Raw genomic sequence first — 72,089 nt, 5'->3', positions numbered from 1 at the left:
ATCACTTTGAAGCACAAGACATGGGCAGTCACTTCCGTATCAGGTTGCTCATCAATTCTGGGTAACATCAAACCTGGTTCATTAGCTTGGGTACCACATGCCCATAATACATTTTTCTTTTCAAAACCACTCTTAGCAGCATTTCCAAACTCACGTTTGAGTGTGGTGACGTCTCGCGATATCATCAGCCGGTAGAATCATCACTGCATCGTAGGTTAAAGCTGTCTTAATTCTGGGTAGCTTATTTGGTAAATTTCATTGTGACTTATAGGACATTTGATCAATAATTCCCAAAGTGTAGGAGAAAATTTTAAAACTTTAAGTAAATAATATTGTGGTCTATCACATATTAAATCGGAAGTTTTTATCTTTCTGAAAATGATAAAACCTTATGGTAACTTGATTAGTCATGTCAAGAAGACATATGGGACGTTTACGGACCAAGTCTTTTGACAGAGTGTACTGAAGTTGTAATCACTATCTCAGCTTGAAAGAAATAGGTTTGTATACAACCCTTTTACTAGCTACATACTGCAATATCTCTTTCACTTTCAATACTGCTTAATTTTCTGGTGTAACTGATGGGACAAAAACATGTGACTGACGAGATGCTATCCCTACAAAACCATAAAACGTTTTTGTGATGCATAATAGTTTGTCAATATTCTAGTAAGCCATTTTAAAAATAAACAAAACACTATGTTTGTTTTAGAAAGTGGAATCATTATACATTTCATTTATGTGCATGATTTGTCAGTGAACTAAATTTGAAAACTTTGTGAGAATGCAACTTTACCATGGAATTACCATTTGCAAGCACACTTTTCTTACTGGCAATCTAATATTGAAGATTGTTCAGCGACGAAGAGCAATATGTATTTTCATACAGGGACCCAACATTTGGTGGCCGCCAACTTTTCTTCCTAAAACAATACCCCTTGTGTTCCCAAGTTTGCAATCAACTGCAACTGGTCAACTTTCTTCATCATTAAATAGAACATGTTCCGTGTCACAGACAAATAATGATACTGTATTGCTTATTCCATAGCTGGTTATAAATAACATGCGTTGATGTAAAGCAGTTAAGACTGGCATATATTGTTTCCATATAATAATAATATACGGCAAAGCCCACACATGTCTATACAAAGTACATGGTCAAATGTCTAGGTATCAGTCTGAACGGCACGAAGATTCTGTGTCTCAGTGTTGAACAGGACAAGACAAATGACTATTACAAAATATGGCAGTTGTTTTAGTCGTTCAAAACCTGGGAATACAAGAAATATTGTTTTTTTTGCAAAGAAATGGCCACCAGCTGAAGACACATGCACATGCAGACTGCACTGATACCAGTTTACATAGCAATAAACCCATGATTCTACCAAATTTGATTTCGAGAAAACATTTAATGGGTAGGGTTTACCAAAACTGATGAAACAAGACTATATGCATCAAGTGATCCAAAGTTGCTGAACATCCTGAGGTGCACTAGGCGACCCTTTTTATATACACATGTACTTCAAAGTGCTAATGTTTTGACATTGAACAACCTTGCACAGCAGCATGCAGATGTATCCAAGATATGCACCAGATTATTTTGTTGCATGTGTAGATCCACCAACACAAGTTATGTCAGCTGAAGTGTGTTTTGTTGCATGTGTAGATCCACCCACACAAGTTATGTCAGCTGAAGTGTGTTTTGTTGCATGTGTAGATCCACCCACACAAGTTATGTCAGCTGAAGTGTGTTTTGTTGCATGTGTAGATCCACCCACACAAGTGTCAGCTGAAGTTTTGTTGCATGTGTAGATCCACCCACACAAGTTATGTCAGCTGAAGTGTGTTTTGTTGCATGTGTAGATCCACCCACACAAGTTATGTCAGCTGAAGTGTGTTTTGTTGCATGTGTAGATCCACCCACACAAGTTATGTCAGCTGAAGTGTGTTTTGTTGCATGTGTAGATCCACCCACACAAGTTATGTCAGCTGAAGTGTGTTTTGTTGCATGTGTAGATCCACCCACACAAGTTATGTCAGCTGAAGTGTGTTTTGTTGCATGTGTAGATCCACCCACACAAGTTATGTCAGCTGAAGTGTGTTTTGTTGCATGTGTAGATCCACCCACACAAGTTATGTCAGCTGAAGTGTGTTTTGTTGCATGTGTAGATCCACCCACACAAGTTATGTCAGCTGAAGTGTGTTTTGTTGCATGTGTAGATCCACCCACACAAGTTATGTCAGCTGAAGTGTGTTTTGTTGCATGTGTAGATCCACCCACACAAGTTATGTCAGTTGAAGTGTGTTTTGTTGCATGTGTAGATCCACCCACACAAGTTATGTCAGTTGAAGTGTGTTTTGTTGCATGTGTAGATCCACCCACACAAGTTATGTCAGTTGAAGTGTGTTTTGTTGCATGTGTAGATCCACCCACACAAGTTATGTCAGTTGAAGTGTGTTTTGTTGCATGTGTAGATCCACCCACACAAGTTATGTCAGTTGAAGTGTGTTTTGTTGCATGTGTAGATCCACCCACACAAGTTATGTCAGCTGAAGTGTGTTTTGTTGCATGTGTAGATCCACCCACACAAGTTATGTCAGCTGAAGTGTGTTTTGTTGCATGTGTAGATCCACCCACACAAGTTATGTCAGCTGAAGTGTGTTTTGTTGCATGTGTAGATCCACCCACACAAGTTATGTCAGCTGAAGTGTGTTTTGTTGCATGTGTAGATCCACCCACACAAGTTATGTCAGCTGAAGTGTGTTTTGTTGCATGTGTAGATCCACCCACACAAGTTATGTCAGCTGAAGTGTGTTTTGTTGCATGTGTAGATCCACCCACACAAGTTATGTCAGCTGAAGTGTGTTTTGTTGCATGTGTAGATCCACCCACACAAGTTATGTCAGCTGAAGTGTGTTTTGTTGCATGTGTAGATCCACCCACACAAGTTATGTCAGCTGAAGTGTGTTTTGTTGCATGTGTAGATCCACCCACACAAGTTATGTCAGCTGAAGTGTGTTTTGTTGCATGTGTAGATCCACCCACACAAGTTATGTCAGCTGAAGTGTGTTTTGTTGCATGTGTAGATCCACCCACACAAGTTATGTCAGCTGAAGTGTGTTTTGTTGCATGTGTAGATCCACCCACACAAGTTATGTCAGCTGAAGTGTGTTTTGTTGCATGTGTAGATCCACCCACACAAGTTATGTCAGCTGAAGTGTGTTTTGTTGCATGTGTAGATCCACCCACACAAGTTATGTCAGCTGAAGTGTGTTTTGTTGCATGTGTAGATCCACCCACACAAGTTATGTCAGCTGAAGTGTGTTTTGTTGCATGTGTAGATCCACCCACACAAGTTATGTCAGCTGAAGTGTGTTTTGTTGCATGTGTAGATCCACCCACACAAGTTATGTCAGCTGAAGTGTGTTTTGTTGCATGTGTAGATCCACCCACACAAGTTACTGAAGTGTGTTTTGTTGCATGTGTAGATCCACCCACACAAGTTATGTCAGCTGAAGTGTGTTTTGTTGCATGTGTAGATCCACCCACACAAGTTATGTCAGCTGAAGTGTGTTTTGTTGCATGTGTAGATCCACCCACACAAGTTATGTCAGCTGAAGTGTGTTTTGTTGCATGTGTAGATCCACCCACACAAGTTATGTCAGCTGAAGTGTGTTTTGTTGCATGTGTAGATCCACCCACACAAGTTATGTCAGCTGAAGTGTGTTTTGTTGCATGTGTAGATCCACCCACACAAGTTATGTCAGCTGAAGTGTGTTTTGTTGCATGTGTAGATCCACCCACACAAGTTATGTCAGCTGAAGTGTGTTTTGTTGCATGTGTAGATCCACCCACACAAGTTATGTCAGCTGAAGTGTGTTTTGTTGCATGTGTAGATCCACCCACACAAGTTATGTCAGCTGAAGTGTGTTTTGTTGCATGTGTAGATCCACCCACACAAGTTATGTCAGCTGAAGTGTGTTTTGTTGCATGTGAAGTGTGTGTTTTGTTGCATGTGTAGATCCACCCACACAAGTTATGTCAGCTGAAGTGTGTTTTGTTGCATGTGTAGATCCACCCACACAAGTTATGTCAGCTGAAGTGTGTTTTGTTGCATGTGTAGATCCACCCACACAAGTTATGTCAGCTGAAGTGTGTTTTGTTGCATGTGTAGATCCACCCACACAAGTTATGTCAGCTGAAGTGTGTTTTGTTGCATGTGTAGATCCACCCACACAAGTTATGTCAGCTGAAGTGTGTTTTGTTGCATGTGTAGATCCACCCACACAAGTTATGTCAGCTGAAGTGTGTTTTGTTGCATGTGTAGATCCACCCACACAAGATGTCAGTGAAGTGTGTTTTGTTATGTCAGTTGAAGTGTGTTTTGTTGCATGTGTAGATCCACCCACACAAGTTATGTCAGCTGAAGTGTGTTTTGTTGCATGTGTAGATCCACCCACACAAGTTATGTCAGCTGAAGTGTGTTTTGTTGCATGTGTAGATCCACCCACACAAGTTATGTCAGCTGAAGTGTGTTTTGTTGCATGTGTAGATCCACCCACACAAGTTATGTCAGCTGAAGTGTGTTTTGTTGCATGTGTAGATCCACCCACACAAGTTATGTCAGCTGAAGTGTGTTTTGTTGCATGTGTAGATCCACCCACACAAGTTATGTCAGCTGAAGTGTGTTTTGTTGCATGTGTAGATCCACCCACACAAGTTATGTCAGCTGAAGTGTGTTTTGTTGCATGTGTAGATCCACCCACACAAGTTATGTCAGCTGAAGTGTGTTTTGTTGCATGTGTAGATCCACCCACACAAGTTATGTCAGCTGAAGTGTGTTTTGTTGCATGTGTAGATCCACCCACACAAGTTATGTCAGCTGAAGTGTGTTTTGTTGCATGTGTAGATCCACCCACACAAGTTATGTCAGCTGAAGTGTGTTTTGTTGCATGTGTAGATCCACCCACACAAGTTATGTCAGCTGAAGTGTGTTTTGTTGCATGTGTAGATCCACCCACACAAGTTATGTCAGCTGAAGTGTGTTTTGTTGCATGTGTAGATCCACCCACACAAGTTATGTCAGCTGAAGTGTGTTTTGTTGCATGTGTAGATCCACCCACACAAGTTATGTCAGCTGAAGTGTGTTTTGTTGCATGTGTAGATCCACCCACACAAGTTATGTCAGCTGAAGTGTGTTTTGTTGCATGTGTAGATCCACCCACACAAGTTATGTCAGCTGAAGTGTGTTTTGTTGCATGTGTAGATCCACCCACACAAGTTATGTCAGCTGAAGTGTGTTTTGTTGCATGTGTAGATCCACCCACACAAGTTATGTCAGCTGAAGTGTGTTTTGTTGCATGTGTAGATCCACCCACACAAGTTATGTCAGTTGAAGTGTGTTTTGTTGCATGTGTAGATCCACCCACACAAGTTATGTCAGCTGAAGTGTGTTTTGTTGCATGTGTAGATCCACCCACACAAGTTATGTCAGCTGAAGTGTGTTTTGTTGCATGTGTAGATCCACCCACACAAGTTATGTCAGCTGAAGTGTGTTTTGTTGCATGTGTAGATCCACCCACACAAGTTATGTCAGCTGAAGTGTGTTTTGTTGCATGTGTAGATCCACCCACACAAGTTATGTCAGCTGAAGTGTGTTTTGTTGCATGTGTAGATCCACCCACACAAGTTATGTCAGCTGAAGTGTGTTTTGTTGCATGTGTAGATCCACCCACACAAGTTATGTCAGCTGAAGTGTGTTTTGTTGCATGTGTAGATCCACCCACACAAGTTATGTCAGCTGAAGTGTGTTTTGTTGCATGTGTAGATCCACCCACACAAGTTATGTCAGCTGAAGTGTGTTTTGTTGCATGTGTAGATCCACCCACACAAGTTATGTCAGCTGAAGTGTGTTTTGTTGCATGTGTAGATCCACCCACACAAGTTATGTCAGCTGAAGTGTGTTTTGTTGCATGTGTAGATCCACCCACACAAGTTATGTCAGCTGAAGTGTGTTTTGTTGCATGTGTAGATCCACCCACACAAGTTATGTCAGCTGAAGTGTGTTTTGTTGCATGTGTAGATCCACCCACACAAGTTATGTCAGCTGAAGTGTGTTTTGTTGCATGTGTAGATCCAGTGTGTTTTGTTGCATGTGTAGATCCCACACAAGTTATGTCAGTTGAAGTGTGTTTTGTTGCATGTGTAGATCCACCCACACAAGTTATGTCAGCTGAAGTGTGTTTTGTTGCATGTGTAGATCCACCCACACAAGTTATGTCAGCTGAAGTGTGTTTTGTTGCATGTGTAGATCCACCCACACAAGTTATGTCAGCTGAAGTGTGTTTTGTTGCATGTGTAGATCCACCCACACAAGTTATGTCAGTTGAAGTGTGTTTTGTTGCATGTGTAGATCCACCCACACAAGTTATGTCTGAAGTGTGTTTTGTTGCATGTGTAGATCCACCCACACAAGTTATGTCAGTTGAAGTGTGTTTTGTTGCATGTGTAGATCCACCCACACAAGTTATGTCAGCTGAAGTGTGTTTTGTTGCATGTGTAGATCCACCCACACAAGTTATGTCAGCTGAAGTGTGTTTTGTTGCATGTGTAGATCCACCCACACAAGTTATGTCAGCTGAAGTGTGTTTTGTTGCATGTGTAGATCCACCCACACAAGTTATGTCAGCTGAAGTGTGTTTTGTTGCATGTGTAGATCCACCCACACAAGTTATGTCAGCTGAAGTGTGTTTTGTTGCATGTGTAGATCCACCCACACAAGTTATGTCAGCTGAAGTGTGTTTTGTTGCATGTGTAGATCCACCCACACAAGTTATGTCAGTTGAAGTGTGTTTTGTTGCATGTGTAGATCCACCCACACAAGTTATGTCAGTTGAAGTGTGTTTTGTTGCATGTGTAGATCCACCCACACAAGTTATGTCAGTTGAAGTGTGTTTTGTTTTTGTTGCATGTGTAAAAGTTGGCTATTGGATGTCAAACATTTGGTAATTTGTAACATATAGTCTTTAGAGAGGAAACCCTCTGCATTTTTCCATTAATCGCAAGGGATATTTTACATGCATCATCCCACAACCTTTGATATACCAGTCTTGGCGCACTGGCTGGAACGAGAATTAGTCCATGGACCCACCGACGGGGATCGATCCCAAACCATCCGCGCATCAGGCGAGCGCTTTACCACTGGGCTACGTCCGACCCCGTCAGCTGAGAAGGAATCTGATGACAGTAGTATGTACTATGTACAACACACTGAGGTCAGCTGAGAAGGAATCTGATGACAGTAGTATGTACTATGTACAACACACTGAGGTCAGCTGAGAAGGAATCTGATGACAGTAGTATGTACTATGTACAACACACTGAGGTCAGCTGAGAAGGAATCTGATGACAGTAGTATGTACTATGTACAACACACTGAGGTCGTTTTATGAATAACCCTCAAGGTTTTTTGTACTGGAGTTTTGCTAAACATTCTTTCATTATTCTTTCATTCATTCATTCATTCAAACATACACTCACTCATTCATCCATTCGTGTATTTATTCAGGCTTTAGTGGTTAGGTGTTTGTGGATGCTGATAAGTGTATAATTACAACAATGCTTTTTAACTGGGGAACCACTGATCAATAATATGACATATATCGGTATCTTGATCTATTATTTTATACAATTATTTACAATTTGCAGTTATATTTTTATTTTAATAATTTTTAAAACATGCTAACTAAACTTAGCAACAATCTAAAACTAACATTTGACATGAAAGTATGTTTTTCTGAGTCATGTTACAAATATTTTGTAGATATTCATACAATAATTACCGTCATCTTCTTCGCACCATCTTTATAAAATGTCATCTGATATTTTCATGAACTCCAGTCCCTAGAGATTAATTTCAGCCATAGTGATAAATGTTATACTTCCGGTCCCGGTTACTCAAAAACTAAGGTTCTTTTTCAGCCTCTGCTTCAGGACTAATCGGGGTGGGGGATGGAGTGGGGGTGGGGGTGGGGGTGGGGGGGGGGCAGTGCCTTCTTTGCCATCCTGGGTAAAGCGTATTTTCGTCATCTTCATTTATCATTTTAGACATTTATTTACAATTTTATTTTAGTTTGGTAGCTTTCAGAACATCAGAAATATAATTCTAAACTAAATTACCATTTTGAATATTTGTCAAGCCATTATCTAACAGTATTACAGTTTTACTGAACTTAGAAACCCGCAGACATTTTGAAAAATAGACGCTATATCTTGTTTGCAACAACTTTACAAAATGGTAATGGCATCTTCTATTTTCATGAGCTCAACACCCAGAATAACAAATTCAACCATAGTGACAAGTATAACACTTTTTCTTTTAAAGCCTATATATATATATATATATATCAAAGCCATAACTAACTAACTGCAATCACGGACTTACTAATATTTGTGCTAAGGTGTAATAAATTTTAATTAAACATAAAACAATATTTTTCTTTATTACAAAACTATCCGCTGGTGGTTTAAGCTTTAATCGTAATAGCTGAAGATAGTTTTTAGTTGTTACATTGAAAGTATGAAACAAAAGTTAATTTGTGAATCTAAAACTTATCAAACATCCAAAAGTATACATAATCATCAAAGCTTTTTCTTTTGTAACCATAGTGAAAAGAATTTTAAAACATCTCTAAAATAGCATGCAAATATTTGCAATGTACCTCTTTTTTCACTCAAAAATTGGAATAAAGATTTTGATATTCTGTAGATATGACTGTATACACCTCATATTTACCACAAAATAAAAATCAAAATTAAGTATACTAGTAGAAAGTAAACATGTGATATTGTAAAACAAAAGCTCACCTTTACTTCCAACTAACACAAACCAACAGTATAACGAACAACGGCAATGTATTCAACAACACCAAAGTCTGGCTTATAGTTTTCAAATGATAGGCTCATAAGATATTAACCATTGTAAAAAGGAACTCCCCGTAACACGTGGATCACTATCTAAATTGTATGTACACGAAAGCACCACTGTCAACAATTCAATATTTGTAAACTGGCTAAAGTTTCCTATGGTTTATTCCAAATTCTGAATTCAGATATTTCATGACCACCGTGTTAGAATTATTACAAATAACAGATTTATAAAATGTGGGCATGTACACGCAGATCTGAGCAGCCACTGCACTTATCCAACAGCATTATTATAAATAGTGTATATCCTAACTTTTATTACTATTATTATTTTGCCAGATCACAAACAACAATGTCAGGGATGGGAGCCTGAATCACGGCTGTACATGTAATAAATGTATAGCACATATATCCACGCACACACATAGACGTACAAACACATATACATATACATATACATATACATATACATATACATATACATACATACACATACACATACATATACACACATACATACATACATACATCGTGGTTAGTCTCGCAATTTGCATGTATGTAGCACTCCCGGCTCACAAACTATGCTACAATTTAAATCATTTGACATCAGACCCACGGTTATGCAAAAGGAAATAGAACTGCTTCAGTAATTCTCTAAATGTGTGAAATTGGTTAAAATGAAATAATCTATAGTGTCAACTGTAGAGAAAGTTACGGGACGTTTCGTACCCGTTTTGTTTCACCCCTGGATGTTTCGTACACACTGCCGTTTCATATCCTAGACGTTTCGTACTCGGTTCATTTAGAACACGTTTTATGTTGAATTGCACAATGGTAATGTTTGGTCGGGATCAGTTTTTCGCTCGGGTATTTTATCCCCCCCCCCCCCCCCCCCCAAGGTTCAAACATGTTTTCTTTGGGCAATATGGGTAATATGTTATTTCACACTTTGCATGGTTGTTGCGGGACGATATTTGTGCACTACACATATTATTTAAATGATGAGCATGACTTAATGTCACGTGACTAAACAGTAATATACAACTCAAAACAATTATGTTTATACTTTTTATTGATATTAACAAATACTGTATTAAAGATTAAACAATTACAGACTGTTAAAGAATACATTAAATAAAAAATAAAAACATTTGCATTGCATATTCAACATAAAACGTGTTCTAAATGAACCGGGTCAAGGGTATAAAACGGTAGTGTACGAAATTTCCAGGGACGAAACAAAATGGATACGAAATGTCCCGTAGGCCTATATATAGAGAGCCGACTGTTTTTTTAACAAACGGAGATAACAACCCGAACTGTTTGGTTTACATACTGTACAATGGACAAGTACCGAGGTGATTCCCAGGGCCGTCGGAAGGGGGGGGGGGGGGGGGGGCTGAGGGTTTCTGGCCCCCCACTTTTTCAAAGATTTTTTTTTTTTTTTTAAATATATATACACTATGAAATTCAAGCATACTTAACCAATAATGTCCATGAAGACACTAGGAACTGGGGGGGGGGGGGGGGGGGGCAGTGCCTTCTTTGCCATCCAGGGTAAAGCGTATTTTCGCCATCTTCATTTATCATTTTAGACATTTATTTACAATTTTATTTTAGTTTGGTAGCTTTCAGAACATCAGAAATATAATTCTAAACTAAATTACCATTTTGAATATTTGTCAAGCCATTATCTAACAGTATTACAGTTTTACTGAACTTAGAAACCCGCAGACATTTTGAAAAATAGACGCTATATCTTGTTTGCAACAACTTTACAAAATGGTAATGGCAACTTCTATTTTCATGAGCTCAACACCCAGAATAACAAATTCAACCATAGTGACAAGTATAACACTTCCAGGCCAGATTACTCATAAATTAACTTTTTTCTTTTTCTTTTAAAGCCTATATATATATATCAAAGCCATAACTAACTAACTGCAATCACGGACTTACTAATATTTGTGCTAAGGTGTAATTAATTTTAATTAAGCATAAAACAATATTTTTCTTTAATACAAAACTATCCGCTGGTGGTTTAAGCTTTAATCGTAATAGCTGAAGATAGTTTTTAGTTGTTACATTGAAAGTATGAAACAAAAGTTAATTTGTGAATCTAAAACTTATCAAACATCCAAAGGTATACATAATCATCAAAGCTTTTTCTTTTGTAACCATAGTGAAAAGAATTTTAAAACATCTCTAAAATAGCATGCAAATATTTGCAATGTACCTCTTTTTTCACTCAAAAATTGGAATAAAGATTTTGATATTCTGTAGATATGACAGTATAACGAACAACAGCAATGTATTCAACAACACCAAAGTCTGGCTTATAGTTTTCAAATGATAGGCTCATAAATATTAACCATTGTAAAAAGGAACTCCCCGTAACACGTGGATCACTATCTGAAATTGTATGTACACGAAAGCACCATTGGCAACAATTCAATATTTGTAAACTGGCTAAAGTTTCCTATGGTTTATTCCGAATTATGAATCAAGATATTTCGTGACCACCGTGTTAGAATTACAAATAACAGATTTACAAAATGTGGGCATGTACACGCAAATCTGAGCAGCCACTGCACTTAACCAACAGCATTATTATAAATAGTGTATATCCTAACTTTTATTACTATTATTATTTTGCCAGATCACAAACAACAATGTCAGGGATGAGAGCCTGAATCACGGCTGTACATGTAATAAATGTATAGCACATATATCCACGCACACACATAGACGTACAAACACATATACATATACATACATACATACATACATACATACATATATATATACAAACTTTTACTTCAACACATTTTTAACAATATGTTCAGTGATTTCTAAATAATTTTACTGTATCTTTGTTCCATAAACATATAATAACCAGTTTAGAAAGTTAGATTTTTTCATTATTGATCATACAAATGATTTTCAACTGAAATGTGCCTGAATATGTGGATGGCAATCATGCACACTGTTATACCCATGGTGAGAAAGCATTGCACGGCACAACATACAGAATTTCAGACATGGGTGCGTTGAGACAACCCATTTGTTGGGGTGATAGTAGGTACATGTGTTTGCATAACTTTTTCCATTTTGTTGTGGCCTCTAACCGGAAGTACCATTACCCATATTGAAATCCAAATGCTACTTAAGAAACCTCACTCTGGGCATAATGCACTAAGGCCATACATTCCTTCTTTCATAATTAGTGTGTTGGATGGGCATTATATATATATATATATATATATATATATATATATATGTTTTTACTGCATTTGTTACCGAAGCATAGCTAATAATAAGACAAATTATGAACTGATTATATGTTAAAATATCACTCTTTTCTTCAATAAGGTCATTTATAAAAATAATTCCTTTGTTAAAATAATTGTTATATAAAAATAGCTTATGATAATCATTCTGCCAAATATTAAAGAAGATTATGTTCTTTCAGTTTTTAGCCAACTAAAATTTAAAAATGTGGACACGTACACGCAGACACGTACACGCAGACACGTACACGCAGACATGTACACGCAGATTTGAGCACCTACTGCTCTTAAGGGGACAGACACTAGTTTCAGACCGTGAAAATGCACACTAAGTTTAGTTAATCTACAAACCTGTAATACATTTGGATAAAGTTACAACTGAGTGAAACATGAGTCGGTGACTTTGAAATGGTGAAATAACCTAAAAAAATTGACTAAAACTCGACTCCATAACTGTTACTTCTCAGACGCACGTGCGTTTTTAAAAACATGAGAAATATATTTTGTGATATTAAAAACACCAGGATGACCAAAAAAACATTTAGAATGTACGGAAATGGATAACCTAAACAATACAGTCTAAGTACAGTACGGCTCCAACAGTGAAAAATATGTCTTAGTGTTTAAAAACTAGGGTATATCCCTTTAACCAACAACATTATTATGAGTAAATCCTGACTTTATCGGTTTTCTTACTTTTGCACAATCCAGAGGTTTTGAAAAGGCAACTAATATCTTTAATATTATGTGTATCAAATAAAATTAATAATAATTTGTATTTTAATTTTTAAAAATTATTTAGACACGTTTTGGCGTAAAATTTAAAGGGACTATCCTGAATTTGCTGTCATTGTAAAATGTTTGTAACAGAGCCTTTTTAACAACTAAACTTACTCAAATAAAATACATTTTCTTGAACAGAATATCAGTCTGTATATCTAATGTCTTTCTAGCCGTCCTAATGTGTGTAGTATAGTAACTAAAAGTTTATTTTATTTCCTAATATATATTTTTTTGTACACGTGTACGGAATTATTGGGCGGTAAAACCTATCTCGGCTTCTAGAAACAGCCAGGCGACCAGAAACACCCTGTATATACAAATTCTAAACAAGAAAGTGCAGTTCACATTAAGTTTAGTGATAAAAAATACTCTGTCGGTGGGAAACGTGTTAAATAGCAGCAAAAGCCGAATAGTCTCTTTGAAATCCTCTGAAGGACGGGTATCAGACACGCATATATGGAATATAACAACACCTGCCACTTACAATTTATGAAGCTTTTGACAACATCCATAGGACTTGCAATTCCTAGCATCGTGACAGTGTGTGAAATTTTTAGTTCTCACTGTAGTAATGAAACTGCGTCCTATGTCAAGGCAAGTATATAGTGGCAACTGTTTTTCTTAAAAAACAAATATCTCATCAAGCTGTAACGTTGTGTTGCATTAGCGCTCCCGGCTCACAAACTATGCTACAATTTAAATCGTTTGAGATCAGACCCACGGTTATGCAAAAGGAAATAGAACTGCTTCGGTAATTCTCTAAATGTGTGAAATTGGTTAAAATGAAATAATCTATAGTGCCAACTGTAGAGAAAGTTACGGGACGTTTCGTACCCGTTTTGTTTCACCCCTGGATGTTTCGTACACACTGCCGTTTCATATCCTAGACGTTTCGTACTCGGTTCATTTAGAACACGTTTTATGTTGAATTGAACAATAGTAATGTTTGGTCGGTCTCAGTTGGTTTTTCGGTCGGGTATTTTAACTTCCTTTTACCCCCCGCTTTACATGGTTGTTGCGAGACGATATTTGATCACTACACATATTATTTAAATGACGAGCATGACTTAATGTCACGTGACTAAACAGTAATATACAACTCAAACAATTATGTTTATACTTTTTATTGAGATTAACAAATACTGTATAACAAATACTGTATTAAAGATTAAACAATTACAGACTGTTAAAGAATACATTAAATAAAAAATAATAAACATTTGCATTGTATTTTCAACATAAAACGTGTTCTAAATGAACTGGGTCAAGGGTATAAAACGGTAGTGTACGAAATTTCCAGGGAAGAAACAAAATGGATACGAAATGTCTCGTAACCTTAGTATATATATACTCTTCAAAAGAAGAAACGCAAAACCACATTGTCGTAACATTTGGAGAATTGATTTAATTATTGAATGGTGAGTCCGATAATTACCAAATGTTGCAGGATTGTTCACAATTCACTCTAGTCCATTGTGAGTAAGTGATAGCAACCAGACGGATATGGTGGCCCACTCGGCCTGCAAGGCTGCTGACACACCACCAAGGTCAAGGTCATCTGGAGTGCTGTGTGAATACTGCGTTGGCGTTGGCCCGGGTGTGGCCTCCGCGTGTGTTGACAACTGCCTGGCACCGCCTGCCCATTGAAGCAACCAGAGTACGGATGACGTCCCGGGGGATGGTGGCCCACTCGGCCTGCAAGGCTGCTGCCAGCTCGGGCAGGGTCTGGGGTTGTGGTTGTCGCTGTCGGAGGCGTCGGTCCAACTCGTCCCTTAGATGCTCAATTGGGTTCAAATCCGGTGATATCGATGGCCAGATACAGAGGCCAGGCAAGCGAACACCCTGCACTTTTATACTGTCGGTGTTCATGTTGCACGTGCAGACAACGCACGTGCAGTGGTTGGTTTGCACGTGGCTGCGTTTTTGCGAATATTCACATTTTGGAACTTTATTGTACAGTAGCTGCGTTTTATCGAATGTAACCGTGGGAATGTGTTTTGGGACATGCAATGACCTTATATTCACAAAGCATGAACCGGTAGGAAACATAAAATCGGAGTTATAACCCATTTGTACCCTTTTGCGTTTCTTTTTTTGAAGAGTATATATAGAGAGCGCTGACTTTTTTTTAACAAACGGAGATAACAACCTGAACTGTTTGGTTTACATACTGTACAAGGTACAAGTACCGAGGTGATTCCCAGGGCCGTCGGAAGGTACAAGTACCGGGTGATTCCCAGGGCCGTCGGGGGGGGGGGGGGGGGGGGTGAGGGGTTCTGGCCCCCCAAAGTTTTTCGTTTTTTGTTTAAATATATATAGGCCCTACACTATGAAATCTAAGCATACTTAACCAATAATGTCCATGAAGACACTAGGAACAAAATCAATCAAGTAAAACACAATCTCTTCTAACTGTATTATCAGTGTGTCGAGTCTTTTTTCATCACAACCTGTGCCACACGACTGGTATATCAACGTGTATATAAAATACCAGTGGATGTTTTTTGTTTTGTTTTTCTTTTCGTTAGAAGGTATGGCGGCAACAGGTTTCTGCACTTATTATCTTTGTGGGTTCTAAATTTTGTTGACCGTCATCAGAACTAAAATACTGCGCAAAATATAGAACCGCTGTGTGCAAGGGCTGATGGTCTAAACTGATGAGCAAAGTGTATTGGGAGGGAGAGGGTCGAGTATGTAGGCCTATTGAAAAGAAAACAGAAAATGTACTTGAGCGGGGTGGGGGGGGGGGGGGGGGGGGTGGGGGGGGGGGGTGGGGGGGAGAGAGTTCACCCCCGAATCCCCTCGCCTGCCTCCATCCTGGCGGCATTTCCCTTCCAAGCACAAAAAGGTCACAGAAACAAAACGCTTGCAGCGGTAACCGGTCCAGTGCTGTGTTCAGTGATGGCGGTCAACGCTAAAATTAAAGATTATGTAATTCTGATCCAAGAGTAATTTAACTCTTCTAATTAATAATTCTTGAAGTATAAAACTCCAAATGAGCAACTGATCAGTCTAAAAATGGGTAGTTTTGCTATCAAGATGCCAAGAAATCACGTCCAAAGCTATCTAAATAATATATTTTTTTTAAATCTTATGTAGTAATAATACTATGCAAGATAATCCTTAAAACAGTTAAAAAATTATCGTTTAAAAATGGCTAATTTTCCAATTCTGATGCCAAGAAACCACGTCTAAAGCCATTCAGTATAAAACGAAATTCCATGGAGAGCATACCCCCGGATCCCCCCTAGACGTCCCCGACCCTGGTCGCTACTGCCTCCCCCTCCCTCTTATCCGGTAAGGTCTAGTGCGTTTAAGACCATCTTGGTGTAAAATACTATGTAAAATAATTCTTAAAATAGTACTTTAAAAATTGCTAATTTTGCTATTCAGATGCCAAAAAAAGACGTTTATAAATAAAAACATTATTGGGTTATATTACTATATGCAAAATAATACTTGAAATAGTTTTCATAAAATGTGTGGGGTTTTTTCTTTTTAAATGGCTAATTCTGTGTTTCACATGCCAAGAAATCGCGTTTAAAGCCATCCAATATTTTAATTTTCACGGGGATGTCTCGGACCCTGATTAGGCCTACTGCCCCCTTCCCACCTAACCGGGGAGGTCTACTACGAAAACATTCTTGGTGTAAAATACTATGCCAATAATCCTTTTAAATAGTTTTTAAAATTGTTGTTTATAAATGGGTCATTTTGCGATTCAGATGCCGAGAAAAGGCGTTTAAAGAGAACTAATTAAAATTTGTCCCAGGGACGCGGCACTTCGAGCCATGCTTAATAACGACCCTGATCATTGCCCCCCCCCCCCCCCCCCTAAAAATCCCCGCCCCGACGGCACTGGATTCCCTTTCAGGTTGGCATAAACCTGTGGTATTATACTCGACATCTTGTAACAACATATTATACTACTCGAACATCACGCAGATTTTGTTAAAATTCAGTTAGACTGTTTCTGTGTTGAGGATAGTTTAATAATCTCTTAGCAGTGATCTTCTGACCAATCGAGTTCACGGAACATTTAAACCATCCAACAATCTAATCAAGTGAAAGTTTCATATTTTAGTACAACCAATTACAATAGAGCTAGGATCCTTAATCCTTGATACACTAATGTAAAAGTTAGTGTTACATTCAGTATAAAGTTTTCTTTATTCAAAGGCCAGAATATTTAATACAAAAATAACAAAATGAGAAAATGAAGTATAAACGTTTTAATATTTTCCAACAAAAGTTGAATTTCTAAAATTTACCTATATCATTATTTTAAAATTTTGAAAAAGAAACTAGCATTCTGAGAGCATGGGCGTACGACCCGGGGGGTGGGGGGAATTGCCCCCCCCCCAAATTCGGGCAAAACAGTGGGGAAAATTCGGGCAGTTTTTATCTGGGTAAAATTTCGGGCAAATCAACCACTCCAGCCCCCCTAAATCAAAGAGTCCTCATACGCCCATGTCTGAGAGTACTGCTAAAGCCATGCATAACCCCTACTTGGCCTAACAAATGTTCTATCTTCTAACGCCAAGGGTCATAACTTTGTAAAAAAAAGAAGAAAAGGATGAAAGGATGGAAATGTTTTAATGTCACACTCAACATATTTTATTTACGGTTATATGGCTTTCGTTAAAGGACAGCGGACACAAAAAGACATGTGTAATGGATTAAGTTAGCGTCAAAGACCGCATTACTCGATCGCACGGCTCGCTGCGCGTCTTAGTCAATAAGGAGAGCACGGTAGTTGCATCTTGTGGCTTACGACAGCAAATAAATTCATTACACCATATGTGTGGTTTAGTGTCTGGTGTCCTTTAAGGACTACACAGATATTGAGAGGAAACCTGCTGTCGCCACTTCATGAGCTACTCTTTTCAATTAGCAGCAAGGGATCTTTTATATGCACCATCCCATAGACAGGATAGCACATACCACGACCTTTGATGTACCAGTCATGGTGCACTGGCTGGAGCAAGAAATAACCCAATCTCCGATGGGGATCGATCCCAGACCAACTGCGCATCAAGCGAATGCTTTACCACTGGGCTACATCCCGCCCAAAAAGAAAGGCAGGTAAATGGCCATGAAACCTATAGTCTCATCAGGTTGGACAATCGGGGCTAAAATACACCATTTTAACTGATGATACTCGATTATTTATTACTTTGTGCAAACTGATGACACCTTCTTTTGACAAAGTTGCATACTTTCATACAGTACCCCCTCCACCAACAACAAACAATAAAAGCAAAAAACACAACAACAAAGTAAGCAGATTGTTTGTAATGAGTTTAATGTATGCATGTAATTAGGTTAATGAAGTCAATGGATCAATGAAACTACATTTCACACTGAAATAACAAACAGAAACTGATTTACATACAATGCTTTTTATACAGTACATATTATAAATGCATATATTACTTTCCACAACAATTATAATAAATTTTGAAAAGACTGATCTGCATGTGATGCAACCTGTATAAAGTATTTTATTACATAAAATTAAAGTGTTAAGTGGGGAAAAAAATTCATTTTGTCTCATAGCTATTTCTCATCATCTGTCAACATAACAGAATTCATCTTATTGCACACTATTGTTTTAAAAAACAAGACAGTCCTAAAGAAAGCACCTACAAACGAACATCAATAAATTATCCTAATGTATTATTATCTTTTTTTTTCTGTAATTATGTAGCCACCCTACTTAGGTTACATAACCTGCTCACCTCATTATTAGGATACATTTTTACAATGTAACATACCATGTAGGTCAGCAATAGGTCTAAACTTGATAAACCAGTGTTTTAGTGTAGCTTGTGTTACACAGTGTAGCATGTAAGTTCAGTAACATTTATTATGTACCTAGTAAACTTGTAAGTGCAAATGGTGGGCGAGATCTACAGGTAGCTCAGTTGGTGTAGCACGCGCCTAACATACTTGGGTTGTAGGATCGAAACCCCTCGGTGGACCCATTCTCTGTCCCAACCAAATGTTTGACATACGGTAGCTGATGATTTTTAATCCATGTGATCTTATGATGAGGTTAAACAAAATAAACTTTAATTTGAAGTGCACTGCTTAAACAACTGGGATGGTTTCCCAAACTAACACATGTTCAAGTGAAAAATCAAATCTACTCTTCATAAATGCCAAACATTACTGTGTCGAGGCATAACACATTTGTTTTCGTAAGTTATTTAACCAGTAAACATCTTTCACTTACAAAATGCATTCAGAAATGCAAACACCATCTGCCAAAGAATACAGTGTCGATTGTTTAAAACAAACATGAGAGAATTATCGACAATTCTCCAGCTGTCATGTCTAACATACAAAAGAGCATATATTTCTGTTCTATTTTCCACTCCTGTGCCTGTTCACTTGCTGGTGACAGCAGTGCACACTGGACGTGACCTGTTGAACGTAGCACGAGAAGACTGAGTTGTGGGTTTCAGCTCGTCAGGGATGAAGCAAATGCATGAAGGTTGCCCATCTGGCTTAAACCACTCTCTATGTGGTTAATGTGAATCTCAACATTGTTCTGAAAGGAGCTGCAAAACCAAACAAATGCTGTAAGCTAGTGCATCAAGAGTAATAACAAAACTAAATAAAGTCAATAAAAATTCACTTAACTCTGTCAAAAATGGGTCAATCACCATAAAAGTCAAACTTGATATGTAATAATACATGATAAAGCTATACACAACATTTTAGCTCATTATATCGAGTTATTGTAAAAAAAACATCTGGAAAACTATGTGTGGGACAGACAGACAGGACAGAAATGAAACCCAATAGTCCCCTCCGGTTAAACCGGTAGGGAACTAATAAAACAGAGAGCTGTCCAGTTATCTTTAAACACAAACAAGGAACTATAGATGGGCAATTTCACATCATGATGACATTCACAAAACTTTGAAACATCATAGGAAGAAAACTAAATGTCTACAAAACTTATATTTAACTAATGAAGTACTCTTCTTCAATGTTCATGGTATCGAGTTTAATATCCTATTTATTACCCATAATTGAATTTCAGTTTATATCACTGAACTTGTTTGATTAACATTCCGGTAAGGCAATCATATTATGATGTCATCGAATGACATCAAAGTGTGATGTCCCACTTGATGTTCTAGTAGGACTTATTATTTTGATATGAATCAAGATATTTTAAATCATGTGGGTAATACTAATACTAAAAAAACCTGTCACCATCTCTGCCAGAAACGTTTTTGAGGACACAGAGTTCAACTGTATCCCAGACATCTAAGACATGTTACATCATTGCATATTTTGAACGGAAGATACAAAGCCTCGATTATCAGGTGTCTAAGGGGCATATTAATAAATTACTGGTTTGCTATTTTTAAGCAAACTGAAGGACAGAGAGTAATTTTCTTAAACAGATGACAATTTGGAGAGCTGATGTCTATAATCTAGTTACATGATAGAAAACTGTCTTACTTGATGCTATTCCCATCCAGAGTTTCTCTAATATCGGACAAGCTGTCTGTTAAAGACTTGAATTCAAACGAGTTGAAATCATGTTCGGAAAAGGTCTGAAACAAACAACACATTATCAATTTTAATGAAACGTGACAAAATATAGAAGCTAATATACAATGAGCACATTTATCATTATTGCAATCCAATTGGTAACTGTATGGAACACATGGTCAAAAGGAATTATCTGTCTAGGTACGATGGACCGGCCTCGGTGGTGTCGTGGCAGGCCGTCGGTCTACAGGCTGGTAGGTACTGGGTTCGGATCCCAGTCGAGGCATGGAATTTTTAATCCAGATACTGACTCCAAACCCTGAGTGAGTGCTCCGCAAGGCTCAATGGGTAGGTGTAAACCACTTGCACCGACCAGTGATCCATAACTGGTTCAACAAAGGCCATGGTTTGTGCTATCCTGCCTGTGGGAAGCGCAAATAAAAGATCCCTTGCTGCCTGTTGTAAAAGAGTAGCCTATGTGGCGACAGCGGGTTTCCTCTGAAAATAGTGTCAGAATGACCATATGTTTGACGTCCAATAGCCGATGATAAGATAAAAAATCAATTTGCTCTAGTGACGTTGTTAAATAAAACAAACTTTACTTTAGGTACGATGGAATTTATTATAGCAGAGATCCGCTGTGTAACACCAATAGGAAACAGAGCTCAGAGCCTGTGTTAAGAACATTCCCTACAAAATCATCGGCCAGCGGAGCCTGTACTAGTATCCTGACGACACCAAAGCATTCATCGTGCCAAACGTGAATGGGAATCATGGTCAATCAGAGAACAGCCTACTTACTGCTAGGTAAGCTTGCCAAACACCACATCCCTTGAAGGATTGGAAGTAAACTTCAGTTTAATGTGGGTTTTTTATGTTATCTGGTTACTGAAGTTACATGATTGTAATCTGCTGGCAAAACTATCTTCCCATATTCTTGCCAAAAATATCTGTCAGTATATGTTTTAACAAAAAAAATGTTTTTTGAGTTTGGTTATAATACATGTACATGTATATTCATTAAAAGTATGAATGCATCTTGTATTTTAACAAAACAGTGTTACTATTATAACCATTCATTTACAGGACAACTAACATAAATAAGCACAACAAGCAAACATAAAAACATACACGTTTTGATAAAACACTGAACAGTTTTGTTTTGACTGGTATATCAAAGGCCGTGGTATGTGTTATCCTGTCTGTGGGATGGTGCTTATAAAAGATACCTTGCTGCTAATCAAAAATAGTACAATACTTTTCTATAAAATTTGGGCCATTCAAAAGTTGTATGGGCAAGTCAAAGTGTTGACATGACTTGCCTGAATGGCAAATAAAAAAAAATCCAAAGTACACACCCTGTTACTTCAAAGTAGCATTACAGATTTGTAAAAGAAAACCCTCGATTAGACTACACCTATTTTACACTAAAAATACTTACTACATCTGCTTGGGCTGGAATTACACAAAGAAGTCTCCAATGTTAACAAGGTACACATGTTTATAAACTGTGTATACATGCCCTCCCCTATCAACGTCAAGCTAATCATTGCAACTACAAAGCTAGTAGAGATGGAACTAACCCCCATGGTTCTAGCTTTATTCAGTTGTGGAAATATTGCAATTATCATATATTTAATAACTAATAATAGTAAAAACTGTATTGAGTTGTCATTAAGTAAACATTTAGCTCCATTTTATTTGTAATGATGACCAAATCAAATGGATGAATTATATGCAGGCTAACATTACATTCACTGTTACAGCAGCAGGGGTTCAAACATTTTCAAAAAAATTACTTGCCACAGGGCAAGTGCCAGTCAGATATACACTTGCCCCATATATTTTTCCACTTGCCAATACTTCTTAAGGTAACCAATTGTGTTACTCCTATTTATTTTAATACAGTGCTTAATAATGTAATAATACTGGAAGCAATTGGTTTGATTGCACAAATAAAGAATTTTGCCAATAGGTTACAACACTTACCCAGGAAGTACTAAATGTATAGGCCTACGTCTGTTGATTTAAATTTTGTTCTTTGTTTGGTAGTGTCCACTTGTTCATCTAAATATAATTATTGTGTCAATGTATGTCTTAGTGACCACTTGTTGTATTGCCGTGGATGTGGCGAGAACCCTTTCCACTTGTGAGCCTTTTATGGCTGACATTGCTTCAAAAATGTTTAAGGATTTTGGCCCATGTGTCATAATTATGAGTATATTATTTATCATTCTCTGCCCCAAAACACTTCTCTGGAATGTTTTTACCCTGTTCATAGCTGAGAAAAGTCTCTCACTAACAGCCGTGGCTGGGCTCAAAGTAAACATGAGCTCTGTTACTCTGCAAATGTTTTTAAATAGTGCATGATTGGTAAACAACAGCAGGGGAGGGGGTATACATCGATTGCAGCCTTGTATCTTTAATTTATTGAGCATAATTTATTTGTTAAAAACTATCAATAAAGCAGAAAAAAATGAATATATTCATGTATGCTTAGAGTACATTGCACCATCACGATTATGGTGTAGGGCTAATGAAATCTAACTTCACTTTACCCGTTCATTTTACACGAACGTAGATATTCTGCTACAAGGTTTATGATATCTAAACTAAAATATCTTGCAACTTTTTATAAGAATACAGTTCATAATATTTATGCTTTGTTCAAGTGAACTCGGAAATTATAAACTTGCTTTACGTCCCCGTTCATTTGCAAAGAGCAGATTCTGGAACCGCATTAATGTCTAATTTAATTTGAATACATGACAATTTTAAACTGTATCCTACCTCATATACCATGTTAGCAAGGATTAAACATTTTGATTGTGCACACAAGGCATGTATACTTTATTTTTATATAAGCTGTAAAGCGTATTAGACGCTATTTCCAAGTTTGAAGATACTCGAACCGATTACTTGTACAAATTCAGTCGAACGTTCAGTGGCGAAAATTACTGATCTTAGTAGATAGTAAAGGTGAATAACTTTAAAGTTGTTATGGAACTTTTCAACACATTGTTTACCGTTTTGGTGTGTTAACGCATTGGCAAGAGTTCCGATCGTTTCAGCATTTAGGGTTAGGGTTAGTTCTCCTTAGAGCTATGTAAATGCTCGAACGATCGGAACTTTTTCCAAAGGTTTTACCGAGATTTATAACAAAATTAAAAAAAGTTTTAGGTTTTACATTAGTCACTTGTCATCGGGCATATGCAGTTAACATAATTACTTACCCGGCATGGAAATTCCACTTGGCATGGGCGTCTGGCGATGGGATTTTTGATCCCCTGACCAGACATGGGTTTTTTTAAATGTTCATTAGCAAGAGTTCCTAATCAGTATGTGGTATAACAAGCGTACATTTGCCAAACAATAGGTTTCTTACCCGAACTTGCAACATCAATGAAGTCAGGCTGCCAACAAGTGAGAGAATTCTCTCATTCTTCGCCGTCTTCTTGTTGTAGAACATTGCCTGGAATGAAATATTAATTAATTTTAACAATCAAATCTTACTGAGGATGCAATAGGTAAATCCAAATTTTAAAGACTTAGTATGTAGCCTCACTTTATGTTGGGTGTAGAAGTGGTTAACAGTAGAGTCAAATACATTATCAGCCTGTAGCTAGGCTAGTTATGCAGGAACAAGAATACCACTGGTGATGACAATAAATGTTACCATTCCACCAACAATGACTGAAAGTGGGATGTGAATCTTAGTTCATTTCCAAACAAACTGCCATCAGGCCTGGTGTTTATAAAACTTTGTGTCTAGACTCAAGACTAATAGTCTCAGACTAACACCATGTCAACACGTGAACTTGTTAAAGATTTCAGCCTAGACTCTTAATGTTTTATAAGCATGGGTCCAGCATGACACAGTGATTGAGAATAATGGCTGTAAATACTGGACATCTTGACTTTTTGCATAATTTTAAACAAAAGTTTCATACAAATTAGGAAAACCCATGAAAACAATACTTGCCATTTTACATATGAACATTTTAAGTGAAAATACATAAGCAAAGGATATAAACCTCCTTGTGTTTTTTGTCAAACAGTAATCCAGTAGCTTAAAGGTTAAATGATAAAACTCTGACTTTGACCATACTATGTGAATGAATATTTTGTAAAGGTAATTTAAGCATAAAGGAGATTTAAATTGCTGAATTCAAAAACAAATGATAAAATTCCAGAACCTTTAACATGTAGGTGAACCAAGTTAATCCAATCCTGCTTAAATATAAAGCCATCATTGAAGTACAAAATACCTGTACGATCAAGCAGTTTAAGCTGACAGCCTGGTATATATTAGTGACAAGTATATATTAGTGACAAGTATAATATTAGTGACGAGTATATATTAGTGACGAGTATCTATTAGTGACGAGTATAATATTAGTGACTAGTATAATATTAGTGACGAGTATATATTAGTGACAGAGTATATATTAGTGACGAGTATAATATTAGTGACGAGTATAATATTACTGACAAGTATAATATTAGTGACAAGTATATATTAGTGACAAGTATAATATTAGTGACAAGTATAATATTAGTGACAAGTATATATTAGTGACAGAGTATATATTAGTGACGAGTATATATTAGTGACAAGTATAATATTACTGACAAGTATAATATTAGTGACAAGTATATATTAGTGACAAGTATAATATTAGTGACAAGTATATATTAGTGACAAGTATATATTAGTGACAAGTATAATATTAGTGACAAGTATAATATTAGTGACAAGTATAATATTAGTGACAAGTATATATTAGTGACAAGTATATATTAGTGACAAGTATATATTAGTATATGTTATACTTGATATCTGCTCACCTGACAGATTCGGCTCACCATTACTTGTGCTTCCTCCTCACATTTCTTTCTAATCTCTGATGGCTGATCAACTGGCATCAGTCCATGGTCTGGTGCAATCTAAACAAAGAGAAAAAAACAACAACAAAAACTTTATAGTTATGCAGGGGTGCAAAAAGTACTCGCCAAATGCGAGTAAAAATTCCGACAGACAAGTTAAAACATGCATCGGCGACTCTGCGTCAGCCACGAGAGAGCATTGGTTCAAACAGCACTAAAATATATGGCTATATGGCTTAAACAAAAGCACAAAATTAAATGTATGGCTAAAAACGCATTACAAACATGCGTTGTTTACATTATTCAACATTTAATAATGGATGCTCAGACCAAAACATTTTCAGGTTTTAACAACCCAACACCATTTTCGCCAATTGATACAATGAAATGCTGTTATAGCTAAAAACAAGAACAAAAACAAACACACAATCCTCCCCCCCCCCCCCCCCCCCCCCCCCCCCCGAAAATGGTTCTAATTTGATAGTATTTTCGATTTAGCCTCATTCCTAGGAAACAGAGCAGGTCAAAGGTCAATAGTTCCTACAAATGATTTGTTTACGTTGAAAATGTTATCGATGTGTTTTGAATAGATTCTTCTGTTAAATACTTGCGGGATGTCACTTGAATTTTGTAAATCTACATGTATATAAAAGAAATGTGAAAAACCTAGTCTTGACTAACAGCTTTTGGGTTTGATTTCGTTTGTTTGCCATGTGATCTTGAAATCACTTACCAAGTGTTCTTAATAATGTTTTGGTTATTAATATTTAATGTGTGTGTTTTTTGTTCAGAGGGTTGGTAAAATATGTGGACATAAACTGAGCCCCCGAAGTGGGCGAAAATGCAGGGCGGGGGGCATTCGGGGGTATGCTATTATAGAGATATTGTTAAAAAATAATAATTAATATATTGTTCTACAGGCTGGCGGACTAGTAGAAATTCTGGTGGGCTAGTAAATTTTAGTTTATTCTGGTCCGGCAGGCTAGTGAAATATTTTCCATCTATGCACCCCTGGTTATGTTTTGTAAACAAGGGACAGTATTTCAAAATGTTAGGCGCACATGTAATTTGTGTGATTTGTTACTACCAGAAAAATTGTTTTGTCAGTAATTTCAGTTTTGCTGGATATAAAAAGAAAAGTTTGGGAAATAACAAAAACATTTTATTTTAATGTGTAATTTGTTAAAAACATTGGTCCATATATAAATGAAACAGCAATATTCACCCATTGCAGGGTTGAAAATTAGCAGTCGCCCAGTTGCCTGTGGCGACCTTAATTGGCTCAGGGAGACTAAGAATTTTACAAAGATAGTCCTTTGAGTGACCATCGATTTTAGGGTTTGACAAGTACCAGTTTTAAAAAATGCGTTGATACTCAATCGAATGTGACGAAACATACTGCATCTATGATGAAACACATCACGTCTTTTTAACAATTGTTTTTCAATGCTATGATAAAAATGAATCATATTTAATTAGTTTATTAGTATATTATTCTGGGACAAAATAAAAATTAAAATCTATCTTGTAGTTTTAACTCACACATTCGTGAGCGCATGCGTACATATACAAATAACTGGAATTTTCTAATAATAGAGGAATTTTTCCAAAAGTCAGTTAATTGATTGTGGTTGTCATTATTGGTTTAAGCTTAAGCAATTTGCATGAAATAAGAACAGATCAGATCTAAAGTCTTGAATAAACTACTTACATGATGCCATAACCGTCCAAAACGTATTGTAATAAACAATAAGTACGCTTTTATGCTTTTTAGTATGATAACAAAGTACATCGTATATTTTGGTAAAATGTTTGTTTGTTTTGGGGTGAATTTCCACATATTTATTTTTCTTCTTCAGCCAGTGCACCACGACTGGTACATCAAAGGCTGTGGTATGTGCTATCCTGTCTATGAGATGGTGCACATAAAAGATCCCTTGCTACTAATCAAAAAGAGTAGCCCATGAAGTGGTGACAGCTGGTTTCCTCCCTCAATATCTGTGTGGTTCTTAACCATGTCCGACACCATATAACCGTAAATAAAATATGCTGAGTGCGTCGTTAAATAAAACATTGCCTTCCTTCCTGTACGACAAAACCGTAATACATAATATAATTAGGGCACAATGTGGAGTCGAATGCGCATTTGGCAAAATAGTGGATGATTCCATGTATCTCTATCTAGTGCCTCGTCTATAGGACAACCACTCCCGAAGAAATCATTTGCTGGACATTTCATCACTCTTGCATGGCCACAAAGTTTATTTCATCCCTCTTGCATCGTCAATCAAGTTTATTTCACGCCTCTTGCATTGCCACAAAAAGGACTGCCACTACCAGACTAGTTTTAAACAATGCACAGTTCTACCTTTAGTCTGTTTTTTTACTACATTATCTTTTACTTGAGAGACAATGCATGTCAAGCTGAATACCTTGGCTGTTCTAGCATTTTGTCTTCATTCCTGTATTAAAAATGAGATTTAAGCTGCAGAATTTAATGGTAATTTATAGAGAAACATTGTTATTTATACAGGATTTCTTTTACAATTTGTTTTATTTGTGTTGGTATGGGATTAAAACTTAACAACATGTGTTTATATTAATTTTAACTTTATTCATCATGTTTTCTTTTGATACAAACGGACTATATATGGTTAGCACATGGTTATTATTCAACAAAGAACGTTCTAGTTTTTATTTTGGCTGTGCAGTTAAATTTCAATATGATAATTGGTGAGCTAGTTGAATTTGAGAAGGGCTAGTAAGATGTTTCTGCATGTTAATTTTCAACCCTGCCATTGTGAAGAATATGTTTGAAATTCTATTTTCTCGATTAGCTCATACTACTAAACTCTATATTTGATCATTTCTTTCTTAATCTCTCTTCTAATGTAAAATACTTTATTTTTGCACGAACTTAATTTTTGTGCATTTCACACAGTGACAACTACATGTACATGTATATTTAGCACAAAATAAAACCTTCAAGAATAGTAATCTATTAGGTCCCAACAAACCATTGTGTCTAGTATTGGAATATCCCACACAACATAAAAACTGGAACAATATTTACTTTTATTTACAATATTCAGTTTCTGTGCAATCATTTATATCTGTTTTTAATACAATGTTCAGTTTCTGTGCAGACATTTATATCTGTTTTTAATACAATGTTCAGTTTCTGTGCAGTCATTTATATCTGTTTTAATACAATATTCAGTTACTGTGCAGTCATTTATATCTGTTTTAATACAATATTCAGTTACTGTGCAGTCATTTATATCTGTTTTAATACAATATTCAGTTACTGTGCAGTCATTTATATCTGTTTTTAATACAATATTCAGTTACTGTGCAGTCATTTATATCTGTTTTTAATACAATGTTCAGTCTGAACCAACATCAATGATGATAAAAAGGCACACAAAGATCTTAACATAGAAGGAAATGTTCCTTCGTCTTCTTCACAATTTTTCCTTCAATACATGTTGGAGCACTCAACCACTGGCCAATGCAAATTAATTAACATGAATATTCTGGTTCTCCCAGAATAATGGATAATGTCTGTGAAGAGGAATCAAGACCATGTACAAGAACGTTTAGTCACATGGTCAGTTTGTTTTACTGATCGAATGAGGTGCATTAAATTATAGATGGTGTTGCAATCAAACATTTATTTGAGACAGAAACACATGTTACATACCTCTTGACAGTACTGCTGTACTCCGACGATGATTGAGGTGAGAAACATGTTACTTACCTCTTGACATTACTGCTGTACTCCGACGATGATTGAGGTGAGAAACATGTTACATACCTCTTGACATTACTGCTGTACTCCGACGATGATTGAGGTGAGAAACATGTTACTTACCTCTTGACAGTACTGCTGTACTCCGACGATGATTGAGGTGAGAAACATGTTACATACCTCTTGACATTACTGCTGTACTCCGACGATGATTGAGGTGAGAAACATGTTACTTACCTCTTGACAGTACTGCTGTACTCCGACGATGATTGAGGTGAGAAACATGTTACTTACCTCTTGACATTACTGCTGTACTCCGACGATGATTGAGGTGAGAAACATGTTACTTACCTCTTGACAGTACTGCTGTTGTCCGACGATGATTGAGGTGAGAAACATGTTACTTACCTCTTGACATTACTGCTGTACTCCGACGATGATTGAGGTGAGAAACATGTTACATACCTCTTGACATTACTGCTGTACTCCGACGATGATTGAGGTGAGAGAGAAACACGTTACTTACCTCTTGACAGTACTGCTGTACTCCGACGATGATTGAGGTGAGAAACATGTTACTTACCTCTTGACATTACTGCTGTACTCCGACGATGATTGAGGTGAGAAACACATGTTACTTACCTCTTGACATTACTGCTGTACTCCGACGATGATTGAGGTGAGAAACATGTTACTTACCTCTTGACATTACTGCTGTACTCCGACGATGATTGAGGTGAGAAACACATGTTACTTACCTCTTGACATTACTGCTGTACTCCGACGATGATTGAGGTGAGAAACATGTTACTTACCTCTTGACATTACTGCTGTACTCCGACGATGATTGAGGTGAGAAACATGTTACATACCTCTTGACATTACTGCTGTACTCCGACGATGATTGAGGTGAGAAACATGTTACTTACCTCTTGACATTACTGCTGTACTCCGACGATGATTGAGGTAAGAAACATGTTACATACCTCTTGACATTACTGCTGTACTCCGACGATGATTGAGGTGAGAGAGAAACACGTTACTTACCTCTTGACAGTACTGCTGTACTCCGACGATGATTGAGGTGAGAAACATGTTACTTACCTCTTGACATTACTGCTGTACTCCGACGATGATTGAGGTGAGAAACACATGTTACTTACCTCTTGACATTACTGCTGTACTCCGACGATGATTGAGGTGAGAAACATGTTACTTACCTCTTGACATTACTGCTGTACTCCGACGATGATTGAGGTGAGAAACATGTTACATACCTCTTGACATTACTGCTGTACTCCGACGATGATTGAGGTGAGAAACATGTTACTTACCTCTTGACATTACTGCTGTACTCCGACGATGATTGAGGTGAGAAACATGTTACTTACCTCTTGACATTACTGCTGTACTCCGACGATGATTGAGGTGAGAAACATGTTACTTACCTCTTGACAGTACTGCTGTACTCCGACGATGATTGAGGTGAGAAACATGTTACTTACCTCTTGACAGTACTGCTGTACTCCGACGATGATTGAGGTGAGAGAGAAACACGTTACTTACCTCTTGACAGTACTGCTGTACTCCGACGATGATTGAGGTGAGAAACATGTTACTTACCTCTTGACATTACTGCTGTATTCCGACGATGATTGAGGTGAGAAACATGTTACATACCTCTTGACATTACTGCTGTACTCCGACGATGATTGAGGTGAGAGAGAAACACGTTACTTACCTCTTGACAGTACTGCTGTACTCCGACGATGATTGAGGTGAGAAACATGTTACTTACCTCTTGACATTACTGCTGTACTCCGACGATGATTGAGGTGAGAAACATGTTACATACCTCTTGACATTACTGCTGTACTCCGACGATGATTGAGGTGAGAGAGAAACACGTTACTTACCTCTTGACAGTACTGCTGTACTCCGACGATGATTGAGGTGAGAAACATGTTACTTACCTCTTGACATTACTGCTGTACTCCGACGATGATTGAGGTGAGAAAAACATGTTACTTACCTCTTGACATTACTGCTGTACTCCGACGATGATTGAGGTGAGAAACATGTTACTTACCTCTTGACATTACTGCTGTACTCCGACGATGATTGAGGTGAGAAACATGTTACATACCTCTTGACATTACTGCTGTACTCCGACGATGATTGAGGTGAGAAACATGTTACTTACCTCTTGACATTACTGCTGTACTCCGACGATGATTGAGGTGAGAAACATGTTACATACCTCTTGACATTACTGCTGTACTCCGACGATGATTGAGGTGAGAAACATGTTACATACCTCTTGACATTACTGCTGTACTCCGACGATGATTGAGGTGAGAAACATGTTACATACCTCTTGACATTACTGCTGTACTCCGACGATGATTGAGGTGAGAAACATGTTACTTACCTCTTGACATTACTGCTGTACCCCGACGATGATTGAGGTGAGAAACATGTTACATACCTCTTGACAGTACTGCTGTACTCCGACGAGGTGATCATTGAGGTGAGAAACATGTTACATACCTCTTGACAGTACTGCTGTACTCCGACGAGGTGATCATTGAGGTGAGAAACATGTTACATACCTCTTGACAGTACTGCTGTACTCCGACAATGATTGAGGTGAGAAACAGGTTACATACCTCTTGACAGTACTGCTGTACTCCAACGAGGTGATCATTGAGGTGAGAAACACGTTACGTACCTCTTGATAGTACTGCTGTACTCCGACGAGGTGATCATTGAGGTGAGAGAGAAACACGTTACATACTTCTTGACAGTACTGCTGTACTCCGATGATGATTGAGGTGAGAGAGAAACACATTACGTACCTCTTGACAGTACTGCTGTACTCCGATGATGATTGAGGTGAGAGAGAAACACATTACGTACCTCTTGACAGTATTGCTGTACTCCGACGAGGTGATCATTGAGGTGAGAGAGAAACGCATGTTACGTACCTCTTGACAGTACTGCTGTACTCCGACGAGGTGATCGTTGAGGTGAGAGAGAAACATGTTATGTACCTCTTGACAGTACTGCTGTACTCCGATGAGGTGATCGTTGAGGTGAGAGAGAAACATGTTACGTACCTCTTGACAGTACTGCTGTACTCCGACGAGGTGATCATTGAGGTGAGAGAGAAACATGTTACGTACCTCTTGACAGTATTGCTGTACTCCGACGAGGTAATCGTTGAGGTGAGAGAGAAACATGTTACGTACCTCTTGACAGTATTGCTGTACTCCGACGAGGTAATCGTTGAGGTCTTTGTTCAGCTTGTCAAGCTCCAGCACAATGTGAGCATACTTCTTCTGAAACTCCACACACAGGGGCTGCTGGTACGACCGCTGCAGGAACAAAGCACAGGTCTACTCTTAAATTAGTATCACCTTACATTGCAAAATACTCCTTCAATAACACAACCCACTCGCACATATAATGAAATAGATAAAACTTGTAAAGAGTAAAAATTAATGGTGTTGTAAAGCCAACTTGTAACAATTATAAAGAAAAACAAATCTTGGTATTGTTATATACATTTACATTAACAATGCAAATACGCATTATGAACAAAACATGACCGAAGTGTTCTCATTCAAATATATATTTTCCCATATTATTTAGCTTTTCCTCATTACATATACGTATAAAACAAGCAATTAGAAACAAACTGCCATTCATTTACTTGTAGATTATTTAAAGACTGGCTGCTCCATCACTCTATACTGGAACAATCTCTGCACTTAAACTGCATATAAAACTATTCAAAAACTGTGTACGAAACTATCCATGTACACAAACTGGGTACTGACATTATGAACTGAAATGATTTGTGTAAAAACCTGGTACTGAAATGATGTATTAAAACTATCTGTGTACAGAAACTGGGTACTATACATACTCTCCCCCTGTTGAGTCGTTGTCTCTATTAAGTCGTGCCATTTGGGATTTTCTCCCTTTTTAAAATAATACTCCACCTACTGTTTGTTTATGTTCCCAGTCTCACAATAAGACGTGCAGTCAGTCAAGTACAATGTAGCTAAGAAATTTTAAGTATATCCAATTCTTTGTTACATTTTACCTTATAGGTAGTACTAAACCAAATAACTTCCGGCTGGGTCAAAGTTCGAGGTGCACCCAACTTTTGATAGCGAAGTGAACACCACAAGTCCTGTGATTGGTTATATATGTGAGTGTGTTGGTTATAAAAAAAATTAGTTTCATCTGGGCTAAAAATGTATGCAATTTTATTTCATCTAGTACCACTGTGTCAAGTAGCCTTGTGCTTGGAACATGTATGGGGTACCTGTAAAAAAAAGTACTCAAATTTTGTGCGGAACTAGGGTAGTCATAGATGCTACCCGTTATCTCAGAAATGAGCAGCTTGACACCCACTTTTTTGTGATTCACTTTTAGGGTGAGGGGTGGTAGTATTTATATCCGTGGCGTTTATGTCGATTGATACGTTGCAGGTAGGAGTTTTAGCCACATATGTTACTATTGTCGTCTATGGGATTTGATTTGGTAGTATACACCCTATAGCACATATTCAGTGCATAATAAAAAATATTATGATTTTGTGATTTTATTTAATTAAACTATACTGGTTGATTAATTAGCTGTCACTGGACCACGCAAGTTCACAATGACTTTGACCTTGACACTAATCACTGTACATGGCTCTGAATGGAGTTTGAATCAAAGTTAGCACTGAGGAAAAGTTGGTTTTGGCCTATAATTCATACTGTAAATATTTCAATAATTTCTTTTTACATGGTATTTGACTTGCCATATACAACTGCTCTTAAATATGGTGTTATATATAGGCAACCTGAATTAAGATTTTAATAGCAATTTATTTTTATATTAAAAATAACATGTGTCAATAGTGGGTTAATGTCTTTAGTTTCCATTAACATAGTTAATTTTTCATGTAAGAAATTCTGAAAACTCAAATTTGTAAAGAACTTGATTTTTATTGTCATTTTGACATATTTATAGGGTGCTAAGTTATATTTTAGACAAGTTTGTAGTTTTATGCAAAATTTAAAATAAATTTAAAGAAAAACTTCACCAAAGACATAATTAAATTTGTTGTCACTATTGTGCCTTCTGTTCTTAGTTATACATAACAATAATCTTGTTAAACATACCTTTAGATCTCCAGATCAAATATGTTTTTTTAATAATCACTTAGTTTGCTCTCATGAAGACCATTTTAGGTTTATACTGGATTCAGAACCAATTTTTTTCAGATTTGATTATCTGCCTTGGAGTAAGTTGGTAATTTATTTTATTGTTAAAGCTGTATTACCCAGTGTTACTAGCTAAATAAAATGCCGGATTACTGATTGTAGAAATACATCCAATATACATATTGTATTGATCTGGATTAGAAAATAATGCAATAAAATAGATGTTCGGGTAATTATGTCATTTAAAAGTAGTTTTTTAAAGTAATTAATCAAAATGTGTGAAAGCTGGATGATAATTCCAGATATCACAAATATTAAAAGCTCCAACTACAGTAGGCTACACATAAAATATAGTCAGGAATATTGGTGGCTCCCAATGGTTTTGATGGTTCATTATGAAAATCAGCATTGCCGATGGATTTGAAATTCCCAAACCTGGTAAGTTGAAGACAGCCACACCCTGCATACAGGATTTCCTCCCAACACTAATGTCCAGAACATTAAGTTATTACTTCATACAGGTACAGTCATGTTGGTGTTTCTTTCCTCAGACAGTGTATTTTTTTAATACTGATATTTCTTTGATATACCTGTTCAGGTCTCCTAATCTAGGGGTCAGTCAAGTGCATGTGTTTTAATGGAATACTTTAAAGGAATAGAGGTACTCTGACTATCTTTGTTGTCTCTACACATATACCTGAGTACACACACCAAACTGACAGTAAACATCTTCAGGAGTTTTATTTTAAAACATTTTGTTGTTTAATATGACATATTGCATTTGTACAAAACTGTATAGAATATATATGCCTTATGAGGTGTACATTATATTAGGTTGCACTGTAGAAACAAGAGTTTCAGTGAGGCTGTCACTTTATGTCAGAATACACCAGATCCTGGTTGTCATAAAAACACATAGCTGGACACTTTTTGAAAAATGTATATTATCAGTATAGGTAGTACTAAACCAAATAACTTCCGGCTGGGTCAAAGTTCGAGGTGCACCCAACTTTTGATAGAGAAGTGAACACCACAAGTCCTGTGATTGGTTATATATGTGAGTGTGTTGGTTGTAAAAAAAATTAGTTTCATCTGGGCTAAAAATGTATACAATTTTATTTCATCTAGTACCACTGTGTCAAGTAGCCTTGTGCTTGGAACATGTATGGGGTACATGTAAAAAAAAGTACTCAAATTTTGTGCAGAACTAGGGTAGTCATAGATGCTACCCGTTATCTCAGAAATGAGCAGCTTGACACCCACTTTTTTGTGATTCACTTTAAGGGTGAGGGGTGGTAGTATTTATATCCGTGGCATTTATGTTGATTGATACGTTGCAGGTAGGAGTTTTAGCCACATATGTTACTATTGTCATCTATGGGATTTGATTTGGTAGTATACACCCTAAAGATTTTTTTTCTACACAGAAACCAAAATATGTAAAAAACACATGACCCATATGTCAATTAAAACATTTGTAGTTTTCTATATTTATGGCGATCATGTCCAAAATATCTATCGATGTGTTGTCTGCATGTGCATGTTTATTTTACATACTAGTGAGTGACGTCAGTAAAAATGTGATGATACAAATAAGGGCGCTAAAATTTTAAAACATAAACTAAGGATGTAGATGAATAGTTTTACTTTTTAAAATATGACTATTACTACAATATATATAGTTGGTATTATATCTGAATAAATAATAAAAGAATATTTAGATAAAAAATAAAAACAGAAACAACCAAAGCTATTTGAAAAAACAAATAAGAAGTTAATCCCACCTTATATTGTAAGCAATATTTTAAATAACATGCAGCAATCTGCTGATCCCTGCTAAATCAATAGAAATAATTATAAAAACAGGTCCTTTTTCATTGACATAAGACATAAATTCAACCATACAAATTACATATATAATTATATAATTAGTTTTTATGAAATTTTGTGCTTCTATACTTGAAAATAGTAAATAACACTCAAAAGAGTGACATTTTTTCATTTAATGAGCGGGGGTAGGCCAATTGTAACCATGTGTGTACTTTTGATTGCATCAAATATGTAGATCTTTCTGCATTGTTGGTTCAAGTAACAATTAAAAAGTTTCTTCAACTAATAATTATAATAAAATTACAAAGCAGTTTTGAAATACATTAATACAATTATTAAGTACCTCAATTTACCAAGAACCCATGCTACTAAAAGTATCTATGTACAAAAACTGTACTGAAAGTCTGTGTGTGTTAAAACTGCATACTGAAACTGTTGGTGTATAGAAATTGCCCTCAAATTGTGTATTGAAAATGTTTGCACACTGAAATTGTCTAAGAAACCTACTGATTTCTCAGCTTGAGTATTCATTTCTTTTAATTGACGAATCCAGTCCTTCTTTATTGCTAAAATCTTGGACAAACGAGTCTGAAAATAAAGTAGTACATTCATGATATCTGTGTGAACTACACAACCATCTTTTTAAAGTTACTGCTAGGAAAGACGGAAGAATGTTTTAACTTTTTTTTTACATCTAAACACAGATTCAGTGCCGCAAAAATAGAAAATAAATCACGAGTCACCCCGACCAGCATCAATTATAATTTACAAGTCCACTAGAATTCTTACTGGTCCATCAGACTGCAGCACAATATAATATTGTTATATTAAATACACTTTTAATGACCATCCAGTGACTTCTTCATTGCCCACCCTATTCAAGACATACTTTTGTTTTAAATATGTTTTAGGTTAAAGACAGCTTAGTTGTGAGTTACACAATTTATACTGCTTTTAGAAAGTGAAAACTATATTATATTTCACTGACATACAAATTCATTTATTTCGTATTGGACAAACAACAATTTTTTTTTTAATTTTTTTATTTAATGACGCACTCAACACATTATTTTACGGTTATATGGTGTCAGACATATGGTTAACGACCACACAGATTTTGAGAGGAAACCCGTTGTCGCCACTACATGGGCTACTCTTCCGATTAGCAGCAAGGGATCTTTTATTTGCCCTTCCCACAGGCAGGATAGCACAAACCATGGCCTTTGTTGAACCAGTTATGGATCACTGGTCGGTGCAAGTGGTTTACACCTACCCATTGAGCCTTGTGGAGCACTCACTCAGGGTTTGGAGTCGGTATCTGGATTAAAAATCCCATGCCTCGACTGGGATCCGAACCCAGTACCTACCAGCCTGTAGACCGATGACCTACCACGACGCCACCGAGGCCGGTTGGACAAACAACAAATGCAAGTTACCAAAAAATGGGACTCCCTATTTATAGCTTTTAATTCCCATACACTGTAAGCACTGTATGATCATAAATATTATTGTACATTTCAATAAAAAGGTAGAAATGAGAAATGCTGCAGTTTATTAAAGGAGACCGGACACCAAAAGACATGTAGTGTGTAATGGATTAAGTTAGCGTCAAATACCGCATTACTCTAACGCCCGGCTCGCTGTGAGGCACCGGTCAGCTGCGCGTCTTAGGTTTGGGGTAAAAACAGAAGTGGGCGGGATTATGCATAGATCTGAACAAAAGCGAGGCAATACGTCATCGGTGAGAGTTAACAAACAATACCGGTACACGTGTTGATTCTTTGGTTGTGCCTTTTAGTCGTCTTTTTTTTTTTTTCTCCAGGTTTATCGGAAATTTGATTTAAAGATAATTAGTGTTATTATATACTGTCAACGTAAGTATATGATGGTTAACTGCGCAGTGTTTAACTGCAACAGCAACAGCAATGCATCCCAAGAAACGGCCAACATCGTGTTTTCGATTTCCAAAAAAACTAAAGTTGTTTTAAAACATGGATGCATTATTGTCGTCGAACGGGCTTTACACAAACTAAATACAGCAGGTTATGGTACATTTACAATGTGAAAATTAAAACAAGTATGTACTTAAGATATACATTAAATAAAGGTATTGCAATTTGTTCACATACGAATATTTAAACTTCACATTTATGTACCTATAATTACCAAATTAATTTTCACTGACAGCCCATAACGATTCTATACTAACGTCTCTTTATCTAGTTGGTTTGTTAACCTTATAACAAAACACCTTCAAAACGTGAATTATTACGTTAGTTAACAATCTTTATAGTCAGTTCAGTATGTTGTCATTAAAATTAAAATGCTAACACTTTGGCAGGAACAACATACATGTATGTACTGTGGCCAGAAGGAATGATGTTTAATTAGTTTTAAAGCTAATGTCGATTATTAAAGCATAATAAAATTGTACTTTTCAATGCTTTCTGTATATCATATTAAAAATACTCTACACCAAATAATTATTTTAATACCCTGGGTTTCTGCCAGAGGGTGCGGAGGGTACACTTACATGTATGTACTAAAAAATCTCAGAAATTAATGTGTATATATATATATATATATATATATATATATATAATGTTTTATTTTTTCGATAGATTATAGTAACATAATTGCTGTTTAAAATTTTATAAAAGTGCATCAAATAAAATGTTCAATAAAAAAACACATTTCAAACCTATAACCATCGAATATACTCCTTTGAATATATTTAGTTTTTAAAGGCCCGTAGGAACGACTTTGGGGGGGGGGGGGGGGGGGGGGGGGGGAGAGCCCACTGACGGACCGGGTATAAACTCTACATCAGATTTTGGTTACAATGGCAAAAATTAATGTGATAAAGAAAACCTCACAAGTGGGGGGCACAAATGTATGATTAAAGAAAATAACACTGGATATATTGTAAAAAAAATTTTATTTTATTCCAATATATAACAAATGTGTTTTATGTCAGTATGTGGAGCAAACTACCAAAAACAGTTGGTTTGAAATCATGATTACAAAATCCTAAAGATAAAAGAAACTGGTTACTAACCTCACCCTCTACATATTATCTACATTTGTATAGGCCTGTAGGAACGGTATTTGAAGTGGGGGGAGGGGGAATACAGTCTCTAGTGAGGGATACAAACTAGATTTTTATCTTTATATCATCTTTATTTATGCAAAGTAGTGAAAACTTAAAACATACATTTTCATCCTAGAGTATGTGATGGAGAACAAGCCCCTAGGCCCGCCCCTCCCCAGTTCCTACGGGTCTGTTGTATTTTATATTAATAAATGCAAAGACAACATAATAATATTGTCGATAAGACATATTAGTTGTAAAGTGATTGTCAGTATGTGGCAATGGTATAATATTTTCCAACATTTCTGTTTCTGTACCCGGTTGTGGACAGTTTCGGCAGACTGGCAACACATTTTCTTAATAATTAAAAATACACGGTTTAACCAAACACATTAAAACTTGGAGGGTAATTAGTTAAGAGAACAAAGTTTTTTGTTAAATTATTATATCTTGCTTTGGTGAGGAGGGGACGCTTTTTGGCAAATTTGCGAAATCGGCCTATGGAATATCCACTGACGTGTCATATTTACATCTATGCTGAACAAGATTTATGATGAAATATTAAATTTTGTGTGCTTTTCTTCTAATTAGGTCCATTTGCTTCAGTTTACATTAAAAATGTCATAAAAAATTATGTTTTAAAAAATGCTTGTATGCTAGTCTATGACCGTGTGGCTTCCTCGTCTTCGTCGGCAGCTGATTCATCCGAATTTTCGTCTAAAACAACATTTCCAGGATTAGGGACAAAGTCTCTGATAAGTGGTTCAAACTGATACGGTTTGATGCCATTAGCACAAGCTGGACACAATGCTTCGTCACTCGAATCGCTAAGTTCGTCCATGCTGCTTGGTAGTTTCTTCAGTTTGCCTCTCATCGATGACGTCACAGTCTAGCTCATCAATTGTCGACAGTTTCCGGCAAACATCGGAGATCGCCGGAAAAAACCCCCAACCAAGACTGGCACGCTTAACTTAGTTAATATGGGGAGCGCAGTAGTTGCGTGTTGTGGTTTATGACGGCAAACAATTCATTACGCCGTATATATGGTTTGGTGTCCGGTCTCCTTTAATAAAATAAATGTCTTAAGCAATCGCTTGTTTACTTCGCCAATTTTTTTCAACTTGTCCCCTTTTTTCTGGGAGAAGTCATTTGTAATATTTTAATCGCATATTAGTGCCTGATGCTAAGTACATACCACTAAGACAAGAAACTTGATGGGAAACCCGCCATAAGTTCCTCCCTCTAAACTCATCAGTCGACCCTTGAAAGGGGAACCACTCAGTAATGGATCATCATTCTGAAATTTAAAATACCATCAAGTACATGTGTCACTGACAAGAAGAATCTAAACACATTTACAGCCATACGGTGGATGTAATTGTGTCAGCAACTGGAGTATTTAGCACAGAAGAGTACAAGAGACAAGAGCCAGACGTAGTTGGAGAAACATGGACTGAGATGTGAAGGTGGACAGCACGAGAGGTGGAAAGACAGGAGGAACTGGCCAGATTGGGAACAAACTAGATGAAAGAATGAAAAGAAAGCAAGAAAAGAGGGCAGATGGATAAAATATAAATTTTAAAATGTAGTTTGGAAGACAACGCTATACATCCAAGTCACATAAGTTTGCATGGCATAAAAGTCTGTGCAGGTTAATTAAGTAACATTATGTCTTGAAACAAATGTTGCAGTATGATTGTAAACAAACAATGTTAATTTAATTTAGAAAATAATTGTCAAAACAAAACATCCTGATTGTGAATATATGTATAAAACTGATAGATAACAATTTGACTGAATAAAAGTCTAAATTGTTGCACTATAGGCACGCTTTTGTGTTTTTTATCACCTGTCACCGCTGTAATGATAAACATTGTATATCAATTTACTTACAAAATTTTACATAAAAGCTTCAATACATACCTTACTTTGAATTTCTCTCTGAAAGACAACACAACCAATATGGCTGCCCAAAATATAAAGCTGACAGCATGGCCTATATATTTAGCTGTAGTCTGTTTCATAATTATCATAGTCCTATATGGTTATGAAAACACTATTTGTGCTCCTTTGCAATGACCACTTTTGTTGAATAATGATCATAAATTACGACACTGGCTTTTTTTTTAATACATTGTGATTTTGTTTTATCGAAACTAAGGAGCATGGAACAACAGTTATATACTCAAAGGCAAAAGTTATTGTGACATGGATTGTTTGGAGTAATAAATTTGTGAATGGATTTATGGATGTAAACCTGAGAAAATGTGCATGAAACAGCTCAAAGTAATGCAACCAAGCAGTTGTTGCAGCGATTGCATGCTTTGTGCAAGAAACATGGAATATTCGGGAGAAATGCTGTCCAGTGTTCACAATAAAAGGCCAGACATTTAGTCACAAATCATTGCCACTCTGTGCAGCCTTCAGAAGTTCAGAAGTCAGAAAAACACCATTAGTGAACTGTTTGATGCAATTTTGTCATGCCACGCCTCAGTGAAAATGACAGATGGCGAGTCATAGGGATGCTTGAATCTGGGACCTCGCAGTGTGACATCGCATGTCAATTGAATGTCCACAGAAACACCATATGGCACTTATGGCAACGATATCAACAAAACAACCAGGTCAGAGACCGTCCCCGTAGCGGCCGACCACCCGTGACAATCCCTCGCCAAGACACGTGGATCTGAACCACACATCTGCGACAGGTTCCAGTCAGCAACCCTCACCATCCCTTTCTCCAGCATTTAGTGGCCTCAATGAGATGACGGTGCCAGGCCTGTATCAATGCTCAAGGTGGACACACTCACTACTGACTGTGTGAACTTCGCTCTGGACCCCCTCTAGTGATGTGTCTCATTTGCATATGGCAGGTGCACCCTTTTCATGGACAATTGCTCGATTCCATACCTTCGGACATTTCTCTTTCCATGTTATAACGTTTCATACACGGCAGTAAAAACTTATCAGCAATTATCTTTGTCTTTTGCGTGTCACAATAACTTTTGCCTTTTAGTATATTTACCTTATTTGCATAATCTAAATTAAACTGAAACAAACTATAATGGGAAGTGTTGTTGTCTAGAACTTATGAAATGTCGGATCCATTACCTGTTTTGGTGAACAGATTGATTGTTTTAATGTTTGCTGTGCATACTTAATGTCGTCATGCAGACCAGTAAATACAGGAGGCTGCCACTAAAAAAGCACTCATTACTTGAGGTTTAAAAAAATATTTAATTTTTAACTTTCAGTTATCAGTAGTAACACTTTATTGTTCCATTGTATTGTGGCAGTAAAACGAATATTTTTAAAGATAGATTTTGCCTTTAAATATAACACAGATGCTTTGGTGTGCAGACTTTAGTGCCACCAGTGTATACAAAAAATGTTATACTAGACTAGATGCAAAGTGTTAAAAGCTGCTACAGTGTACAATATTTGGGCTATTATTGCTTTTTTACAATTTACTAACACATTACTTACAATGTTTTACTTAAAGGGACATTCCTGAGTTTGCTGCAGTTTTAAGATGTTATCGACTAACAGACTTTTGAACGAATGTAATTACGTATCAAATATATTTTTCTGCATAAAACATTAGAGGCTGTATATTAAACATGTTTCTGACTGTTTTAATATTTGTACTAGGTTAAATTTCATTTTATTTCCTAAAATATAATTTTTTTATACTTACGAAATTATTTGAAGACAAAATCTAGTTTGGGCTTCTTACAAATATTAAGACGACCAGAAACACATTGAATATACAGACACTGATATTCTAAACAAGAAAATGTATTTAATATGTAAGTTTAATCGTAGAAATATTTTATTAGTCTGAAACATCTTACAATGCGGCAAACTCAGGAATGTCCCTTTAAAACATCAAATCATCTGCATGTGGGTATTACTCCAAATTAATTTGATGCCAAAAATATTACTATATAAACAGCTCTTACTTCTGCTATTTGGCACCTAAAACAATAGAAGTAGGCACCATCTGGCTCCTGAACAGAAAAGTTATGTAGAGGGCTGATATCATATATATCACATTACAGCTGCTCTACATCAATACATGGTATCAAAACCTTGTATCACAATAAGATATTGTATTGTTACACATCTAAGTGTTCTAGAATGTTTCAAGAATAGATTAACATTGAGATGGTATATTAAAAGTGACAAACAGGTAGGTAGAAAACTCACCAGGTGTTGACTAGGAGATGATAAACCTGGAATGAATCTTGGAGGGGAAAACACACCCGGCCGAGGTCGTGACTTCTTTTGAAAAGATGACAATGGAATTGTTTCCGATTCCTCTGTACTCTACAAAAAAAAACAAGTTAGATGGGGTTTTTTAAAAGCTACATGTATGGTTTATGTCAACAATTCAGTTTTGATCTCTGCTCAAAATCTCTTTGAATGGAATGACTTTGCACACAAACAAGTGCGGCAGTTCAGTGTAAACCAAGCTTATTTGAGCTTAGTTTAAGAATTAAACCTCTCATCTTTGAATCACTGACAGGAAATTGGGCTACATGTATGCATTTGTGATTTTTAAAAATCAGATTTGTTAAAAGGAATACAAGTATTATATATCCAAGGCTCACCCTGGATTACAAATACCTGTAGTAAAAAAATTAGCCAAATTGGATTTTTTAATAGCAAAAATGAAAATGTTTTAGCCAAAACTGTTTGGCGCAGTACTGTATAGAGTATTTACGAATATAAAAATGCATCGTTTTCAGATGATTAGGACCACCACTCCCCTATAATAATATAATTTCTATATTTAAAATATAAAGAGATCAGTTGACATCAGAACTTTGAATATAGGCTTCCAAAGACAGCAATGGGGGACAGTTAATATATATCTTTGATTTTTCAGTGGGGAAATTCACTATTTTCAGAGTTGGAGACCAATGCCCCCTACAATCATCCACCCCTGCTTCTAACATTAAATCAACTAGTAGATGATAGATGGATTACTCATTGTTGATTGAAAGTGAAAATAAACTGTCAAAAACAATGACGTCATGGATCGTAATTGTAGGGTTTAAAAAAAAAACCAACAACATTTTTTTAATAAGTTCTTGTGTAAATTTTATTTTGGTAATTAGACAAGTAATATGTCCTCTAAACACATCAAAATAGTGTTAAATTAGTTTGGGTTTTTTACAATTTGTAGTTGAATAATTACATATTTCATGTTGGAAAGCTGGATGGATAAGAGTTAAAACCTTCTTTGTTATTTGATATCATAGAACTTACAAGTACACATGTAATACACTATAGCTAATTAAAATACTATTATTTCAAGTGGGTGTTATTCTTTACTGTACTGTACAGGTTGGTAAAGTTTAAACACAGCTGTCTATCACATTTCTAGTTTTATTAAAAGGCATTCGTTTCCAACATAAGCTAGAGTCCAAGGTCATAAGGTGAAATCCTTTCTGTCTGAGAAACTTGATAGAAAGTAAGTTGTCTTCGTGCCCCTCTTTTGAATGAAGAGTTTACTTTGGTTGTCTCCAACTTGCATTGGTGCCCTAATTATTTTTTTTAAACTGAAGGCAACACTTGCCATACCCACTCAAAGTTTAAATTCAACCCATTAAGACTGCTAATCATATATTTATGTCAGTTGTTTTTGATAAAATGATAACGAAATTGAAAATTACGGTCTGAAAATCCAGCTAACTTTTGTGATGTTACCTCAGTCTTACAAATATATTTTATCAAACGAATGTCATGATTATCGTTAACTGCTTATATTCAGTGTACATTTAACTGCAATTTGTATATATACTACATTTCCCGTGATCGTGATCTGCATGCATGCCCTTGACCACGAATGTGGAATTATCAAAGACTAAGGAAATAAATAAAACTGCAGTGAAGTATTCAATTAGGCGATCAACTATTGTTGTTGGTTGCTTTTTTTACAAATTTACATTAAGCTTTACTTGTGTCTAATCATATTGTTTAGTGTTTGCAACGATATCTCTTGACATACGCAGTCTCAGTCCTATATTCACACTGACAGCTTGGGATACTTCGTCTTTCAGCCCTGTGTATTAAAACTGACATGCACTGTCAGTTAGTTATTACTTTTTCTAGTTCAAACACTTTACAAAGTTAGAACACGCTATATATTTTTGCTTTCATACATGTCGAAAACATGCCATTAAAATTAATAATCATCATGATTAAAATAAGCAAACGCTGTATTCAGGACGACACAGTTTCTTGCGAGATCACTAATTGAACATTTGACAACATAATTATGTTTGAGGTGATGAATAGATTATGTAAACGTTTGTTCACATCAGAAGAATGAAAATGGCTTTGCCAAAATTTTAGCCACTTGCAAATTTTATTAGCTCTTGTTTTTATGTAAAAATTAGCCAATAGCTAATTTGGCTACCGACGGCTACTGTATTATATTACATATACCACTTACAAAAGATTTTAAAAAATTATTTGATCAATTCTAGAATAGCCCTTGATAATGTACCAAAAGTTTTAAGTTGCAGTAGCATGTTTGCAATATTAAACATAATAACACTGACCAACACTTCGTAATCAGGAATAGAGTGTGTGCCAAGACCAGGTCTGTCGAATATCACTCTGTATGAACTGTCAACAGTGTCAAGAGCTTCTATTGTTCCTGTAAACAAGCCATCCTGGGGCTTCCGCAACCGAGCTGAAATTATACACATCGTAAACATTTAGATGCCCGAGACACCAAAAAATACTGTTAGCACTAAGATAGAACCAAAACAAAAGAAACATCTACCAGTCACTTCTTTTGATTTGCTTTCACATGCAATATTTTGCTAACAAATAGTTGACCATCAGTAATGTTTGACCCATCCTTCACATTAACATACCAACTGATGTAATTTTATTCAAGTAAGTTATAAAGTGTAGCCAGTCTAGTCTAGTTATTTGCCGTAAAGACAGTCAAGCAATGTGTCTGTGTCGATCGACTGACAGTTTGTACATTGTATGTTCTGTACAACTGCATGTGTTTGTTGTGTGATCCAAGCTGTTGTAGAATCATGCTTTTCTTGTAGACCTACTTGGTTTTCGCATATAAGGGGATGTTTTGTAACGGTAGTTTGACTTTCACTGTAAGCATGGTTGAATATTTGGGAGGGTAATTTCAGGGATATGAGAAGGGCTGGAACAAAAAAGCTTACTGCGGCCGGGGTCCAGGGACCGCTCAAGGACCCCTGAAGAATTGTTTTTTGCAACCCCTGGAACTGCCAAAAAATTGTATTCAATGCTAACAAATATAAACTGGTTATAACTTACAATATAAGGCACACATCATAAACTTGAAACTGTGAAAACATGCAAATGAAGCTTGTGTGGTCAACAGTACTGAACATCATGTTTTTGTTTTTTTTAGAAGAAATGAAAAAGGGCATTTCCATGTAGCTCTCTCATCCGTGTAATTTAAGCTAGTTTGGATCAAGTAATTTAATATTTTTGGTAATAAATATATCATTGTAGTAATTTTGTACCGGCTGCCATATTTTGCCTTTTTATGGACTACTCTCCAAGAGGGGTGAAAGGATATGATGTAAAGCTAACCACGTCATAAAGTGTTATGATATAAAGCAAACGTGATGATATCATATTAATTATGTCACGTTCAGAGACTTCCACCCCTCAGTATTCCATAAAAAAGTAAAATGGCAGACAACGAAAAATTGCATGCTTTTTGTCCAAGGAGATCTTAGCGAAATCGAGGTAGGTGACATGTTTATTATCTATTATGTACAATTTGTATCATTGTAATGGCTTTTTCATAATTTCTGTCTGGACAAAATGTGGGTAAAATGTATCAGTAATTAAAGGTAGGAGAATAATTTATTGTAGTTGTAAACAATATGCAGAGTTCAACAAATCTGCTAGTCCGCCACCCGGGGCTAGTGCTTTTTAACACAGGACTAGTGACACATGCAAAACCAGTAGCCCAATGGGCTAGTGGCTAACAAATGATAATAATTTTTAAAAAACACAAAACAACACACAAAACAACACACACCGCTAGCTCAATGTTTTTCCTCCACTGATGTATGTTTGATAAATGTTATTCTGGCATCGCATACTATCAACAAATCAATAACTATATACTAATATTCAATTTGAATTAGATTTCTACAAAATGCAGTAACAAGACAACAAGAAGTTTCTACATTGTCAATTAAAACAATACACAAGATACAGACTATGTTTTCTTTTCATTATCAAAATTCACGGACAGGAAACAACTTTAATAAAACATGTGTTTTGACTGGTTGTACAAGTTATGTGATACTAAAATCTCTCACATGTAAACAAGGTAAAAAATATGTGAATGGCCAGTCCCAATTAATTAACAGGCTAGTATAACTGAAATACAACTCCCAGGGATAGAATTAAAAAAAATTCAGGGCAAGGCCATTTTGGCTTTGGGTTTGAGGAAATTTTTGGGGCACCAAGGCCACTGGGCAGGGCACCAAGGGCAACATTTCTTTCAAGGGTAGGGCACCAAGGCCACTTTCTGTAAAGTTTTCACTGATTCGAGTGAGAGATGAGGTTCCCTGCGCAGAACAGTCTTTATAGAGCGACTGCGCAGTTACTTCTCGGCGACCACGTGGTTCTCCGATCTGTGGCTTGTAAACAATAACAATATGGCTGCGCCCATCGAAATTGCGTGTCTGAGAGTCGGCAATAATTTCTTTGGATTTCTGTTCTTATGGACGAATACACGGCAAGTGACAAATGCTGCAAAGTTCAATGTAGTTGGTACCAGGCATGAGAAGGGCACTAGGGCATACAAGGAAGGCAACCACGGCTACTTATGGCCATGGACACGGTCCAATTTATTGGGGCACCGCGTCCAGTAACAAGGGCACCTACGGCAATAGCTGTAGTGCCGTGGGCCAAAATCGATCCCTGAACTCCAGTCATGTTTAGAATTACTGTGTTTGTCTTATTTATCTGTCTTCTAATTTAATGCCTCGCTTACTTCCGATAGGGATGTTGGCAATCAGGGAACACAATAACAGAGCCAGCTTGACCTGTAATGTGACTAGCAGTTTGGTTAACATTTCATACCTGTACAAGATGATGCTTTTTTTTTTGTCTATCAATTAACGAGTTAAATCTTGCCAATATGCATGTATTTGTTGATATTTGTCTGACATGGGATATGTTGCCCTGTAGGCTAACTGAGCAATGGACATCACCATTCCTGCTGACAATTCACTACCGAATACACTGAACAAAAGACCATGCATTATCGTGTTACATCGTATTGTGCATTTAATTAATTGATTTTGTGGTTAGAGAAGAAGGAAATGTTTTATTTAACGCTTTACCAATGGACTATGTCCTGCCCCGTTAGAGAGAGGAGTTTGTTAAATTACTTACCCACTCTGGATGAGAGGGCAGGGAACAAAATCGAAAAACTGGACAATGGTTTAGGATCAAACGTAATAAAATTGGGTAGGTCATGCAGTTAAAAAAAATATATATATATTAATTTCTTTTTGAAACTTCATTCACCTCTACAGGTCGAGATAGATAAATTTCACTAAATAATACTAATACTAATAATACTAAAAAAAAAAAACAATTGAAACAAAATTATACTCATGTACATTTTTTTTTAAAAGAGACGAAAACTGGTCAGCCATTTTGTTTAGGTACTATAGGGGTTGGGTTCCTTGAACATCGTTTTTCAGCTTTATATAAAGTTTGTTGTAATTGATCAGAAATTTGGGAATTTACAAACCCACTAGCCCTGTGGCTAGTGACTTTTGAAAACAACTGTCATACCCTGCAATGTGGTTCAGACTTTAGTATATTGTATACTGCAGATATCTTTTCTTTGCTTTCTCAAACTGTTTTAATAAAAAGGAGAAAAAAAAAGAGGAAGGCACATTTGTTTAAACTATAGCTTTTTGATGTCTAACACTGACTGATAAAGAAAACGAGGAAATTGACTACTGCCACATACATGAAGCCATTAAGAATAAAGTAGCAAGGGATATTTTATTTTTTAATAAATAGGATGAGACAGTGAACAGTGGAGCTAGCCAATACATATACTGACCTGTGATTTTTGTACCAATAACCAGATGCAAAGGAATCTCCTCAGGCAAATCTTTAAGATTCTGAAATTCTTGCAATTTACGCTGCTGGAGCAAACGTATCTTCTCTCTCTTTTCATCCAGGGTTGCTCGTTCTTCTATGAAGAAGGCTGGAGAACATCTGCCATAAAATCAAAGCATTGGGTTTAGTATCAAAGGATTAACTTCAGTATTAAAGACAGTAATGACTATCAGTCTATTTTGCAAAAATAATCAAGAACTGACAAAAGTGCAAATAATCTTCAATAATGTGTTGAACCAAAATTACAAATGTCTTAAACAGTCATATGCAAAATCATATTTTATTAAACCTACCTTCTTGGCTTTCCCATAAGTCTGCGGATTTTACACCATTCAACGCGCAACAACTTTCTACACTTGAGCTGGGGAAATGATTCTTTCACACAAATAGAAAAGTCATTCTGTCCAAGAAACAGGGGTCTGAAAAAACAAGACATTTAGAAAATGTTGTCCACGTTGAACTCGAACAATATAAACTAGTTTCACATAACAGAATATGAGAAAGCAACTTGTACAAATATTATACAAAGTTGTAAAAGGCCAAAGCAAAGAGATATCACATAACTATGACATGCAGGTCTGAGGTCATGCATTGTGTGGAGAGAAAAAAATATATTCTATATGCTGCATTTTAGAGAAAACTTGCTACATGTCAGAATTACCAAATGTTTGACATCAAATAGCCAATCAATGTGCTCTAGTGGTGTCATTAAAAACAAACTTTTTTTAAAGAAAATCTAAGATCTTATTTAAACATTGTCATCATTTACCCAAAATCAGACATACTGCCATTTTCTTTCAGACACAACAAAAACATTAATTTATGGATATTCTTACTTATTTCTCTACAAGTTACTTCCATTTGAATGTCAATATTATTACTATTTTTAATTTAATACATCTAGTACTCATTGGTGAACAATAAATAGTAAATAAACATGCATTCTGAGAGTAACGCTCCCCTATATGTCCTCTACTGGACCCAACAGATTTTCTAGCTCCTAAATTCAAGGGCACGAACTCTGTGAAAAATTGGTACATGATAAAACTACATAAAACAAATTCATTTCAATATCTTCAGGCGTAAGTTCCAGGGCCATAACTCAGTGAAAAATTGATAAATTGCCATGAAAGTCAAACATGATCTGTAACAAAACTTGATAAAGTTGAGGTATTGCAAAACAAATATCTGAAAAACAAATTTTCATATCTCCTAAGTTATAACTCTGTGAAAAATGGGTAACAGTACATGATAAAGTTATTCATTAAAAAAAATGTAAACGCAGGGTGTGCACTTTACGATCGCCCGATCGCCCATGGCGAGTCAAAATAGCGTCGGGCATGCAAGTAAAAACCTTATCACATGTCACCTGCCTGGCAACCGAAAATTTCCACATATTGTATTATGTATTAAAACTAACTAATGTCTGTAAGAAATCGGAAAGTTATTTTTTATTTATTGTTTTCAACTGGTTTCCTATTAGTATGCAACCAAACCCATATAAGACATGATATGATAGCAACCACTTCCCCAGTCTATCGAACAGTCTAAAGTCATTCGGAATGCCTCGGCAGGTTTTGATTACGTACTCAGAAAACCTCGGCCACGTAAATGTATTCGTAGGTTCAATTAGAACACCTCAGCCATGTCCGTCTTTACTTTCCATTTAGTTACAATCGGAACACCTCGGCCATGTCCGTCTTTACTTTCCATTTAGTTACAATCGGAACAACTTGTCACATTCTGCTTCGCTATGTTTCGCAGAAAGATTTTGTTTAGGAACCTGAAGTTTTCCAACGTTAATTGTGTTGGAAAGTTTTCGTTTCTTCTGGAATATACCCAGTCTCCTATACCAAACACCCAATCGTCATTGCGAACGGTGTCAGGGCTAGCTCTGGGTGAGCAAAACATGTTGCCAAATTGTCTAGTAAACGTTAAAAATTGCAAAAATCAACAAGTTGTTTTTTAAATGTCAATTATTACGTGAAATTATTTCACCAAATTAAAATAAAATTCGCCAACTGCTTTCAAAATTGGCTATTGGCGAATTTGGCGAGTGTCAGAGGTAGCCCTGAATGTCGTCAACAACAGCTATCATTACCTGTGCACGTGCCAGTGTTGCTAAACAATGATTATGCTTTTAACTTGGGTTGTGTGTTTATTCCACTAGTGGATGTGATTATTGTTTGTATAGATTGCTGTCAGCTTAGTATTTTTTTAATTCCTCGTCATACGGCCATAAAAGCACCTTATTCATGCCAAGACCGAGACTTGGTAAAACAGTCCACATGTTTGATTGTGTGGGTTCCGTGACAACATAATAATTATAAATTAATTACAACAGTTTGTAATAAAACTAAAACAAGTGCTGTTTCCTTCTTTTGTGTTGTTATTATTGTTTGTATGATATGATAACAAGTTTTTTAAAGTGCAATTCAAGTAAGGTTTTGTTGAGGGTTTTTTTTACGAAATTTGGTCGCGGGCCATTCAAGAGTTGTATGGGCGAGTCAAAGTGTTGCTGTGAGTGGCCTGATTGGCCAGTCAAAAAACGTGCATACCCTGTAAGCGTGGGTCAACCTGACAGACAGATGGAGATGAAACCTATAGTCCCCTTTGGTTGGACCAGTAGGTTGAGGCACTGATTTTCCGCGATCGTGGAATTGCGGACGGAATCGCGGAAATACCTATCTGAAACGGAATTCCCGATTTTGTTCCAAAACATTATTTAACTTTAAATAGCGCATTTGATTAATTAAAATATATTTTTTGAACTAGAAACTATAGACACCGACATCTGCCTGTGCTACTCTACGACACTAGTACCTTTGTATGTTACGACAAATGTTTAATGCAGAGTATCTAGACGTTTTACCAGTCGTGTTTTCTTCGCTTATTCCCGGCGATTTAACGGGAAAAACCGAACATTGTGAGCTAAAATTGTCCGATATTTACTCAAGTGAAAGATATATTATGTTATGTTTGCTTATTAATTTTTAACATTTGTGGCATTGCCATATTTCCGATCTCACAAAGGAATGCAGTAATTGCATATTGTATGCCAGGCTTTGTTCAAAATAAATTATACAAAGGAAGTGGTTTATAGTGTGATCGTTTGTAATTATTTTCCCCATCATATCGTAAAGAAAACCGAAAATGTCCAAAGTCTGTGTCGTGGCGTATTCACAAGTTAAATTCCCGTGTTTTGCCTCATTGCATATTTATTTATTTTATACCAGCAATTAATTGCGGTGTGTGTGTGTGTGTGTGTGTGTGTGTGTGTGAGTGAAACAAAAACAGAATTTGTTGAATACTGAAATGGAAAAAAACGGAATTTGTAACATTATGAAACGGAAAAGGGAAAAATCTGAAACGGAAAATCGGTGCCTCTAAGTAGGGGACTAATAACCCAGGAATGGGAAATGTTTATGACTGTACTGATGATCAAAACCAGAATTTAGCAAAACATAAATTCACTCCTGCTAAAAAAAAATCACTGCAAGATTCCTCACCTTCACATTAAAGTAATTGAAATGAAGAAACACTACTTACGCATCAATATTTGAGTAAAACCACTCATAGCACACCCACTTGTGTGCTTTTGGAAGTTTGAGCAGATTTCGCAGTCGTACGCCAACAGACTGAGCTAGACGCTTGTCCATAGTAGACAAAGATGATCTAGCGTATGACTGTTAAATCGAAAAGAAAACAATTATAAAACAGTACACATCCGTCTTGGTCTGTGAAACTCAGTTTCCCCAATATAGACTGTACACCATTCTAAAATAAATTTCACTAGCATGTTAGCTAAACCACCATGTCGTTAGTGAAAAAGTAGGTAGACATTTAATTTTATATAAATGCGAAATTAATATATATATACTACTCAAAAGAATTTAAGGGTCAGACGATATTTTCGACATTATTTTCTGAATGTCAGTTATATTAGCTAGACCATAATGTCACGCATGGTACTGTTCCATTTTGACGAAAGTGGGTCTAAGCAACCCATAAATGAATTAAAATCCACTGTCATTGACACTGTTGACTAGTTCTAATGGCGAAAACATGCTTACATTTGCACGTAAATTAGGGCGAAAGCGAAAGGTCTGCTAAGTGCCCATAACTTGCTTTTTCACAAAGCGCTTCATTTGCACGCTTTGCACGTGTATTCCATGTTCCCAAGGCTGAATTTCCGTATAATTGGAGCTTGCGTTCGTGTACGGTGCACACTCCAAATTCGACAATGGTACGACGTCAACTGACTATCGAAGATCGAGAAGGGCTATTGCTTGGCTTCAGGATGGCAATACGCAAAGAAATGTTGCTCTGAGACTTGGTGTCAGTCAGAGTGTCGTTGGCCGACTGTGGCAACGGTACCAAGCAACGAATTCTGTTCGAAATCGTCCACATTCAGGAAGACCCCGAAGCACTACAAATAGAGAGGACCGCTACATCACCAATATGGCTCTACGTCAACGCACAACCACTGCACGCCGATTACGTGACAATCTGCGGACTGCGACTGGAACTCGCCAGGCTGTTCGACCACCACTCCTACCACGTCACAGAACGGCCAGACGTCACTGGTGCACGCTTCATCTCCGGTGGCAATGTGTTCAGTGGGGTCGAGTGATGTTCACTGATGAGTCCAGGTGTAGTCTCCAGTTCAACGAAGGTCGGGTTCGTGTCTACAGACGTCCTGGGGAGCGCTTCGCTGACGTTAACGTTAGACAACGTCACCGGTTCGGTGGTGGCAGCGTCATGGTGTGGGGCGGCATCTCTATCCACCACAGGACCCCCCTCTATGTGGTGGATGGCAATCTGAATGGAATCCGCTATCTGAATGAGATTATCCGGCCGTTGGTTCTCCCAGGCCTTCAGCAGATTGGCGGCGGGGCAGTTCTGCAGGATGACAATGCCAGACCCCACCGCGCCAGGGTGGTAACGGACTTTCTCAGACAACAAGGTATCGCCAGGATGGATTGGCCAGCATATTCGCCTGACTTGGCCCCAATAGAGCACGCCTGGGACGAATTAGGCAGGAGAGTTCGAGATAACCATGCCCCTCCGGCCAACCTTCATGATCTGGGTCAACTTCTTATGGCAGAGTGGCAGGCCATTCCCCAAGAGTTCTTCAGACGTCTGATCAACAGCATGAGACAACGATGTGTCGAGTGTATTCGCGTCAGGGGTGGATTCACACACTATTAAACGAATGTTCTAATGTGTAAAATCCATGTTTGACAACCTTCAACTTTGACAGCATGTCATGTGACTTTCTTGTACACAGTGACGTTTATTTGTGGTTTCTTGTAAATATGGAACAATAAATAAAAAATTTGGTGTAGTTTACATCATCAATCTAATACACTCTGAAACTTATTTGGTTATAAATTTTTGACCCTTAAATTCTTTTGAGTAGTATATTAACATACCTGAACAGGATTATTCTATCACTTTATATCTATAAAGTAACATACACATATAAAATGACTATTCATACATAGAGAATGACCTGATTTTATGTCTATGTCCGTCACTTTAACCATATGGAAAAAAAGAAGAAAGAAATGTTTTATTTAACGACGCACTCAACATATTTTATTTACGGTTATATGGCTTCAGACATATGGTTAAGGACCACAGATTTTGAGAGGAAACCCGCTGTCGCCACTACATTGGCTACTCTTTCCAATTAGCAGCAAGGGATCTTTTATTTGCGCTTCCCACAGGCAGGATAGCACAAACCATGGCCTTTGTTGAACCAGTTATGGATCACTGGTCGGCGCAAGTGGTTTACACCTACCCATTGAGCCTTGCGGAGCACTCAATCAGGGTTTGGAGTTGGTATCTGGATTAAAAATCCCATGCCTCGACTGGGATCCAAACCCAGTACCTACCAGCCTGTAGACCGATGGCCTAACCACGACGCCACCCAGACCAGTTTAACCATATAAAGTAACATACAATATAAACACTGTATACAAGTGTAATCGGAGTCATGCATGGAAACATATGAATGAAAGTGAAGTGGCAAGCAACCAACCAAATGTCTTGATTTTTAAGCCAGACAATTAGTGGCTGTAAGCGTGGGACAATATACTAGATGGTCACCTATATCAACTACGATAAGATCTCCGAGGACAAAAAGCATGACATTTTTCATGTAATCTCTAATTAATAAAATGCTGGGGTTTTTTTGTTTATTTCCCTATAAGATACAAGGAAACAATAATGTATAAAAATTGTGATTCATGAAACTGTACCACAGTTCATATCGAACTGCTGAAAGATCATAGTATATACCGGTAAACCGGTTTATAGTATCAGCACTATCACGGCAACTGTTTAAAGTAACGTACAGGGACTGAGTATGAAGACTTGGACTTCCTGGGAGACTTGGAAGGAGAGTAAAGTTTGTCATCCTCTTCAGAATAAACTTTCGATGTTCTCTTTCTTATTCTGGAAGCCTATAAATAATCAAAGTTTATATTTGTTACATATCATGTACATGTATGAACACAAGCAAATCTCTGAAATGCTGTATATATCAATGTAATTAACACGTCACCTGTAACACAATCATACCAAACACCTAAGAATTGAACATAAGTTTTATCATTTATAGGTTGTGCCAAAAGGATATCAGGCAAGTAAGTGTAAATGAGATTCTTGTGTAAATTGGGTTATGTAAAACTATACTTGTATGAGCAACTAAATAATTGTTCTCACAAATTTCAGAGGCTCAAGATAGCCGTAATGTGCATAATTTAAACATGGTATTTTCAGATGTTAAAAGTTCTGGATATTCAAGAAAACTGATTATTCTCCAAATGAATTAGTAACAATAAATTCAAAACTTATTATCATTAGTCTTAAACAATATTTGATTAAATCTTCCAAATGTTGGTCACACCTGATTATTATCAATACAACACTGATCTGGCTTACAACACACCTGTATGTATGCATGTACATACTTTATTGGAAGACATATCAGTGTTCTCGCCGGAAGAAAATTAAAGGAAGACGGCCACACTAAAAGTAAGCCTACATGTGCTACTGTTTCCACAAAGAATTGTAGCTAAGGTTAATTGTAGTGACTTAAGGTGAGGTTTACAACTGGCATCATAAACTTTACATCCATTCCACATAGCAACATTACGGTTGTCGTAAGAGCCCCTTTAATGATTAAAATATTCTTTGCGAAGAAGTGCAAATTAGTCAAACATCTTGGATGTATTCATTGGTATCTGACATCCATGAAGAAACTTTGTTAGTTTATTTGCTAAGCAATAACTGCCGAATGCATAAGACATAAGAGTTATCTCCCATATTTTCATGTGAAGGTCGTTAGGCCTAGAATGTTTTTCACTGAACACCAAGTTTCATAAAAGGTACTGTATATTGCCGTGTATTAGCCGACTTTTGAAGTCTAGAAATACTTTCTAAAAGAAGAGAGTAGGCTTATATAGGGAGGTAACAAATTAGTTAATAAAATCCTGATCGAAAACACGACCAACAGCAACATAAATTTTGATCAGACCCTTAAAGACTTAATTTGTAACAATAATTTGTGCACAGTATAATTAAAACACTCCATCATGCAAAATTATGTACTTTTATGTTCTTGAATGCATTACAAGTTTGATAAATAATAATAAAAATTACTTGTTTTATTGTCCTTTCAATGGTAAAAACATGTTCTTTCACAGGATCAGTCTTTCATATGGCAAATTTAAAATACAAAACGGTGTTTTTTCTTCAAAAAAGTATTATATTTCTTATATTATTGTTTTGTTGGGAGGGTGCATTAAACTGTAAAGTAATGCCATAAATAAATTAAGCTCATTATTAACATTACAGACTGAAAAAACATAACATGAATTTCACGACAATAATTACTCCCACAATTGTCACATGACATACCATATGACAAGGAAACTAGTCTCAATCAGTTTATATTAGATTTCCTTCACTCCCGACACTTCTGTCTATATCATTTTATAAGCTCTTATTTGATTGGATCACATGGTTTCGCCACCTGCACTAGTGTGAACAACAGTCATTGACCACAGAATCGTTTGTTTCTGTGTCAGGAGGAAACAGGGATTAAACATGCCTTAATGAGTTTATTATTTGCTGTCCAGTGAATAATTTAATTACTTGTGTGCAGTCATATGTTGTTACAGCTTGAATTGTTTATTTTCCTGTTATGATTTATCTGTGTTAGATTATTTTTGCACGGCATGGAAGACATTGCGATAACGATTACCGTGCTGTAATAATTAAAGGGGGGAAAATATAATGAAAAGAAAAGCACATGTCTATTTGTTGACAGTATTATTGAAATCAATGCAACTGAACAAAAGATTACTTCGGCTTATACACGAGGCCGATGATTTTGTACTTGATATTTAGGGTCAAACTAAGAGGTCGGTTTATCCTAGGAGTTGGCTAATACACAACAATATACAGCATTTGGTATGTTACATCCTTTTCACACAAAAAGTTTCTATCCTTCTTAGAAAATTATCAAATCATTATCTAACTGCCATTTCACAGCTATGTTAGTGGCTTACAACTGCCTCATACCAATTGTAAATTTTCACTGTAATATACCACGATAGTAAGCTACACCACGTCGAGGAATGGGCCAACGATCGTAGATTTTTTTTAAATTTACAATGGTAGGAATTTATGACAATAGTAGGGATAAGATCACTTCGTGGAACGGGGCCCAGTCTACTGAACTCTTGTAACTTTGCAATCTCGCAGTGCAATGCTAAAAGACATGCAAGGACAATGTGATGTTGCTTACAAGAGCTTGATGAATCAGGCCATTAAGGGGAGCTATCACTCTCGCTCCCAATCACTACACTGAGACTCCTTAGCATATTTTCCTTGTTCCCATTACTAGGCATTACAATGCGAATATATATGGTATCAATATGGTACTATCTTAAATGGCTCCCCATAATCTAAGTTACGGTAGCAATTAATCACTCCCCTCATATTTGTTTTCATGGCAAGGTCTGCAATTATCTAGCAACACCTGCAGCATGTTATAAAGAGACTGACAAGACACCATATTTGTAGGGTTGTGCAAGGTCACACTTACTCCTGTCGACTGCTGCCTGTTGGACTTTTCAGAACTTTTCACAGGGGAGAAATTTGTGTCCTCTTCTTCATTGAAATATTTTTGATTCTTCTTTCTGATTCTTTCGGGCTGTAAGTACATAACCAAAAACAATATTTTTTATTAACCTCACCAAATAGCTACTATGCCAGAATTTAAGCTGGACAAAAACACTGTTAGTAATTTGGCAAATATTGTTTTGGAAATTAACAAATCAACAAAATAAAAGCTAGCTAAGCCTGTAAAATATTGCAAAACATTTTTATCAGTGTATACGTGTACATACCATATTTAACTTCAATGTTCTCAACTAGAATGAATGCAAAAACAAAGATATTACTGCTGGATTATATATTTTCCTGATTCCAGTCTGCCAAATTGAGACAGTTCCAAAAACCCCAACACAATCCTAATGAATCCTAATGAAGTAACAGTTTCAATATACATGAACCATGTCTAACTACTTGTACTTGTGAGCATATCCACCAACAGGGCTTTAGGTCTCACTAATTTGGGCACAACAGGGTTTTGGTCTGTTCTGAGAACCAATAGCCGATGTGTATTTTTGTGCTGGGGTGTCGTTAAACATTCATTCGTTTGTTCATTCTGAGCACAACAAGGTCCTTTTATTTTAATGCAGTAATGTTATTAATAGCTGCTAAAGGGTTGTGGATGTTCCGAAATGCATTTCAAGTTACTTTAATCTAATTGAAGCTTAACATTTCAATGATTTTGAGATGGAATGCTTTGAGGTGTGCTAGTATTTGGATTTGCATGGTGGCATCTGTCAGATGAATGGATAAATCAGCATCAGATTGCTTGGAGTGAAGATCTCATCATCCATTGCTTGCATGGCTCTGACAGGGTGGGTAGGCATAGCCACCATGGATGCTGGTGTAAGGAAACCAACCATGCCATTGATGTTACTAACAACATCGTTATTCATCACAACATTGAACTAAACAGCCCCAGGTTATCAAAACAAAGTTTTGTTAGTCCAATAGGGTGGTAACATGTTGCCGATCTGCTGTGCAAAAAGGCTAATATTAACATGATAAAAGTCCTGTGACTGAACAAGTGCGAAACATTGTATGATGCAAACAAACAATTGTCAAAGGCGAGTCCTTATCCTAATTTTTTCAATGTAGTAGTTAAGTACTTAGAACTGGACACAACGACAAGTCCTCAATACCATGTGGACCCACAATAGATGACACAGCTTGAACCAAGTAGGTCCATGGCGACTGGTTAGGAAGTTGGTTCTTGGAGACGAAGTTCATCAAACTGACTGATACATCATGGGAGCTTTTTGAGATGGCGCCGGAAGGCAGCAGATTGTACGCCACCACAAGGCAGACTCTCATCATCATCTTGTTAGCAGCGTCCGTATCATCCACCACAAGACTGGTTGTTGAAACATCCTCTGGAAAGTCCCACAGTAACCAAGCATAAGCATATTGGTCTCCTGTAATGGATGGTCGAGGAGATGTAGACTGTGGATGGCCCCGCCAGGCCTCTGTTGGACCTGCGGAAGACCGAAGAAACCAGCTACTGTCCCTGGAACAGTGACTGGAGTGATGTCTTGCACCCTGGTGACCCCTCACCCTTGACGAGTGGGCAGACTGTTGGTCTGTATTTGCAGCAGGGCTGGAAACCATAGGTGCCACGGGAACCATAGTAGAGGCCATCATAGGAACCTGCACAGGAAGCCATGGGTGGATACGAGTGGGCTGTCTCAACTGTAGCAGAAATAACTATAACAGAGGCATAGCAGTAGGAGGCAGAACAGGAGCCTGGCTAGTAGACAGGGCTGGAGTGCAGAAGTGCTTGCCTGCTCACCAAATGTATAAGTAAAAATTCTGACAGACGAGTTAAAAAATGCAACTACCAGTCCGACAGGAGATCTCTCTTTTTCTGACTGACTTAGGAGATACCCATATGAAGTTTTTAGATTTGCAGGTGTTACTGTTTATTTGATCCCGTAAATGTCATTTTTGACCAAAGGCGATAGCTTGCGATTAAAAATGAAACATTTGCGGGCATCAAATACACAATAACACCATATGGTTTGTCCGTTGTAAACTGAATTGTTTTTCTATGGAACTAACTGTATTTACATGTATTTGGTATTTCTTGAAACAAATACCTGGAAACAATCAACTGTAGACCCTTGAACCGTCAACTTGGCCTATTCCAATTGCTAATGACGTCACTTTCTAATGATGTCATTAGCTTTCCAGGTGTTATTTTCATTTGATCCCAAAAAAAGAATGTAAATGACCAAACATAATACAGAACACACTCGCCATAAGTTTACAATAATTTTTTTTTTTTTTTTTGCATCAAATCCGAGACTGCATCAGCCATACCAGAATTTCAAACAGTTCAGAATGATGACAAATGAAACAGTTAATTGGCATGTACACCATTAACAATAGACGACCACAATTCCAAACTGCGTATGCATGACATTCCAGAAATGGAGCAGGTCAAAGGTCAATACTTCATAGAAATAGCTTGTTTACTTTGAAAGTATGTTACAGGTATGTTTTGAATAGATTTTCTATTAAATACTTGTGAAATGTCACTTGAATTTTGTGAATCTATATGAAAAAATATGTGATATCAGAATATTTTTAAATTTATTGATTTGTTAATCAAGATTTGGTGCTTGATTTTGTTTGCTACATGATGTTGATCATTAAAGAAGTGTCCTTAATAAAGCTTTTGTCGTCACACACACACACACACACACACACACACACACACACACACACACACACACACACACACACACACACACACACACACACACACACAGAGTTCTATAGGCTGGCAGAATAATAGAAATTCTGGTGGGCTAGTAAATTTTAGTTGTTTTGGGTCCGGCTAGCTAGGGGAATATTTTCCATTTCTGCAGCCCTGGGATAGGGCATCCAATGTTTCCTTCATCACTGCAGGAAGTACATGTTTGAGGATCTCTGCCACAGAGTCGGCGATGGAGGGCTATAGTGTTGACACCGGCGCCAATGATGACATCTTAGAAGCCTGTTCGCTCTTTCTGACCCTGACGGCCACCACCTTGAAATAAACGTCAAACTCTACATCTCCCAATGTCAGGCAGTGCACACATCTAGCAGCCAAGTCACTCAGAGCGAGAAAGCCAGGACAAAGATCATGCAACTCACTCTTCACACCATGAACTTTTTACACTTCAGGCACACTCAAAGAACATGAGGAATGCTACAATCTGACATAATATAAAAAACAACATTCCAGTAAACAAGGCCATGGCCGACTCCCGACACAAGTGACAATTTACAAGCCGGGAAAGAACACTTTAAAAGAAAGTAAATTAAACAAAAATAACCTGTGATAAGACCGATATAATGTGTAGGAAGGTATTCCACACAAAAAACTATCAATTAAACCAACAGAAAAGGCCCATGATGGTTTAGATTAAACTGGAGCAAAGAAAAAGATGTCCGAACCAAAGCAGCGAAGAAGAAAAAAAGAAGTTACAGTCATGTGACAAGAATGGGAAGGAGGACTATAATTAGAAGATTAATACCCTTAGGGGAATATGCCTTTGTTTGAGGTCAGGTGAAGCAGAAAAGAAATCATGTATTTATTTTTTTAAATTACTAATTAATTAACACTGTATCTTTTAAAATGATTACAGAATAACAAGTACTGATTGTTTCAGTGTAGGGGGTGTTTGCTCAAAGTATGTTATTAAAGGGACTGTCCGGAGTTTGATGCCACTAAGATGTTTCTGACTAATAACTTTGTTTTAAAGACTACACACAGTGTTGAGAATTCCACCATCGATCACCTTCTACAATCAGTTTGCACCAATCGGTGAACTTTCAATAAACAGTTGGTTATAATTATACAAACATAAAAAAGATTTGCATTATAACCACTGTGAGCCTATTGTTGTGTTCATTGGAATAGACAATACACAGCGCTAATTTTACCGTTACTAACAATTTAGTATCATTTTTCTTTATGTGCACATGAAAACAAACCTAAACATATTTACATCAATTCCACCATGTAAACTGGTGGAACAAGTATAATTAAATGTTCCCACACAATGTTCTACAACACATCTGTAGAGCCAAACTGATCAATTTTCGATTATAATCAATCATTGGAACGACTAAAATTATGTACCAAATACAGATCCTTTTCTTTATATTCAATGTGTTTATGGACATCCTAATGTTTATAAGTATCTCAAACTGGGTTTGGAGTCCCAATAATTCTGTACGTATGAAAAAATATATATTAGGAAATAAAATTAACTTTGACCTACTATGTACAAACATTAGGACAATCAAAAACACATATAATATATAGTCACTCCAAACTAAAGTAAAATACTCTGAAGTAAATATGCCTTCAAACCGGACATTTGACTTGGTTCTATGGGTTTCCGGTGTAGAGGGCTTTTATAAAAAAATCTGTTATAAAATCTGTTAGTTGGCAACATCTTAACAATCGCAGTAAAGTGAGAACATTCCCTTTAATAATCAGCAGCCTACATTACATGTAGCTCTCAACATCAATGTGGCCTATAGGACTAGTGCCTCTCCCTTTTCACTCGTCTGGTCTTAAACGTGCTTGTCCCACCCATATCTTTCTCTTGAAAGAGGCAAGCAATATTACACCGGTTTCTCACTTGGCAGCAAAATATTTGCTCCATTAAAACAATTTAGCCATCAAACCAAAAACAAAGTTAAATCTACAAATAAATAATCTTTTTCTCAATATATTGCAATTTTCAGTTGCCCAGTCTGGCCATTATTTACTTGCTATGTGAACACCAAAAACAACATATCCCAGGATTGCAGGTAAGTGTCAGCGTAGTGGCTTGGTAATGAAATTATCAAAAAGAGTAGCCCACAATGTCCAGACAAAATGAACCAAGCCGTATACAGTACAATACAGTACTCACATTTCCTCTTCTTGGAGGTGTACTAAAGGAATTTCCCTTTCCTACAAGAACAAACAAGAACAATTAAAACAATATTCCATTCACTATGGATTTAATATACTCAATAAATGCTAAGACGTGTTTACATTTAAGATAGCAGCAAATGGTAATATTGAACCATACAAATTAGATAATTATGTAAAAACATAGTGTAAAGAGCAGCAAACGAACAACATGGAATATTTCTTTACTTTTTCAGCTTTTTACAAATTACAGTTTTGTTGGGTGGTGGTTGTGTTTACATAATTATATATACTTTTTATTTGAATGTACATAATCATATTCATATAATTTGCCTTTCCTATACATGTATATAATTTGCCTTTCCTATACACGTATATAATTTGCCTTTCCTATACACGTATATAATTTGCCTTTCCTATACACGTATATAATTTGCCTTTCCTATACACGTATATAATTTGCCTTTGTTTGACACCAAATAGCTGATATATTATTTGTGCTATGGTGTTATTAAAACATTTAATTATGCATTCCTTACAAACCAAACAATTTGAGCATTTATCTGTATCAAAGATTTCACTATAATAATATACTCTTCAAAACAAGTAGGGGAACCTGAATATTAATGCTAATATCAACTATTAGACCGAACACACGTTTTGACCACAGACTTCCTAGTAAAGAATGTTCAGGTCTGTTTATCAACACACCGAAACACATTCCATAGTATGCACATGTATCATGCAGTTGTCCCGTACACGTGCTTGGGGTGTCATTCTCGATTTTGACAATTTCCAGGAAGGTCCATTAATCACTGTGGAACATTATTTCTGTCAATCTTTTTCATTCTGTTGATCATACAGTTGTTATTGTTTTGTTTTTAGTCATTTTATTATTAGAATTTACGATGCGCGTATGCAACGCAATGAGTGTCTACAGGCTATTGGCATGCTGCAAATGTTTTGAAGTCAGTAATTAGCAGACTATGGAACAAGTACCAACAAACCCAAAATGTTGACGATCGACCCAGTTCAGGTCGTCCCAGGGCAAAGACAGGAGTACAGGATCGATTCATCCGTAACGGTAAATCAAATTGTTGCAAACCTTCATCAGGTTACGGGTCAGGTGATTAGAAATCGTCTTCATGCAGCCCATCTTCATGCTCGACTGCCCCAGGTTGTGCCTACCTTGACAAATCGTCACATTGCCCACAGATGTGAATGGTGTAGGGAGCGTCAGAACTGGGGTATTCATCGCTGGTCACATGTCATGTTTTCAGACGAGTCCCTATTCACTTTGGACTTCCTTGACAGACGTGGTTGGGTCTGGTGACGACGAAATGAACAGCACGCCAACGTCACAATGCGATTTCCTGACAGATTTGGCGGTGGATCGCTTATGGTGAGGGGTGGTATCACTCTGACTGACAGAACCACCTCCATATTGTGCAAGGAGGGGTCATTAGGCAGACTACATACTCACACCCTTTGTCGTCCCATTTGCTAGGCGTGTGGGTCTACGTTTTGTTTTTCTGGACGACAATGCCCGTGCTCACCGTGCAAGAATCGTCAATGCTCACCTCCAGCAGCACAACATCTATCGAATGCCAGCAATGAGTCCAGACCTTTCCCCCATTGAACACATCTGGGATATAATAGGGAGACGCAGTGTTTGAGATTAAAAAATTTGGGCAGTATCCCAGTTGGATACTAACATTTCAAAATCTGGTATCCCACTTGAGAATTTAGTATCCCACTTAAATAAAATTCATATATTACATCATAACAAAATTGGACGACATTGTTCTTGTTCCCAGTCTATTACTATGTTGCTATTGCTCCAGTGTAGCATTAGACTGGGTGCGAGCTTAAAAATATTGCTACTCAACTTCACTGTTTCAGCGAAAAATAAAAACGCAGGATTAAAAAACCCAACATTATATGGTATCCCAGTGGGATACTGGGTTATTGAAGTCTGGTATCCAAAATTACATTCTGGTATCCCCGGGATACCGGGATACTGTTAATCTCGAACACTGAGACGTGTACATCAGGCGCCGCAAGAATGGAACATACTCCTCCTAATGGCCAATGGGAGACTCATACACAGTATGCCTCGTCGACTGAATGAATGTCTGACACATCGTGGCGGTATCACCCACTACTGATTAAAAAAAATGTCAGCTTTCAAATTTCACTTCTGACCCCAATCGTCCTTCAAGATCTTTGGTGGTCATAAAATCTATTGTAATACTGAACCACCAGTTGTAGTGTTTACTATTCCCTATTATCATATAACAATTCCCCACAGCTAATATACCTTACAATTTTGGCAATTGTAAATTCTTATTAGAGTTTCCCTACTTTTTTTGAAGAGTACATGTATATGATAAACCGTAATTACACATATAGTACTGTACTTGCATATACATACCTTCCTTCATAGTGACAAGAGCCTTGGCTGAATCTAGAATGATAAAAAACACAAAACAAAATGTCTGTTAATTAGTAAATTTATTAACCATACATACAAATGTACATGTAATTACACTGTACATGTACATAATTAAACATAATGTGATCAAACAGAACTATTTTCTAAAATTTCATTAGGTAATTTTACAGTACTAAACTGTAATAATTGTTTAAGTGAGATCAAGCCTTTGGGGAGAGGACAGGGAAATGTTATGGAAGATCAAAGGAAAGAAATATTTGTCTGATGACACCTCAGCACATTTTTTATAAACTTTGGTTACTTAGCATACTGTGCACTGTGGCAATATTCTTTCATATTTGGTACTCGAACATTAAATCATAACTTTGCTGTCACATTTATTTTTTTACAAAATTGTGTAACTTTTCAACAATCGACGTCTCAAACATAGCAACATCTCAGGGCTGTAGGCATGCTCCAACTTAACACCACCTAGCGAATTGTAGCCCGTAGACTTAATGTGTCACAATCAGTCATTAGCCGATTGTGGGCCCAATATCGACAAACCAGAAATGTGGATAATCGTCCCCATTCAGGACAGCCAAGGGCCACATCTCTGGTTCAGTACCACTTCATTAGGACTTACACGTTGAGGAATCACGGTCAAAAATCCAATCAAATCACAAGAGAACTCTGTGTTACAACTGGCGTTACAGTGTCTGGTCAGACTATTCGTATCAGACTGCATAGAAGTAACATCCATGCGTGTTGACTCTACGTTACCCCACATCTAAAGGATGAAGGAAGGAAATGTTTTATTTAATGACGCTCAACACATTTTATTTATGGTTATATGGCATCAGACATATGGCTAAGGACCACACAGATATTGAAAGAGGAAACCTGCTGTTGCCACTTCATAGGTTACTCTTTTCGATTAGCAGCAAGGGATCTTTTATATGCACCATCCCACAGACAGGATAGCTGATACCACGGCCTTTGATATACCAGTCGTGGTGAACTGGCAGGAGCAAGAAATCCCACATTTGACTGTGAGACACTTTGCTGCCAGATGTCAATGGTGTACACATCAAGCTAACAAGCGATGGGCTCAGGTAATGTTTTCAGATGAGTCCAGATTCACACTAGACGTCCAAAACCATGATCGACAACAGCGTGTCTGGTGACATCCCAATGAATGGGTCCGTTAATTTTATGGTGTGGGGCAGCATCACCATGACTACCAGAACCCAGCTGTACAAGCAATAAAAAAACGAACTGTTTTTAGAATTATTTGTATTGATTTTAAAAGCAGTCAGCAGATTGATGCATGGTGTTTTAAATACTGCTTGCAAGCAATGCAACATAAGGTGGGACAAACTTCTTATTTGTTTTTTAAAATAGTTTTGGTTATTTCTATTTTTATTTTTTATCTAAATATTCTTTTACCATTTATTCAAATATACTACTGACTATATATATATATTGTAGTAATAGTCATATGTTTAGAAGTAAAACTCTATTGATCTACATCCTTAGTTTACGTTTTCAAATTTTAGCACCTGTATTTGCTTTCATAGAAAAATTATTGACGTGTGACCTCACATTTTTACTGACATCACTCACTAGTATGTAAAAATAAACATGCACATGCAGACAACACTTCGATATTTATTTTGGGCATGATCGCCATAAATTAAGAAAACTACAAATGTTTTAACTGACATACGGGTCATGTGTTTTTGACCTACCGGTATTTTGGTTCCTGTGTACAAAAAATAATGTTTAAGGTAAAATGTAACAAAGAACTGGATATACTTTAAATAGTCCCAGTAAAGACACATTTTTATTAGATGTATGGAAGGAAATAGTGTTTACATTAATATAAAACATAATTTCCAATAATGTATTAGGAATTGCAGAATCAACAATGACGGTAAGTAAAAATCATCAGTTCTGACAAATTAAATCTGCAATTGAGGACAAAGTATCAGCGGTCATAAAGATATTTAATGACCGTTTCGATCACGTGCAGGGCTTGAACTCGAGATATTAATTGCTGTAGGTCGGGAGCATCACTGACGGCACAAAAGTACCAGACACAATGCTTATTTCGATGCATGAAATACCGTTAGTGAAGCTCCTCAATGATGGCAAAATGTTTACACCTAGTGTACATTATTTGCCAGTATATAACATTAATGCATTAAAATAGGTCTACATACAGCAAAATTATTTATTTGATGAAAATGTATTTTCTTTTTTAAAATGCAGAGGGCAGGGTTTAAATTGCCGTCGGTGGACCGTTTCAGCATTTTGTTTTTAAATTGCCGTGGGTGAAAAAATTCTTAAGTTCGAGCCCTGACGTAACCCATTTGGCACCAAATACTGGTGCTATTTGTTAGTGGCTTTCAGCGGAAATTGTCTCAAATAAAATATAAATTTTATTGTGTGTATCATACAATCAAATGGGACACTTAATTGTATGGGACTTAATACAGGCTGTTAAAAATACTGATTAAATAAGACAACGGCAAGGTTTTGAAGACAAGATTGATGCGTTTTCGTTAGTATCGTATTTCTGTACATGCCAATATTTTGTTTTATCATATAATATCTTACATTTTCAGTGCAATCAAAGTATGTGATATTTTTCAGATCACATACTTTAAGAATTTGATAACTTTGCAAATTAGATGTAAATTAATCGAGGTCACGGCACTAGGTTTATTGACATTTAAGCAAACGTACTTTGGTGACACTCCATAATTGATGTATGCATTCATAGTCATCGAATAAAAAGATTTCAATGGCAATTTGACACTGAAAGCTGTCCAGCGTTCAGAAAACAAAAAAACTTAAGCTCTAGTTTATTTTGATGTCAGGATATCCAAAATGACGTCATTTGAGTTTGATGTCATTTCCATTCAAAAATATACCGCACCACATATTCTTACGCCATTTGAATATCTAGTAATGGCAGGCTGGAATTAAAGATGCGTGTACAGTTTACAAAAACATGTTGTATTAAGCTTGAGATTATATGATAAAGAGATTATTACCCTCGTGTATTTCAGAATAGTCAATATCATATATGAGGAATAAAAATAATGTATTATGCTCGCCAGAGGCTCACATAATACAATTTTTATTCCTAATATACGAAATTGACGATACCAAAAAACACTGGTAATAACCTCTATGTATTTTCTTAGACTTTTTGGTTGATTCTGTGTATTGGCCAACCCTTCTTCTCATGATAGTATTTAGAGGCTTGAAAAGTCAGCTAATACACCTGATATAGGTACCAAAAGATAGCAAATTATGCATTTTGTCACGGTTTGAGATTGTCCTTTGCTTATTGCGCATGCATTAAAATCGAAGGGCAATGCAAAACTGCTGCTGCAATAAGCAAAGGACAATATCAAACTGGGTACAATCTCAAACCGTGACAATTTTATTACCCTGCCACTTTAAAATTTCTTACCTGACTACCTACACGTCTGACTGTGAAACTGGGAACATAAACAAACGGTAGATGATATATCTTGGCGTCATATGTTTTCGATATGATAAGCAAAAAATTTAAATATATAATAAAAATAATACTTCGTACATACAATAATACTACCTTTATCAAGTCAGATTAGTTTATTGTGAAAAACGGTGATAATTTCCTATGAACGTCAAGTTTTCCTCCCAAAAAAATAGCTGCTAAGTCGTACTGGTGTTTTCGCTATATTTTAACAAATGTCATATGTTTTCGATAGTTTCATTGGCTGTCTATTGTTGTCCTTGTTATGGCAGTGTAGGGTCTATAAAATATTGAATAATTTGCACACCAATAGACAGTGCTCACTGAAAACACATTTACATTATGTTTTCATCACAGGTTAATGTCTAATCCTCTTGTTCTACGTATCAACGACACCAAAATTCAGATTGTCACTTAAGTACTCTGACAGAGATACAGAACTATATATTTTCAAAAAATCTAATTCCACCAAACCACCTTTATTTGTAGTAAATGTAAATGCACGTGTAAACATGCCCCCACCAGAAATTACTGAAAAGTACTTTGCTGTGAATGACATAAGAGGTAACCCAACCAGCCTTCCATAAATTTTATTGTTTAGTGTAATGATCACGTGGTATATCCTCTAACTTTGGCAGGTCAGATGTCAGTGTTGCAGATGATAAATTTGCAGTGATTTGTGATACCTGGATTTCGCTATGTGAGGCATTTGATTTATACCAAAATATTGCATTAGAAAAAACTGATAACATGCACACTATTTATGGTATTATTATATTATAATTAAAACATAAAGTTGGCAGCTTGACTTAAGCATTTTCAATCTTGAAAGAAAACAAGACACTTCTTTGTTTATGTTCAGGCTGATAGTGACGTAATATGTCGCGATACATACAGTTACGAACAAAGTATCGAAAACATATGTCGATCGAAATTGTATGACAGTATGATATTATTTTAAAGGAGGGTGGGGGGGGGGGGGGGCATGAGTTCGACCCGTATCCCCCCCCCCCTCTTTTCAATGGTTAGGGTAGTTTTAGGGATATACTACCCGGATAGGCCCATAGGGTTAGTCTTTATAGGGGTACGGGTCGAACTCTTTCCACCAGTCTTCCTGTGCGGTCTCTACCCCTACAACATATCAATACGGGAAGGTCTAGAAGTTAACTTGAGCTACTCGGTTACAAATGCGTCATACCGGCCTCAGTGGCGTCGTGGCAGGTCATCGGTCTACAGGCTGGTAGGTACTGGGTTCGGATCCCAGTCGAGGCATGGGATTTTTAATCCAGATACCGACTCCAAACCCTGAGTGAGTGAGCAAGGCTCAATGGGTAGGTGTAAACCACTTGCACCGACCAGTGTTCCATAACTGGTTCAACAAAGGCCATGGTTTGTGCTATCCTGCCTGTGGGAAGCGCAAATAAAAGATCCCTTGCTGCCTGTCGTAAAAAGAGTAGCCTATGTGGCGACAGCGGGTTTCCTCTAAAAACAGTGTCAGAATGACCATATGCTTGACGTCCAATAGCCGATGATAAGAAAAAAAATCAGTGTGCTCTAGCGGCGTCGTTAAATAAAACAAACTTTACTTTACAAATGCGTCATCGTCATGATGATGATCATCACCGGTGACCGTGCATCTGCTAAAAAAAAACGCATTCTTTGTAAACAAAAACAACCTTATTCCATACATAAAACAATTCAACAACTCGATCTTCAACTGGCTGGATAATATTTGTTGTGCTAATTAAACTACACTAAACTGCACTTGTGATGTTTATAACATTTGATAAACACTCACTTTCAACACTTTCCTCTGCCGCCATTTTGGTGGCGCCTCGGTTTCAACGGGTATTACCCTAAAACGTCACATATCTATAAAAGGACATTTATGTTTATTTTTAGAAGCGACCGTGATAGTGTATTGGTGGGGTTCGTATCCTGGTATCGGCTCCCATCCAAACTCCTCAATGGGTAAGCACGGGCGTAGGAAAGTGCCGAAAAGTGGGTGTGGGTGGGTGGTGGGAAGGGTGGAGTATTTATGTATGTTTGTCTGTCTGTCTGTCTGTCTGTCTGTCTCCCTCCCTTCCTCCCCTCCCCACCCGTTCCTTCTCCCACCCTCCATACATACATACATACATACATACATACATACATACATACATACATACATACATTCATCCATCCATACATACAAACAGACATATATTATTGCAAATTAGATGCAAATTAATCAGATCACAACAGCACAACGTTTATTGACATGTAACAAAAAACGCTTCATAGAGCAACTTTACATTGAAAGCTGCCCAGCGTTCTGAAAACAACAAAATGGCATGTACGAGTTTATTTTAATGTAATAATATTCGTTTTGAAAAGACACGGCTGGAAATAAAGTTGAGTGCAGTTTACAAAGACACGTTGTATTAAGCTTGAGATTATATGATCAGTATATTATTACCCTTCTGTGTTTCGGTATCGTCAATATCATATACTCTTCAAAAAAAGAAACGCAAAAGGGTACAAACGGGTTATAACTCCGATTTTA

At 36.8% G+C, this 72,089-nt stretch overlaps 1 protein-coding gene across 3 annotated transcripts; it reads right to left on the bottom strand.

Moving 5' to 3' along the window:
- Window positions 1–18,287: 18,287 nt before the first annotated feature.
- Window positions 18,288–71,375, bottom strand: LOC121380966 (protein lin-9 homolog). 3 transcript variants are annotated; one of them, XM_041510020.1, is made up of 17 exons: window positions 71,343–71,375; window positions 66,010–66,042; window positions 63,574–63,614; window positions 58,593–58,700; window positions 55,834–55,941; window positions 53,021–53,157; window positions 49,765–49,890; window positions 49,413–49,570; window positions 45,871–46,004; window positions 43,508–43,627; window positions 40,494–40,595; window positions 36,715–36,795; window positions 32,404–32,550; window positions 25,363–25,461; window positions 23,900–23,986; window positions 20,482–20,576; window positions 18,288–19,565 (listed from the first exon to the last, which is right to left on the bottom strand). In XM_041510020.1, the coding sequence occupies exons 1-17, from the start codon at window positions 71,365–71,367 to the stop codon at window positions 19,466–19,468; spliced, it is 1,701 nt and encodes a 566-aa protein (XP_041365954.1). In that variant the 5' UTR covers window positions 71,368–71,375; the 3' UTR covers window positions 18,288–19,465. The 3 variants fall into 3 exon arrangements, with proteins under 3 accessions (XP_041365954.1, XP_041365955.1, XP_041365956.1); XM_041510021.1 differs by having other exon boundaries at window positions 32,404–32,529; XM_041510022.1 differs by lacking the exon at window positions 71,343–71,375 and adding an exon at window positions 71,233–71,251.
- Between the last annotated feature and the right edge of the window lie 714 nt (window positions 71,376–72,089).

Source organism: Gigantopelta aegis, chromosome 9 (assembly GCF_016097555.1).
Source record: "Gigantopelta aegis isolate Gae_Host chromosome 9, Gae_host_genome, whole genome shotgun sequence".
Lineage (NCBI taxonomy): Eukaryota > Metazoa > Mollusca > Gastropoda > Neomphalida > Peltospiridae > Gigantopelta > Gigantopelta aegis.
Note: the sequence above shows the minus strand (reverse complement) of the source record. Positions and strands in the feature narration are given on the sequence as shown.

Excerpts from the sequence above, each read along its gene's own strand:
- LOC121380966 (XM_041510020.1), bottom strand. The coding sequence starts at position 71,367 with ATGGCGGCAGAGGAAAGTGTTGAAA. Across the intron at positions 63,615-66,009 it reads TCTTGTCACTATGAAGGAAG|GAAAGGGAAATTCCTTTAGT; the intron begins GTATGTATATGC and ends TTGTTCTTGTAG. Across the intron at positions 19,566-20,481 it reads CTGGATGGGAATAGCATCAA|CTCCTTTCAGAACAATGTTG; the intron begins GTAAGACAGTTT and ends TTGGTTTTGCAG.